The following is a 68,417-nucleotide window of genomic DNA, read 5'->3' as shown; positions in this document are numbered from 1 at the left end:
AAAGACGGTAAAGCCCATTTAAAAGAGTAACGAAATGAAGAAGTTCAAGATTGGTCTGCTGTTGTCATCATCTCTGATCAGTGGCTCGAATGGAATATTCTGACCTTGCTCAGTTGATCTCTTGTGTTGCTGTTCATATCGGCAAAATGTGTTGATCCTTATAGAAAATATATGTTGGAAGACCATGATGTGTTATTTAGGTACTTCTGCAGAGCAAAATGGGAGTAGAAAGATGACGCACTGCATCCCATATTCCTACACATGGAATCCAATCAATCCAAGTTCAAGACTCTACCAAAACCTCCAATGTAGAATCCCCGAAAATCTGAAAGCCTCCTTCAGCCATTAATCTTTCATGCTCACCATCCTCACTGATTTTAGCAAGTCGGGCCTCCTATGAGAGGCGCAAATACTAACAAATAAAATTTCCTTTAATTTATATGGTGAAAATCTTTATGGGTAGATAGAGTGCACTGAGCATGCATGGGGCCTGTGCCCCCCAAACCCTACACTCCTCTATCATTTCTCCCTTCTGCTACTCCTACTATACACCCTCTAACTCCACCATCGTCTCTCTCTCCAAGATTGTTTCGCCGGCCGCGAGGAGTTCAACTCTTTGAAGTGGGTTGATAAAGAAGATAATTGCTCTACCGCAAGCAGGATGTCCAGCATCGCCTTGCATGAGAGAATTTTGGTGTGGTGCGAGAACGAACATCAAGAGTTTTGGTGGTTTACAATAGGAGATAATTTTTTAGTGAATTCCTTATACAATACTTTTGATGTGCTTTTCCTGCTGCATGCACATCTCCAAAAGTTTGGTGAAAATAGGATTACCAAGTTTTCCAGTGGTTTATCATTTTGTTCACTTGATGCTTCTAGATCAGCGTAGATTTGTACTTGGATTTTATGAACAGAACTGTGGAGAGTCACACATCTCCAAATGCAATTGATAAATAGCTACGAAACTTAGTGGTTGCTCTCGGGCTGCTCATCTCCAAATGCCGCGCGGCTGTTTATTTTGGATGAAATTAGGGTTACTAAGATATTTCCAATGGCTTGTCATTTGTCCACTTGATGCCTCTAGATCAGGCGTGGTTTTATCCTTGAATTTTGTCAGAAGATCTATGCACATAATCAGACAGTGCTGACAAAGCTCTGAACCGGACTGGGATTCACATCTCTGCATTCAGAGCAGAGGGACGGCTACCGCGGCCGTGGTTACCGCACACGTTCCGGCAGCCGCATGGGTTGCCGCCGTGCGAGAGGAGATGCAGTGGGCACCTGCGGCCCGCGGCGGACATTCCCGGCCTCCATGCGAGCTCAAGCCGCGGCCGCTCGCTCGTCTCGGATCCTTGGTTGCTGCCGTTGAAGGCTTGAAGCGAGCGCCGGAGGAGGCCGGCCTTGCTGAGGAAGACGAAGAGGAACGAAGCGTAGCGCTTATGCTCGGGCATGAGAGAGTGATGACGGAGCTTCCCGATTCCGGCCGGGAGCACGGCGGCAGCGCCGGCGGCGGTCGGCGGTGGAAGATGTACCAAGACAGGAGTCCATTTGTAAACATAAGGGGGCAATTTGCAAATAATTGGATCGCGACTATTCATCGCGATCCAAGTTAGGGTTTATTTGTAAATACCCCGGGGCCATTTGCAAATAATTGGATCGCGACTATTAATCGCGATCCAAATAGGGGGCTATTTGCAACTACCAGGGGCTGTTCCGCAAAGCTTTCGGCGCCGGCGGCAATGGCACCCGGCGGCGCTGCTGCCCGCCGGCCACCGACGGCCTGCCTTCGCGCGCGTCCAGCGCTCCCCTCATCTGGTTCGCGCCCCCATTCCCTTCTTCCGGCCCACAGCACGTGCCCGCCGGGGCGTTGACCTTGGCATTCTTGCGTTCCTTGGAAACCATGGCGCTGATCCGGACACACACCTCTGCCGCTGCTGCGAATTCTGAGTTGCTGGCATGTGAGAGTCAAGGTAAATGAAATGACAGTCAATCCAATGATCCAACTCGTCCTTTGGGATAGATCGTGCGTTTCAGAGGATGGTAAAAATTACTTTTGAGAGGATGATAAAAATTAATTACTCATCTCATATGCACTATGTTGTTGTTGAAAATATTATAAAAATTCTTCTCTACTCACTATCAAAACTTTCAAAGCTCAAAGCTGGGTTCGAAATTTCTTGGGTTACCAATGATGTGCTAAGTTTCCTTGTGGTTATTCTATTAATTTCCGAGCATTTCTTCTGTTTCTTTGCTTCTCCAAAATCGATGTGTATTAACCTGTTTCAGAAACAATTTATTCTTGAAGTTCCATGTTTAACCTGTTTCAGAAACAATAAATCGATGTGGTATGTATTTTTGGATGTTAGAAACACTAATTTTTTTTGTTAGGGCAATGTTACTGCATAAAAGTTGGGCCCTTCCAAGGAGTTTCTGAAAGGCGGGAGCAAGGAAGTTGCTAAGAGCAATGTAAGTACACAAATTGCCAACGCTCTCTTCTGGAAATCTGGAGTACTTTCAGTAGTCAAACAGCAACTCGCAACAACTGTGTTTATTCATCATCTCTGAACTCCGATCCCTGGTTTATGACAGTACATAGCTTGCTCTGTTAGATGTTCATATCGGCACGACATGTTAATTCTCTTCTGATCTTTCTTTTCCAGAAAAGAATGCTGGTCCTTGCCGTCTCGTACGTACTTTTTTATTGCAAGCAGAACTGGACTATAGAGAGAGAGATTGTGCAAGCAAAAGCATCAGCTAGTGTTTGCAATTTGAGGACACAAATAAACAACCTCTGCTCAAGAGCAAGACATATAGAGGAGTTGACCTTGGCATTTCTGCCGTCCCCGAAGACCTTGGCTGCTGTAATTCTTGCGTAGTTGGTATCAGTAGGCACCGAAATTTGACTTGGCCAACTAAGGTATCTGATTTTCTGGAAGCCCAAGCCTGCCTCTTTTTGTCTCAGAACATTGGGAGACTTGCTTTCTTCAGACAAAGCAATGATTATATATGGATAGCAACGCAAGCACCTCTTATATACGAGGGAGGAAGACTCTTTGGATGTGATGATTGAAGCTGCCACTGGCTAGCTGCAACCATCCCGGCCGGCAAGTTCATTTGGTTAACTGGCCAGTGACTTGAGGCTACATGGCAGCACTTGCAGACATTTCAGGCAGGCAGTGTCAGCTCCAAGACACCAGCTGACTGACATGCTACTGATGATAGGTTCTACTAGTAATGTATCATCCATCAGGAATCAAGATGCATGTGTGTCCAGCAAAAGAGGCAAATTTTAGAGGAGACGGCATGAGGCGATAGGGGACACCTATGGAACTGGATATAAAGTATATCTGCAGTTTGCGTTGAACAGGTAAAATATGCCATCTCGTACTGCCATTTGGCGATTTGTGAATTTTAAGATTCACCCATGCCATGATGAGTTCATTTAACTCTGAGCTGATTGTTTTTTGTTCTTTTGGACAGGTACATCATATCTAATCACTTTCATGACAGCCAAAAAGAATGTCTCTTCCATCACAAAGCATCTCTTTATATATACCTTCAAATCCACACTGCCTTTCCCCTCATCGAAGAATTAGCTCGCGTCAGGAGGCATCACACAGGACTCGTCATTTGGTCACAGTCTCACAGAGTAAGTAGTTGTTTGACAGACGCTAATGGACCGTAGAAGAAGCGCCTCCATGGACGTCTCAGTGAGCATCCCTGCAGCAGCTTCTCCCATGGAGAACATGAGCGACGACAAGATAGCAATCGTCATCCCCCACAGGTCCCCGTCCAACAAGATCCTGCCACTAGGGTTCCAACTACAACAACACGAGCCATCACCTCATCCGCCTCCCACCGGCTTCGCCGAGAGGGTGGCGCTTCCTCTCATCAAGAAGGTAACTTACTAAGCTCACGCCATGAACTCGATCACTAGTTCACTACTACCTCGAGTGATGGATTATTCCCTTTGCCAATGTGTTTCGATCAATCGAACGCGTGATCCAGGTGGCGGCGGAGCTGCTGGGGACGTTCCTGCTGGTCTTCACGGTGCTGTCGGCGCTGATCACAGACGAGGCGCACGGCGGCGCGCTGGGCCTGCCAGGCGTGGCGGCGGCGGCGGGGATGGCCATAGTGGTCCTCGTCTCGTCCCTCGCCCACGTGTCCGGGGGCCACATGAACCCGGCGGTCAGCGCCGCCATGGCCGCGTTCGGACACCTGCCCCGGCCCCACCTCGCGCCCTACGTCGCCGCCCAGCTCCTCGGCTCCACCGCCGCCTCGTTCGCCGCCAAAGCGCTCTACGATCCTCTGAACATGGGCGCTACTGTCGCCACCGTGCCGACGATCGGCGGCGCCGAGGCGTTCGCCGTCGAGTTCGCCACTACGTTCGTCTTCCTCTTCGTCGTCACCGCCCTCGCCACCGATCCTAAAGCAGTAAGTACACTGTACTAAGTGCAAAATCCTGCAGCATTATTCGAAACTTGACAAATTGACATGACACCGGCCGCTGTTTGATCTCTGATGCAGGTGAAAGAGATGGTGGCAGTGGGAGCCGGGGCGGCGGTGGTGATGAGCGCCCTCGTCTCCGGGTACGTCGAAAGATTTATATGAAAACAAAATGATCAAATTGTTAGCTTCATTTTTTGATCGAGTAATTCAAGGTTTTTTTTAGAATTAAGTTGCGATGATGTCTGTTGGTTGAACACACGCAGGAAGTGGACGGGGGCGTCGATGAATCCGGCGAGAACGCTGGGGCCGGCGATTGCCACGGGGACGTACGCCAAGATCTGGGTCTACATGGTGGCTCCACCGCTGGGCGCCATTGCTGGGTCCGGAGCTTACCATGCGCTCAAGTGACGATCCATGGAACAAATTACATGTAGCACACGGCGGGAGTTTTAGCTGACTGTGTTCTCGATCGATGTGCGAAGGTTACATGCACGGGTTGGAAAGTGAAAACCACGCACGCACGTGGGATGCATGTATTGGTGGTTCATCTTGTAATCGTTGTGTTGTCTTCTCTACGAGACACGAGTGTCTCCAACCACACTAGGTGTGTTTGGTTGTGCTATGGCTTTTGAAAAAGCTGTTGTGAGCTGTGGACTGTGAAAAAGCGGCTGTGTAAGAAATATCTGTAATGCCTCTAAAGGTCTGTGAGTGTGTTTATATGCAAACCACTATTTTAGAAAGAAAAGAAAATAAATTTTATATGTTTTTCATCCATCAAAGTGATTGGTCCACATAAATACAACTATATCCATCAAAAGTTCTATACAATGATGCCATCCCTCAACATTACTCTCCTGCTCTCGCACTAACCAAAGCATCAGTTATCCTAGTACGAAGGTTATTCATGGTATCCTCATTCTCCACATCGTCACTCTCATCTCTTTGTGTTTGTCTCATGCCAAATGTATATTGTACCAACTAATCCTCATCATCATCACATCTCTTGAACTTCTTATCACACAAATTGTTGTCACGAATAAAATTATGCAATGCAAGACAAGCCATAATGATATGTTTCTGAGTACGAGGTGAGAAACTTGGCATGTCCTTGTTCAGAAGATCTAACTTGTTCTTTAATTATTTTTTTGTTCTCCTATCACCGGATTTTTCTGCAAACTTGGAAACAACATTCTTCCAATGGGTAGTAATGAAAATTCCCATCGGCCTATTCCCGGCTTCAATGTCTTCTTTGCAGGCATAATGCCTTAAAAAAGTATCACCCCAATCTGCCTTATCACCCATTCTTCAACCAACCAAAAATAAATCATAAGAACTAAAACGAAAGTGCTATATAACGCATTCCAACCCAAGAGACCCCTCTATATATGATCTGCTGATATGCTTATAGAGAGCTAATTATCTAATGTGCGGGGAAGACACAAACATGAGCTGTTCTAGAGATATCCAAGTACAAATGTTGACAGAAACATGAGCTGTTCTAGAGATATCCAACTATCAAGCCAAGACATAACTATCAAGCCAACTATCCAACTATTAAACTAGTGGGAAATAAATAAGCATAGATGTTCAAGTACAAATGTTGACTGATTATACATTTTTGAGTTATCATTTTGCATTTAACCTTACTGACTACAATGATTGTTCATACCTCAAGAAGTTCCTTTTCACAGGTAGCTTTCCGTTACCTGAACTGTTCTGCTTCCTATTTGATTTTGTGTTGTAGTTGTACCTGACAATATAAAACAATTGGAATATTGTAAATGATTTATTTAAAACAAGTGTTATAACAAGATTATAGATGAGACGGGAAAAGGAAGAGAACCTTGGGGGCGGTAGGTGTGCCGGGTGACCAAGAGAGAGGAGCAGGGGTAGGGGGCCGGCGATGGGGAGCCGGCAATGGGGGGCGGCGGACGGACGGTGGCCAACGGCGGTCGGCGTGTGACAGTTTGGGGCGGGCGAGGTGGGCTGTTGTGGCCGTCAGGGGGTGGGGGCGGACGTCAAGGGGCAGGAGGCCCGTGACCTAGTGCGGCGGCGGCAGTCCGAGGTAGGGGGCTGGTGACGGGGGCCTGGTGATGGGGGGCGGCGGACGGGCGGCGGTCGGCGTGCTCCAGTTGGTGGCAGGCGAGGCGGCCTGCTGCGGGCGTTAGGGGTGGTGGCGAGGGGCAGGAGGCTGGAGACCTGGTGCGGTGACGGCGGTCCGGGGCAGGGGCCGGTGACGGGGGCGGCGGACGGCCGGCCGGCGGCCAGGGGCGGCGGACCGCCTGGATCAGGCTGACGACACTGTGCGGGGGACAGGGGAGAGGAGCCGGTCTGGTACTTTTCGCGTGCAGGAGAGAATAGATCGGGAGAAAACAAAACGGTACATCATAACCAGTGGCAGGTGGATAATTCTTTGCCCCAAAAGCACTTGAAAGTAGGGGAGATAGGTGCTTTTGGATTTGTACTACCATAAAAGCTGCTTTTGGGCAAAAGCACCAATGGCTTTGGAACCCTTTGGTTGGCTCTTGGCTTTTGCAAAAGTAAAAGCAGGTTGGAAAGCCCAACCAAAGGGGGCCTAAGCTATAAGCTTTTTGTGCACAATTGTCGCCTTCACGGTTAGAGATAGAAATTAATAGAACAAAAGATAACTATTTTAACCCGTCTAACTTTTACGCTGGCAGTGGGTCTACACAGATCGGTGAATTTTGGGTTCAGAATTTCAGCCAAAGTTTTTGAGGAAACAGGAGGGGAATTCACTGCTGATTAATTAATATAAAAAATATAAAGTTTAATACATCTGAATATTAAGAAACAAAAAAGGAAATAAAGAAAATCAAAAGAATTACGGAGTTTCCTCTAGCCATGAAGACATTTGGGGTTTCAAACATCCTTTACTCTATGAATGACCTAACTAAAGATGAATTTGAACCGGCCAAGAGTCCCTTGGATCGTGAGATTTTTCCCTTTGAAAATCCAATGATTCCTAGACATCCAAATACTCCAGTACATGACAATAATAATTTCTATGAAGAAGGGGACTTGAAACTGACTTTTGAAGCTCTCCAGAATTGTATAGGGATCATCCCTCAAGCGAACAAACAGGCCTAAATGAATCCAACACTCCTGTGCAAAGGGGTAGCCAAGTAAAAGATGGAAGAGAGTTTCCTCCTCATCATGATGACATAAAACACAATTATAAGAGGGCTGGTGCATATGCCTCCTTCGAAGAATATTCCTTGTACTAAGAATGTCCTTCAAAACTAACCAGAAAAATACTCGATGCTTATTCTGACAGCGAGATTTCCATAGCCATTTAAAGATAGGATGAGTTTCCATAGCAGAAGAAAACAAGGGGCTGCCCCAAATGTATGTCCACAAATCTGTATTATCATTCAAATGTAGTTCCTGTAGATTTGATGCTAGTTGTAACAGCTAATCCATAGCTCATGAGAGAGGTAGGTGAAATATTTGCTCAATGTTCACAATTTCATATGCTTTCTGCAAAGAGATTTCCTTTTTCTTAGCAAAAGAGAGTAACTGTGGAAAGGTATGAGCTGGGACACAGCCACTCCATAGATCAAACTAAAGAGAGCAAGAGCCCCCATTGTTAATAGTGATTGTTGCTAAGCTTTTAAACTTATCCAACAGCTTAAGGATATCTATCCACCAAAAAGAACCTTTTTTAGCTGAACCTGGCAACCTTCCATGAAAATATTGCTTCTTCCAGAGCAAATGAACCCAAGGAATATCTTTTTTGTTATAAAATTTGTGGAGGTATTTGAGTAGTAAAGCCTCATTTTGAGTCCTAAGATTTATAATGCCTAGACCACCCTCCTCTTGTGGTAGACAGACCATTTCCCATGCTGCCTTTGGTGCTTTTTTATTGTTGATGTCTGAACCCCTCCAAAGGCAATGTTTTCTGTATTTATCAATCTATTTGTAAACTGATTTGGGCAGCATGAAAGTACACCTGTGGAACATTGGCAGGGCAGTGAGTATTGAATTTGTGAGTTGAAGTCTGCCTGCCTCTGACAAGAATGCTGATGTGGATAATAATATCCTCTCACATCTAGAGATCATGGGGAAAAATTCTTCAATTTTTGGCTTTGTTAATCCAAGTGGCAATCCTAAATAAGTGAAAGGAAGCCTGCCTATAGCACATCCAAAGACTTGGGATAACTCTTGTAACCTCTCTTATTTCATATTGATAGGGACAATCATAGACTTACTGTAATTAACTTTGAGGCCCGTTGAGACAGCAAAGGATTGTAGAATACCTTTCAGGTGGAGAAGTTGAGAATGGCAGCCCTCCATGATTATCAAAGTATCATCAGCATACTGAAAAATTGGGAAGTCTTGGTTGTGCAGAAGAGGAATGGGTAATTGAAGATGTCCTTGATTCTTCGCCTCATTCAAGAGGGTTTGTAGAAGGTCAGCTCCTAGAACAAAGAGGAGGGGGTGTCAGCCATACGACCCCGGGCCCACCAAAAGACTAGTATGGACCCACTCAAGGGGACGTACTCGTAACCTACCAGGACATGGAGACTACGCTACAGGGACATAGACTACATGGACTCCCAAAGGACTAGTCGGAATACAAGGAAACTACTTTGCCGAGTTAGAGTAGGACTCTGTAATCGTGTCCGACTAGTACTCTTGTACTCAAACTACCCTATAACCCTGCTCCCCTAGATATAAGGGCGGGCAGGGACCCCCTCCAAACAAGTTCAATCCAATACAAGCATACAACACATAGGACGTAGGGTATTACGCGATCTAGCGGCCCGAACCTGTTTAAATCATGTTCCTGCGTCACCATCGACTCCTTGATTTTGGCGATACCCACCAACCAAAACACTATCTCGAGTACTCCCTTGATCAGTTGCCGAGTTAAAACATCGACAGCTGGCGCGTCAGGTAAGGGCAATCGCCAAAATTCTCCGCGTGAGATCGATGGCTCCAATCGTCATCAAGCCTGCTTTTGCTTCCGAAGCGGGCGCAACCTTCATTTTCGGCTCCTAGCTCTGCATTGCCGATGGCATTGGAGGCTTCCAATGCCACGTCGTCGAAGAATAGGAGAAGAAGCATCTCGGCGGAAACTCTCATCGTCAAGAAGCAGAGGATCTCATCGAGAAAATTGAAATTTTCGATCTGAACAGCACCGAGTTCGACTACAGCTCGGATACAATTACAACTTGGACTAGTCCGTGTGAGCTGGTGATCAAGCCATCACGCGGGCCGGTTACAACTCCAAGTTGTTTCCCGTTTGGACTCCAAAACGCAATCACGGTCCATCAAAAAGCTTTATCCAAAGTCCAATCCAGACTGGAGCCAATCGAGGACTGCGACTGCGACTCAGAATCTCTTAAAGAATTCCCTTTATCAGGCCCAGCATAGGGTCTGGTAATCACATCAACTCTGCACGGCAGGTTCGTTTACTAGCTAGGGATGAAGCCACTCTTCCTCTCCCAGGACTATGAGTCGCGCCTAGTCGCTCACTTGGATATCCTCCCATATCAAGAAGGTACTCCATTGTCTCCAATCCATGAAGAAGGAAGCTCCACGGAAATTGCAATAGAAAGTTCTGTAAACTACTCTCTGGACAGAGAACTTTTTGTCGTTATTTCACCAAATAACGGAATGGGTACTAGCAATCAACATGAGAGAACTCCTCAACGGATAGGACAACTCGAAGAAGTCTCCCAAGATGAGTTATCAGCTATACCCCAGAAGGTGAGACTAGCGAGCAAAGAAATCAAAGAAGAGCAAGAAATACCCACAGAGTTGAACGTCACCGACTACTAGCTGCAAGCATTCCCATGGTAAACCTCGACAGGGCATTCAAGGTAGTCCAAGCACGAGAACACAACACCTCACTTGCAGCCGTCGCATCGATCAACCTCCTAACAACGCTCATGCCACAAGATAGGGTCAGTGAACTAATCGCACAATTGGCAGAACACACATACAGGCTCCTCAATAGGGAAGCACCAATTCCATCCATGCCCCGCAACCAAAGTGAACTCGAAGGCAGCAGGGACCTCGCAAGACACTCAAACCAACATGGTGGTGCTGTCAAATGGATAAGGGGAGAGAGGGCCACCCTGTCGAACCTCTCTTTTGCAGATGAATCTTTTCCCTAGGACCCCATTGAGTAGGATTGAAGAAGTGCCTGAGCTAAAGATGTTATGCATCCATTTTAGCCAAAGAGACCCAAAACCTTTGTGCCTCATGATTTCCATCATGGATGTGCGCTCAATTCTGTCAAAAGCTTTTTCAAAATCTAGTTTGATAATGACTATCTCTTTTCTTGATTTATGGCATAAGTGTAGATATTCAAAAGCCTAGGCTAAGCAATCTTGTATTGTTCTTGAGTGAATAAAACCATATTGATTTGTGTGCACCAATTCCATAATAACTTTTTGTAATCTGTTTGCTAAGAGCTTGGTGAGAAGTTTCATGGAGATGTTTAGAAGAGATATGGGTCTAGAGTCTGACACCTTGACTGCACCATCAACTTTTGCTAGCAAAGTAATAAAGGAGCCATTTTTGCTTTGGAGACAATTCCCTAAGTGGAAAGCTTCACAGAGATCATAAAAGTCTTGTTTGATAAGAGGCCAGCACTTCTTGATGAAGTTTGTGTTAAACTCATCCGGCCCTGGAGCCTTATCATTAGGTAAATTATGTATCACCGAGTTAATCTCTTGATGACTAAAAGGTTCTTCCAGGAAGTGAAGACTGTCAGAAAGCTCTAGGAGGTGCTGAAGGTTAAAGACCATAGGATGCGAGTCAATGGTGCCCAATCTTTCTTTGTAAGCCTCCCATAGAATTGACTCCTTGGTATGATGGTTCATCTGAGGATTACCATTTGTATCCTCACGAGTTCTAATGAAGTTTTTCCTATGCTTGATTCATCCCCAAATTTTACCCATTTGATGGCCCCTCTGCTGCCAATAAATCTTTTGCTGGTGAAGAAGGGACTGTAATTTCATGTTCAAAAGTTCTTTGAAATTCCATTCAGGAAGTGTTAAGTCTCTGTATTCTTCCACTTTCTCCAAGAATGCAATGTAGCTTCATATTACCAATGAGATACTTTAAGCTTGATAGTTGGGCTTGCCAGGCTCTTAAAACCCTTCTCAGATTCTTGAATTTCTGTGTGATGATCTTTGCTTTATCTATACCTTGAACAGGGATGGACCAGCCATCATGGACTATTTCCATAAAATTCTCGTGTTCCATCCAATAGTTTTCAAATCTGAAAATCCTACCCTTTGGGATATCTGTACCAATGTTGATGACACAAGGGGAGTGATCTGAAGTTTCTATAACAAGAGGGTAGGCTATAGTGTTTGGGTAGGAAAGAGTCCATGAGATGGAGGTGAAGGACCAATCCAAACGTTCTAAAAGGGGGGGGGTGTTGTTTATTTGACCAAGTAAATTATTTAGATTGAAGGGGAATTTCCACTAGACCCAAGGCACTTATAGGGTCATTGAACATGAACATATCATTGTGATTCCCTCCCAACTTATTCCTATTAGCAGGATCTCTGATTAAGTTAAAATCCCCACAAACTAATCAGTCAATCTCTTCAGGCATTTGTATGTGTTTAAGCCAGTGAACAAAATCCCTTTTGCCTTCAGAAGTACAGGGACCATAAACATTAGTTAGAACCCATTCACTATCATTAATACATGAGTTAAGTTTGACAAATATAGCATAGTCATTCATGAAGACCATTTGTCCCTCAAACATAACAGACTTCCAAATAATAGCAAGACCTCCAGATGCCCCTTGTGAAGGTATAAATTCAAATTTGTCAAACGAAGGGGGACAAAACTTTTTAACAAACAGGATGTCTATCAGGTCTCTTTTGGTTTCTTACAAGCATAAGACATCACATTGACTTTCCGCAATTTTATCTCTAATAGAGTTCCACTTTTTATTAGAATTAAGCCCTCTAATATTCCAGCACAACACTTTCCATAATCTTCTATTATATGATGATGTCATATCTGGTAATATTAATAAAAGGTTCAGATAACCAAGGCATCAGGTAGACATTCCTTATGCCACAGAAAGGAACTAAAATGAAGAGTACCATGTAGAGGTAATATATTATAGTCCTAATAATAACTACCAATACTGTGAAGAGAAACAGGCCATGATCAGACCAGGCCAACAAAATAGATAACTTAAGCACCAAGCCACTACTGCTTCTTGGGCTTCTTCTTGACGGAGCTGCACTATCATCAGTACTATTGGTATTCTTTTTCTTGAGGGGCTTCTTACCACCAGGGGAAGCCACTAATTTTTTCTTCCTAAGAGCAACAAAAGTGAGATTAGTAGGGTCAATTTTACACAAAGCTTCACCCAGGTTCCTAACCACTGAATGGGAAAGGGAAGGTGGTTCCACCGAACAACCAATGCCATTTTTATCTTTGCACCCCACAGCTTTAAATCCTTGGTTCTAAGCTTTAGCCCTGCTGCTCCTTCTGAGCTCATCATCTGACAAGATCCTCCCTACAACAGCTTTTGAGGGCTTTTTAATTTGAGCAGCCTGTTCCAAAAGAGGCTTTGGCCAACGACCAGAAGAATTAGAGACTTTTTGAAGCATATCCTCCAAAGGTGTGTCAAGGGACTTTAAAGGTGTGACAGTATCTGATTGTTGAGTCGGCACAGGAGAAGAATAAGGGGCCTTAGAGGAACTAGCCAAGTCTTCCTTAGGAGTACCTTCAAAAATGATGTCCTTACATTTATATGATGAACCCTACTTGCACCCTTGAAATGCAGAACAGATGGGGGCTGCAGGAAGGGGGCATTTTTCAGGCAAACTGAATTGTAGATGAGACACAGTTTGAATAAATTGCATGGCTAGAGAGGATAGAAATTTCTTAGCCCACATAAAGTTCAGAGGATTCAACAGTTGGTTTGTGAAGAAAGCAGTCCAAGGTAATAGAATTTCCACCTGCTGAGCAGCCAAGCCTAGGGAGAAAAATTTTGCCCACTGCCTGACACCTCTGCATTAGGTTGATGCATATTGTTCATTCTGGCAGCAGCCAATTGTGCAAATACTGGATCTTCAGAAGGCTACAAAAATTCCACAAAGCCAAGTTGCATATTATTGTCCTCCTCAACTTGCTGAAATCCCTGAGCATAAACTCCTCCCCCTTCTACAGGCTGCACATCCTGAATGGGAATGTCCCCTAACAGTTCATTCTCATTAATAACATTCTGTATCATGTGAATAGGTTCTCCATTATCCTAAGGAATAAAGACTTCAACCTGCACAGGTTCAGAATCCAAGTGATGAGCAGGAGCATTTGCCATGGAGCTATCCGAGGAGTCTGTGGCATCTATGACTTGCACATCTTCATCATTGACCTGGTGCTCAAAATCTTCAGCAGCCTGAACCAGATGCTCAATTCCCCCTAAATCCTCTTCCACAGGGATATTCAAATCAAAGTTAAGCTGATTTTCATTCTGAGCTTGATCATTATTCATTATATCAGCATTAGCATTAGGATTTCCATTATTGGGCTGAACAGGACCAACTTAGGCTGGGAGAGCTTGGACAACTTGAATATTTTGGCCCACTTAAGGCCCAATAAAGGGAGCATTATCTTGATCAGCAGGCCCATTTGGCCAAAGCCCCCAATGGGGTGCTGGGTCTTCAGCCACATTCAGATTATTCATTTGATTACCATCACCATTCCCTGCATTGGTAGGCTGGCCATACCCAAAGAAATCAAAAAGCACAGGATCAACATCATTTGCATCAGGAGGCTGGTCTTCATCAGTAGGCCCTGCTCCCAACAGTCTGTACTGCAAGATTTCACATTGCACAGTCCAAGAATTTCCCTAAAAGCCTTCATCTTCTGAGCAAACTAGAAACCAAGGAATCTCTGAAAGGTCTACAACCCCGATTTTTGCTACAATACGAGCAAGGTAAAGTGGATCCTCTTCCCAAACAATTAACTTGCCAAATTTAGAGACTACCTTCTCTACATCTGTTTTAGTCCAATAATCTATGCTGAAGCCCAAAAGCATAACCTAAACCTCACAATTCATTGTTATGGACCTGTTATTCCAACCTTTATCATGTTCAGAGAAGGTAATCCTATACTACCCATAATCGTGGGATCCACCCCCAATGAGAAAATCCTTATCATGAACATGATGGAATCTGACATATGCTTGACCAAAAGGCCATGGTTGAATAGAATGTACCCCAACCCGCTTCCTATTCCTCAGGAAATCATCAAGTAACTTACGGATGGATTGGAAGGATATCTGTTGAGCCGGCAAAGGTTCGATTGATGCAATCGCAACATCATTGTTATTCAACCATGGACTCCCAAGGATCAATCTTGACATCGGTTTCCTGAAGCCCACCAATTGCCTCTGACAACCTCTGGGCAAAAAAGGTGCAGGATCCACAAACTTGTAAGCCATAAGAGATTCCGGCGGAGAACTTGCTTGCAACAGGGGCTGAACAGGGTGGTTGGGGTTTTCTTGGAGGCAATGTGGGTGGAGTGGAGAGGCAGGAATGCACTGGGGGATTGCGAGGAGGAAGCGCCTAGAGCAGAAGTTAGATTAGAGGAGGGGACAGTGAGAGGGCGCTGCTCGAGCGGCGGAGGTGCGAAGCCGGAGTGAGCAGCGGCGACTACAGCGGAGAGTGAAGGCGAAGAGCCCGCACTGGTGACTGCGGTTACTTCCCAAGTTATGTTTGTCGCTGGTATTGAAGGAATAGCACCCAGGACCTTGCAACCCAACTCTTGCAGGCTGTTGAATATCGGGGGACCACTTATAGGGCCCCCCTCTATATAGGGCTTGTGCTAGAAAACCATTTGTCGACATGCAAATGTTCCCAGTCGGCCGGATCCACGGTTGCAGCGAAAAGTCTATCCTTGGAAAGACTCGGAAACCGAGGCGGGAAATGGCAAAGTGCAGCGATATGGTGCAAATGGAAACAACTGCCACACCGAATGGGCCTAAGATATTCAGCCCGCGAATATGAGGACGAAAGACATCTGGTGCAGTATTTTCGACCCAACTGAGAAGCAACGGAATTGTCTTTCAGAATAGAGGCTGGCGCCACACCTGGAGGAGGAATTTGCTAAAAATAAACTGCCCCATTTGTCGTCCTCGAATGAAGGTGTAAATCAATGCCATTAGTGCCTTCATTCAAATTTGAAAATACTGGAGTGACCGTGCTCTTTGCTTGTTCTGAAGCCCTTTCCAAGCTAGGCAATTTATGAATCCAATGTTGGCGAGAACAAGCACAACCTGAAGGCCTGAAGGAATGATGAACCAAGGAAGAACTTGTAGCCCGAACAGATTGTCCAATCGGAACTGATTTTGCACCCGTCAGGGGATACTGGCCCGAATGAGCAGAATGCTGAGATGAAAGCCTTGACTTCTTGGAAGCAACAATAGACCAGGGATGATGAACTCCCTGTGCCTTGGCTAAAGCCAACTTAGCAAAGTGAAATCCCCTATCATTCCAGAGATTAAAAACCACCTTGAAGTCTTCACAAAGAAAGAAGCCCATTTGATAGATCAACAAACCAACTTCTTTTGAAGAAACACAAAACTTAAAGATCCAATCCTCCAATTCAGTAACAACAAAGAGGGGAGCAGAACCTCCCAACACCGATTGAAGCAGAAGACCCACATTATTCAAGGTAAGCTTGAAACGAGATCGATGGAAGGTAGCCAAGAGCCAGAACCTTGAGGAAGCTGCCGGAAGAGGGAAGACTCTCTTCCCCAGCAGGGAGCGTACCTTAGTAGAAAAGTTAAGGCCAGACCTCAGATCCACCTGCGGGGGAGCCAACAACCAGAGGGAGAGGCAATGGAGGGAAGCTGAAAGAGGAAGACGTCGAGGGTTCAGAGAGTGTGGACGCCGAGAACGGGTGTTCACCGGCGGTGAGGGAGGATGTCGGGACCGGGGAGGTCACCGGCGGGGGGGGGGGGGGGGACCAACGCAAAAATAGCGTGCCTCTTGGCGAAGTTTTGCCGAAAATCTATGATTTTTGCCCCCTTTTTCATTCAGGTGAGGAACTTTTACTAAAACCAAAACATAGTACCCGTTAGAGTTTTTTTTATTAATTTTTGTTCACTTGACCACACCTCTACCCCACCACTGCACGCACCTTCACCTCTTAATCCCGGCTTTCCCCGACCCGAACAAATTTGCATAATCCTATCATATATCTGTGTAGTTATGTAAGCCTATATGCATAGTTTTGCGAATACAAGTGCTTTAAATATGTTACCGACATGGAAAAGGAAGAGATGGGTGACCTCAAGGGAAGGATCATACAATGGGCTCGTTTGGCAGGGCTGTGGCCATGGCTGAAACGGTTCCGACTGTAGCTTATCTGGTGGAGCAACTTTTTTAGCTTCAGCTTATCTCGTTGAAAAACGTTTGGCAAAACAGCTTCTCCAGGTGTTTAAAATGAATAAATCCTTCCTCTTTTTTCTACCCCGATCTCTTTCTTCATCTTATCCCGATTCTCCATCCACACCTCCCTCCGCTACAATGCCTCCTCTGCTCCGTGCGGTGGCCTGCACCTCTATCCCATGCCGCCAGCCCATGCTCCACACCGCCGCCCGCAGTGCTTGTCCCCGTCATTGTCGCCATACGCCCCAGGCCAGCCAGCCTCGTCCACGCCACCGGCCACCTCGGGCCCGCTCCCCAGCGCGTGCTGCCGGCCCATGCCCCAGCGCCACCGCCCGCAAGCTTCGTCCACGCCGTCGTCGCCATACGTCCTAGGCGCTGGTCAGCCTCGTCGACGCCGTCGTTGCCATCCGCCCTACATCATCCCGTCTCGTCTACGCCGTCGTCGCCCTCCACCCTGACCTAGCTCCACACGTCGGGCACCTCGCCCACGCCGTCATCGTTTGTGGCCTCCACCCCCTCCTTCCTGTCCTCTCCGGTCGCCTACTCCGCCTACAGGCCCCTTCCGAGGACAAAGATGGCAACCGATGGGGAGGAGCCGTGGGGAGCCAATTTTTTTTAGCTCCCTCCCTCTAATGGCTATAGTCAGCGGGTTTCAACAAGCTTCAGTAGTGAAGTCATTTTGAGAAGAGGCATTTAGCATGGCTTCTTAAGAAGCTGACGGAGAAGCCCCTGAACAAGCCATGCTAAAGGGGTCTATGTCAAAATATGTCGAAGTAGCATGACAAAAAGAATCAAGAGGAGGCATTTTGCAACAATATTAGAATTAAGGAGTAACAAACACAACTATTTCAATTGCACAATATGCAAGAGTTTTTATTGAGATGTCAGAGTTTTTTTTCAGCGATGAAAACAGTATGAGCGGAAATTCATTTTCTAAGAAACAGTGTAGGAGCAGAAATGGGTGCCCACACTCTCACACACCAACGGAAAGCAAAATTGTTTGGGCCTGGTCATTGAATTTCAGTGTGGGCCGTGTCCGTGTACCAATAAATGTAGGACGGCGGCGCGTGTACATTTCAGCCCAGCAGGGTACGCGGGATGAACTTCGGCCCACAGACAAGATTGGGCCACCGACACACGGCCTCGACCTGAGCCGCACCAGGCGCTACACCAACCAGCATGTCGGACCCACCTGTAAGGGATACAGCCCAATCAAGAGGAAAACCCTTGGCTGCCACCCTCGAAGCCGAAACCTCCCCACACGCATCCGCCACCGTCCACCCCGCCGCCACCGACGCTTCCGCCGGCTCCCACCCTTCCTCCGCCGCCGCGGCCATGGACCCCTCGCCGGCACCCGAGTCAGCGCCGGTCGCATCCTCTTCCTCCGCCCCCGTCCCCGCCGCGGCCGCCGCCGTAGACAATCTGGCGGGGGCCGTGGCGGCGATGACGCTCGAGGAGCGGTTCGCGACGCTGCGGGGGATCGGGGAGGAGTGCATCCAGGAGGACGAGCTCATGCGCCTGCTGCAGAACAAGCCCGTCCCCATCTGCTACGACGGCTTCGAGCCATCCGGACGCATGCACATCGCTCAGGTTCGGCCCCATATCTCATCTCTAGCTGCAACGTGCGACCTCTGTAGAGTCATTGCTTCGAGAGCGATTTTCTGTCGATTTTACGGTTCGTTGAGGTACTGGAATTCGGATTAATTTTGCTCCCGTAATTTCTGAGGTAATGAGCAATTGATTGACTTGGTTGAGACATGCTACCATGTTTTCCCAGGGCATTGTGAAAACAATCAATGTCAACAAGATGGTCCGGGCTGGATGCAAGGTGAAAATCTGGATTGCGGACTGGTTCGCGCAGCTCAACAATAAGATGGGAGGTGACCTGAAGAAAATCCAGACAGTCGGGCGCTACATGATCGAGATTTGGAAAGCGGCCGGGATGAACCTTGATGGCGTGGAGTTCCTTTGGTCTTCGGAAGAGATCAACAAGCGTGCGGGCGAGTACTGGCCACTTGTGATGGACATTGCTCGGAAAAACAACGTCAAAAGAATAATGAGGTACACACGAGTTTAGGTTACGTTTTGCATTAAAAGTTTTTTTTTTCACTTAGAAAGCTTGAGCTTGAACGTAGCATTGTAGTCTTGGTTTTATATGCATATGAAGTGTAAGTAATTATATTTTCCTATACTTGCAGATGCTGCCAAATCATGGGCAGGAATGACCAGGAGGAATTGACTGCTGCACAGATTTTCTACCCTTGCATGCAGTGTGCTGATATATTTTTCTTGAAGGCAAGTATCTAAATGCTGTTTCACTCCATGCTATCTGGAAGGAAAGTTTATTCAATTCTTTATGCAATCTGATAAGGCTCTTCATATTTCCATTGTTACTTTATTTATTCAAATCAATGGTTTCCACCTTCAATCTAGAAATAAGAACTCAGGATACAAGTATTTTTTTCTTATCCTTTTCCTTCTGCAGGCTGACATATGCCAGTTGGGGATGGACCAAAGGAAGGTCAATATGCTAGCTAGGGAGTACTGTGATGACATCAAAAGGAAGAACAAACCAATTATTTTGTCACATCGTATCCTGATCTTGTTCTTTTTCTCTCTCTCTACATTCTTTGGACATATGTGTCTAGTAATGAAATTTAGGACAAGTGGTTGTTCACTGCTGGGTTTGTGAAAACATATATTTTTCCCTTAACCTTAAATGCAGATATGCTCCCTGGTTTTAAAGAAGGTCAGGAGAAGATGTCAAAGAGTGATCCAACGTCTGCTATCTTTATGGAAGATGATGAGGTATATTTTCTCAGCAACAATCTTTTGTTGCTTTTGACAATTAGGTGCAGAAATACCAGCTTTATGATGTTATAGGCTTCTTAGCATATTAAATTGAGGCCGACACAAAATGCCTTTATGCATCAATGATTGCTGAAGGGGGTGCAAGTGCAACCCTTTTGTTTGCATGGTGAAGGATACTACTTGGCTAGGATGTTACAGGATATGTTATATATTTGCTTGCAATGCAAAATGTTTGGTCTTGGCGACTTCAATTTGTTGTATGATGTCGATGCACCTATTAATATCTGGAAAAGCTTTTGTCACTGACTCCCTGTAGCCTTACATGCTGATTTCTTGTGTATCCAATTTACATACCCCAGTGTATGAATAAAATTATTATGTGTTATGTTTCTGTCGTTTGCCTGGATTGTCTATTTGTTGCTCATTATAGGTAGAGTACAGTCATCAGTGAAAATGATGACAAAATTCCCTCTTCTGCATTTACATTCTGTTGCGTCTCTGTTTCATGCCTGGTGTATATTAGCATCATTTATCCATGCAGACCCTTTGTTCTTTCTAAGCTAATATAGTTTCATAAATAACTTCGTTGTTGCAGGCCCAAGTTAATGTGAAGATAAAGCAAGCTTTCTGTCCTCCCAAAATTGTTGAGGGAAATCCTTGTTTGGAGTACATTAAGTACATTGTTTTCCCCTGGTTTGGAAGGTTTGAGGTCATCCGCAAGGAAAACAATGGTGGTAACAAGTAAGACCCATAATTCCATATTTCTGAACTACCAAGATTTCATTTTCTTTCAGTAATTATTTGCAACCATTGTCTTTGTTCAACTACCACATGAGCACATTCACATAATTGTGCGGCAATTAAGTAATCAAACTTACAGCATGACTGATTTATTACCTTTTACGGGCTTCTAAAGTGTTTGCTTCAAACAGGACATTTGTAACCATGGATGAACTCATTTCTGATTATGAGAGTGGTGCTTTGCATCCTGCCGATGTCAAACCTGCACTGGCAAAAGCAATAAATGAAATATTGCAGGTAAAATTCTCTCTTCATTCAGCCTTCACCTTTTCTTTTCAGTTGATATGGTGCAATCATCTCTAGTCAGAAACTTATATATGCTCAAGCTTGTCGATTTTGAGTCTTTTGTACTGTGATGCCTGTGAAACTGCAATAGCTGCTATCCTGACAAAATGAATTAACGGACCATTTTCCTTTCTGCATCAGTTGTCTTGTTTCTTGCCAATGCAATTTTGTATGGACTTGTCCAATGAACTCATTGGGGGTTTAGGAGGAAGTCTTGTGCAAATTTTTTGGTGTTGTTTTATACTTCACATATAGGTCTCTTATGAAAATTGACTAATTTCCTTTTTCCAGCCTGTTCGTGATCACTTCAACAACAACAGCGAAGCCAAAGTTCTGCTTAATACTGTTAAGGTACATTTTCTAACACTTCCAAATGGTAGAAGCTCTGGTCGTTATCTGCTTACAATCTTTTCAGACACTTGTAAGACTGAGCAGCTTGCATTATCTGAGTTGACTTTAGCAAAGCTATCGCTAATTTGTTGGCATGTGCTAGTACAATCGACTCATTAGGCATACCATACAAATTTCATCTAAGAGGGCTATAAATAAATCTATTCCACTTGACTTGCAATTTTGTAACGGCTACCCATAAGCCTAGTCTACTGGTTATTCCATATCTTCAACATTGTCTGACTGACGAAATTGATTGGAACATTTATTTATGCAGAAGTACAGAGTGACCAATTGAGGAGCGGGAGCTATATTCTCTTCGCGGGGTGAATTTCGCCTTTTGCGATTTTGGAATACTGATCCATTTACTGAATACCACCAGACCCATTAGATCATGTGTTGCTTAGTGTACAATTCGAGATACATGCATTTTATGGTCTCAGTGGGTCTTTCACTGCGCCCTGCAACATAGTAACAATTATTTTGGACATATGGTACTGAAGTTTACCCTTTGAGAACTGGAGTTGACCCACTGGGCCCCGCCCCGCAACATAGTAACAATTATTTTGGACTTATGGCACTGAAGTTTACCCTTTGAGAACTGGAGTTTTGTTCATGTTGAAGGTACAAGCGATAGGTGCACAGGAAAGTTTTGCTCACGTTGAAAGTACAAGCGATAGATCCCACCGAGGCAGCAACGCATCGGGTAGAAGATGTTGCTTGCCCCTGTCAAACAAGCCAGTATAATAGCCAGTCGAGACCTGCATCGGTTTATATAGTTAAAAATGGCCTCTTTGTTTATTTACAACGTACGATGTCTGTGTGAGTACTGGGACCGTTTTGTTTAACGTACTCTGGTTGCTTCTAAAATTATAATAATGTTTGACTACCCTTTTCGCTAACTATTTCAATAATATACAGATAATTTTACTTCTATAAAATTATAATAACGTTTGTTTTTTTCCTCATTCCTTACGAAAGCACATCAGATCCTATCGCTATAACCATGTTAAAAGCAGTCTTTAGATTGACGACTGGCATGTCACATACCTGTGAAAGAATAGCACATCGTCATTGTGCAATACAAAGATGCATTGTGAGCACATAAAAATGGCGTCTCATGCTAAGCAGCCTCGCTTTAGTCCACCATATAACAGTTCAAAAATTAAATTCGCAGTAACCTACGTCGCTCTTTAGTAGTGGGCAACTTTTAGGTCAAAAGTGAGATGGATAGCCAACTCTTAGTAGTGTGTAATCTTTAGCCACCATTGGAATAAGGTTTATTCTGAATGTAACTGTTAAGAACACAAAACTAGTGATACCTTGACAATATCAATGTTGAGTATCCTGGCAAAAAGTCTATTCTAAAGGTGTACAAATTAAAACTGCGCCACTAAAACTCCATATATTGTTGTTAGCAAGAAAGTCAAGAACATCCTAGTGGAAAATGGACGGCACAATACTAAATATACCATACACACATAAAAAATCACATTTTCGCTGATCATTTGCATCTATTGCTCATTTGAAGGGAAACGATAAGCAACGCATCAATCTGTCCCGACGGCTCTAAAATAAAATTCGTGCCAACATTAATCCTTGCCACTTCTGGTTGAGTGAAAACACAAATTAAGAAATACTTGCGTTGACTCTTTGGTAGTGCGTGACTTTTAGTAAAAATGAGAGGTGTATACCAAACAATTTAGCAATATGTAATCTTTAGCCAAAATTGGTATGAGACCTCGTCCTCAATGCAATGGTAAAAAAGAAGACAAACTAGTTCCATAATCATATCAATTTTGGATAGACTAGTTCAAAAATTTGAATCACGCCACTAGAATTCATCAAAACGATGTTATCCTTAGCAAGACTTTCAAAAACACTGTTTGGAAAATAGACTGTAAAAATGTAAGCTATATTGTATACACATAAAAATCACATTTTCATTGAGAAGTGTCTATTGTTCATTTGAAGTGAAATGATAAGCAAAGTTATATTAGTCTGTCCAACATCTCTAAAATTAAATTCATGCTAGCCTAGATCCTTGATGGTCCTAGTTGGGTGATAACATGTCTCGAGAAAAAACCGCATCGCTTATAGTAGTGCGTAATTTTTAGCTAAAGTAAGATAATTGCAACAAACTAGACGCGTAACATATGAAAAGAAAAACTTGTGTTGAAACAGTTTAGCAATATGTGGTATTTAGCCCAAATTAGTATGAGGCACAATATAATGTTGGGTAGACTAATTCAGAAATTGAAATCATATCAATGTTGGGTAGACTAATTTGGGAATTGAAATCATGCCGCTAGGATTCTTCGAGACGTTGTTATTGTTGGCAAGACCATCACGAACATTCTTTGAAGAATAGACTATAAAAATACTAAGCTTTCGGAATACATAAAAATCACATTTTCGTTAAAAAATTCTATTGTTCATTTGAAGTGAAAATGATAAGCAAATTCATATTGGTTTGTCGTGACGGCTTTACAATTAAATTCATGTTAGCCTAGACCCTTGATGGTTCTGGTTGAATGATAACGTATCCGGAGGAAAACCCGTGTCGATTCTTGAGTAGTGCATAATTTTTAGCTAAAGACATACACGTACCAAACTAATCTCTTTAGGATGGTGTAATTCTTAGCCAACATTAGGACGATGCATAAAAAACATAGAATAATGATTCCATTGCACAAATCCATCATAGCCATCAAAAGACTTAAAATTATGCTGGCGAGGTCCTTCAAAATATTTTCACCGTTAGTCAGACCATAAAAGACACGAAATATGATGGTATAATAGTAAAAAAAACCTATTACCTAAGAAAGTTGTTTATTTAAGTTAAAAAATGTTAAACCATGTCGCCCTAGATAGTTAAAAAACCCCTATTATCTTTTAAAAAAATGCTAACCTTGATCCTTGTTAGCTGCAGCCAACATATTTCGAGAAAAACATTTATAAAATAGATTTCTTAAAAGAACATGAAATAGATTGAAATTTGAAACTGGGAATGAAAACCCAACACTTGAAGGACCATTATGCTAAAATAACGGAGGAGGAGAGAGAGAGTACAGACAAAAGAAAAACCGTGTCCGATAAATAACCAGCCCTGTCTCTGTTCACCCCCTCCGACGCCTCCTAATAAAAACGCCACCGCCCCACTCGCCGGTGCCCGGCCGCCGGGATGCCTCAAGATTCGCGCCCAGCCGGCATGCGCCTCTTCGGCGTCACCATCGCGCCGGCGCCACCGCCGGCGCCCGAAGCGGATCCGCCGGACCGGGATCCAAGCCCCAACCCGCCCGTGGCGGTCAGGGAGGACGTGATGCGCAAGTGCAAGAGCATGGGCAACCTCGCGGCCCTTGGCGCTGGCGCGGACGCCGTAGGAGCTGGCGCTGACGGCGTAGGCGCCGGCGATGGGTACCTCTCCGATGGCGGGTTGATGCAGTCGTCCGGGAAGCGGCGGAGGGCGCAGGAGAGGAAGAAAGGTGCCGCCTTTTGCTCTTTTCTTTTGTCTATAAGAATCTTTCTTTTGATGCTGAAATGTGTACGAATACGCAAAGATCTGGTAGGGAGTAGTCCCATTTCTGCTGTAGGAATGTTCATTTTGATCCTAGTATGTTTGGAAGTAGGGAGGTGCCGCATTTCTGATTTTTTTTTATACGCAGAAATGATATTCTTTTGTATCTAGTATCTATCTGTGCGTGTCTAGAGGTAGTGTTTTCAAGTATTGGTTTGTTTTTCATTGTACAAGTGATTGGTTTATCTGGATGAAGCTCTAGATTCGTTAAGAGCGTAAATCTTTTTTCCTTTCCTGATATTGTACCTTAGCCTGTATGTGGCATCCATTTATTGGGTTTAGCATATTGATTCATTTTAATGTGTAGAACATCTTTTGATTTGTGTGTCGCATTTCTTTGTGTAGCTGTTCATGCGTATTTGATCCAAATGATGTGAACTGGTGAGTTTTATTCATATTCATTCTGATGGCTGATTGGGAAATATAGAACCGATCAGGAAATACATGTTTGGAATTTTTACTTCTAGTGATATTAGGTGACGTAGACTAATTCAATCATATAGGGATCAGTTATGAGCTTGAACTTTTGTCAGCAAAAATTCTAGTCAAGTAACTCAGCACCAGACATGTTTTTGGTTTGTGGCATGATGTGTGGCTATGCTGGACTCTATGGTGCTTGTATACTTCTGTTCACATCATCGCAGACATAGAAAGAAAATTTTGATACTTGTATTCTGATGATTTGTGGAATTGGAGATTGGATTGATTCTAGCTATATTGTGGTTAGAAAAAATGAGCGCTTTGTCTTTTATTGGGGAAGTACTGACATGTGATGCTGAATGCTATTTTACTGTGTCAAGTTGGCTCATATTCTGTCAGCTAGCTGCATTGCTCTATTAATTGAAAACTCTGTTCGTGCATCACCCTGATGTATGCAGCCCTGTTTGATGCCATCATCTTTTCTGTCCTTTCCGATAATTCATGATTTATGAGGTTGTAGCCTTGTATGAAATCTTTTAGGAACCTATTTTTCTAGGGACCTAGGCTATATGGTGAAATCCAAGCTGAAAGTTGTTGACTGGCTGCTGTTGTTGATTTATTGTTCTATTTGATGGGTTACTATATTGGTTTGTTAGCCTGATTTCTCTTACTTTAGATATATATGGGCGCTATCATTTTGCAACCATGTCCAAAGCTTCCAGTGAGGTACCTTGCAGCTGGCACATTTTTTAAAATAGTATAAAATAAAAAAATGTACCAGTTCTTGTTTAGGCTTTGTTGTTGTTGGTTACCAAAGTGTATCCAGTTGTTTTGCTTGACAAAGCAAGTGGCCATGCTTGGGACGTTTGAGTGATTGTGAAGTCTCATATCAACTTACGCTAAATTAACTTGAATAAATGATGAATAATATCCACCTTTATTTACTCCTTGTATAATTTTCGAAATGGTTCTGGAGGTTTTACTTTTACCAGAGCTATTAAGTATGATGAGTAGATAATGCACATTTGAGAACTGAGGCTTATCCCGGCAGCGAACCCCATTTAGCAAACTTGTGGTGATGGTAAACTTTTGAAAATTGAAATATATTTAAGCCTAAAATGATTTTGCCCCTATTTTTTATTTGTAAAATTATTTACTGCATTTTTTTATGGTTGTTTGGTTCTTGTGCAAATTATTCTCTTATTTAGACAACACCAACTCTTATGGAAAGCAGCAGAATTAGATTTTCTTAAGATAATGGAGGTATCTTCGGCCTATGCATGAACCTGAACTAGATAACGTTTTATAAATCTTTTGGACAATTATGTTAGTGAGAGCCAATTCACGAAGAAATTTTACTACATCGAGTTGAAAAGGATATATGGATTCATCTCCATTTTCCAGCTAGAATTTGTAAATTTATAATATCTTTCTATATCCAGTTCAATTCATTAACAGTATTATTGCCACTTTGCAGCTGTTCCTTGGACTGAAGAAGAGCATAGGACATTTCTTGCTGGTCTTGAAAAGCTAGGGAAGGGAGACTGGAGGGGTATAGCAAAAAATTTTGTTACTACCAGAACACCAACTCAAGTGGCAAGTCATGCTCAGAAATATTTTCTTAGACAGACTAATCCAAACAAGAAGAAGCGCAGATCTAGTCTTTTTGACATGATGCCAAGCGAGCTGGTACTTCCTGCCAACCTATGGAGTATTACACTTACACCCCGAACATATTTTCTAACCCATACTTAATAAACTTGTGAACTGCAGTCACCAGTACCAAATTGCCCCATCTTACCATCATCAATGGCAAAAGTACATGATGTGGTAGCTATGACAAGACAACTCCAAAATAGCAACTTGGTATGCTCATAATCCTCACAGTTTAATATTCACACCATTCTTTCATTACTGAACTGGAATTGCCAATCTCACTTTCAGGAAGGAGGCTCATCTTCAAACGCAGCTAATATAGCACCTCAAGTTGGAAGAGATCTTCCCCCAGTTCCGTCTTTTAGGGCAACAAATATTGATTCAAGTGTCAGCAAACTGAACCACATGGTAAAGCTGATATGATATCACTTCTGTCACTGATGTATTATATTTTAATCCACTCGCAATAGAGTTCCTAAAAGATGGCTTGGATAGATTGTATTACCGGTTTCATTTGCTTACTTATGGTTAGCAACTTTGTTTATCGTCTTTCATCTATAACATGGGAATAATTTGGTCACCACAGTGCCACAAGCCACACTATCTGTAACAAAATTAACCTTAGGTGTAGTACAGAAGGACAGTAGTACACTAGTTCTCTCTTAAAGTAGCAAAATGGCAAACCAAAAGCCTATGCATATTTACCGAGAAGATAGGTTATGGGGAAAGTGAAGTTGCCTTTAGTGATTTACTATGTGTGTGCAGTTTCTCCCCATTTGAGGACCATCCAAATGGTCACTAAAAAACTGAATTGGAAGTACAGATACAAAATTGTTGATCATCATGGGAAACATGTTCTGGAATAGTCAAGAAAAGGCATTTGATCGCAAAAAATAACAAATAAAAATAAAGAAAAGCTATTACCGTTGAGTGAACTTTGTCTTCTCTGTTTCTCATGTGTAAACGGACCTGGGATTCTTCCATCTGATTTTGTACCGCCCTTCTGGCATGTACTGTTGTCGGACAGTGGACCACCCTAATCCTTACTTTTAAGCTTTTGAGAACCTATTGAGATGACTTAGATGGTTGCTTGTCAGAGAGAGTGTTGAGCATGGAATAGGTGGCCTGCACAATGGATATCCTCCATAGGTGTTGCATACCCATTGCACTTTACTGTGATCTATTAGCCTCATGTATCAATCCAACAACTAGCAACTTGAGAGCCCCCTTACCCTTGTCCTAAGATATTGGGAGGTAACAGTTGTTACTTTTCATATTGAAATATGTGATCTGTGAAATATGAAAATCTTTAAACATCGTACCTTTTAAACTACGATTATTTGGCACCTTAGCATCTACAGGGGGACTACATGGTTTCAGAAACTTTTCTCATTAAAAAACATGGAGCATTTCTTCTTTACTATTATGCAGCGTTCAAATGTTGATCTTTTTATGAGTTAGATTTCAAATTTAATGGCCCATTTCATCGATTATTGATTAACTCATGATTCTATCCTCTGTCAGGAACCCTTATGGAGAACACCCTATCCATTCAGACCAATTCCAAGGGCCCCTGACGGGACATCTTCATCAACTTCCATTGCTGCCAATATAGCTTCTCCGGATGCCAAAGCTAACCCGACTGCATGTACTAGCACATTCTTGAGCCCGCGAAGTGATACTTCATCAGTGCCGCCAAAGGCAGATCCTCCAGCAGAGATGAAGGATTTGGAACTGACTGTTGCCACACCCTCCCAACAAAACATGACCAATATGTCTTCCCAGAATGCGGTAGGCGTGATTCAAGTCATCTAAGCTAATAATTATTTTTTGGAAATTACTATTTTTATTGACTGTTGACCAAATAATCATTAACATTCTATTAGCAATACATCAATAAAAAGCATGGGTTATAAGACAGCCATTGTCTGTAATTTTACTATGCTCCCATCATCTCATACCTGCTGCCTCTCTCTTTAGCCACTGAAGCTGTTGTGCGCGTTGATGTGGGGCCTGTTTTTTGTTCCCCTTTTACTTATGTTACTTCTGTATATGTTTTAGGAATTGGCGCAAGCTTAACTGATCATTTTCGCTGCGTTTGTATGCCGGTTGGAATCTGAGTGCAGTTCATGTGCACGCATGGTTCTCCACATTAGGTCCAGACAGAAGGTATATTATATTATTCAATGTTGAGAAAGTGACTGAAAAAGGTGAGGAAAACAGAATGCTGTCTGGCACTAGCACCATTATTGGCTTTCCACCTGATCCTGATGTTTGGTACTTGGTACAAGAACAGCTTGGTGTATGTCTGGTGTATCTGAAAGTGTTGATTTAGGTACCTGAATGCATGTCTCCTTGAAGTTTCTGGAGAAGTAATAGTTGGTGCAGATTGCAGAACTGAAAGCTATGAACAAGGGAAATCCTTGACCATATTAAATGTAAATCTGAGCATCACTGGTTTAAAGAAAAACCATAGGCTTGGATGGATGTTAGTAATTCAGCATAGAAAGTTAGACACTTAGGGTCTCTAGTGTAGTGCAATACTCTTGACGCTCTGCAGTCTCACATGTACCCCAAGACTCCAGTCTCCCCTTGGAACATTGGAATTACAGTTTCCATTCCCTACATGGATTTATCCTATTATAATCTTGCTACAAAAAAATCAGAAAGTTGATGTTGTTCCGCATACTGCTGATGGTCCTTATTCTGTTTGTTCACAGGTTTTGAAAACCATATGAAAAATTCATGGCTTGTGCAGTCCCTTGCAGCGGCTGCACCACTTCTTTTTCCTTGCAAATTGACTCCTCATCCAAATTAGACGCGCACACAAAAGTAAATAAATTGAAAGTGAAACAAACACGCTATTGCTATAGTCTGAGAATGCATCAAGCTGTCGGTTGTCGTCAAGACCTTGAACAGAGGGGAGAAATAATCTGAACAAATTCAAGGAAAACTAATAAAAAGCGAAAGGGAGTAGAATAACAGTAAATTGTCGGCTTGCAGTGCCAGGGCCACTACTGCGTTTCAAACCCTAACAAACTCTGATGTTGGAAGGATCGAAAAGGAAGTATCGATCGACGATCGGTCCATCTTTCATACATGTCATGTGATCAAGTGATAGAGGAGCTGAGTGATGCCCCATCCAATTTTGTGCTTAGCTGCATCCTTACGAAATCCACACACTCCACATAGACGACAGAATCATGGCACATCTACATGCTATAGAATAGAAAGATCACAATGCAAGGCTCATCTGACCTCCGCACTGCGAAAAAAATACTCATGCTAAAATTGAAATAAAAAAAAACACGCGCACTTTCCATGGAAGCAATTGGCAATGATTTGAAAATAATTTACACATGTGAAGAGGAAACTAACGTTAAAAAAAGATCAGCGGCAAAAAGGGAGCTTTAATCCGTCGGTCCACTGTGACACGCGATGGGTCGTATCGATCAGCTGCGTGTGACGCTCCAGCTAATTCCTTGCTTTGCAGAAGTCCAACCCCACCTAATGGCCCATACAAGTGATGCAAAAGGTTCTTGTTTCACCGACGGAATTTAGTTATGTTTATTCATTCGCTCATGGATGCATGTATACATGTTGGGGTCAAACTAATGAAACATTATTGCTGGTGTTTTGCGTATTTTCTTCGCCGAAGTTTATCACAGCAAGTACTCAACAACATTCAGGAACTTGTTAGGTACATTTGGTAACAAGTTATGAACAAAAAAAGTGATGAAAAAACACTTTATGAATTACTTAATTTGCAGCAGTAGTACACAACCGCTGCTTGGAATAATCTTGAATGATTTTTCTTTTCTCATGCAACAACTATGACACGAATACAATAGTATGTAAACTGTGATCTTATTTTAATTAGGTAATTACCCAGAAACTAAAGGCGTACGTACGGAACATGTAAACTAATCCAGAATGCGACATAGAACGACGAAGATGCATGTATGTAAGCACCACTGCGTGGGTTTCTTTCATGTCGTTATCTCTCTTGGACGGACATAGTTGTCAACATGGGCCTATGCCGGCCTAGCCAGCCAGCTTTTGTTTCAGCAAGAAGCTGCTGTCGATTTTATTCTTATTCAAACTTGTTGCTCTCAGTGTTTTAGCAGGAGAGATTTGCACTGATCGAGCTAGCAATACTGGAGAATTAAACATTTGAATCTCATTGCATCGTGCCCCTGCTGGCTAACGTTGCACCTACCAATATTCATTGGAGAATGAAGAATAATGTGTTGGCACGGTAATTAATAATAGTGTTATTTTTCATGGAGAGAGAACAATGGCATGGCATCCATCTCTGCACACACACACACATTGGTCATCAGTGTGTGCGTGTGTGCGATGTGACAGGGAGGGAACATTCTTGGGTGGCCATGATGCAACAAGTCTTGGCACTTGATCTACTCCACACGATTCGATTGACAGATTAATTTCATGCTTGGGTTTTAAGGAACCAATGCAATGCATGGGCGGATGCACAGATGCATGTTGTTGTACTTTGTACCAGCTCATGTGTAACAGTTGGAGATTCGGTTCTGGGGGCATCATGCATCAAATTGCATTGATTAATATCTGTAGTACTCTTGATTAGAGTTTAAGCAAGAGTTATCGGCACTAAGCAAAGCTAGCTACTACTACTATATGTGTTGCCATTTTGTTAAGTCATCTCCCTTATTAGTGTTCTAATCAAAGTGTATATTCTATATCTTCTCCAATAAGGTGTCAATGCACGCACTATAATATTGGAGGGTCGTGTGATGAATTGTGATAGATTTTAGCTGTGTTCTCATGCACCATAATTTTAGCTTTAATTTAATTTGTGAAGTTATCATGATGAGTATTTGTTTGTACATGAGTGTTAATTCTTTTCAAGTAATGAATCCATTCCCTGAAATCACAAGAGGGTTGACATGAACGTATAATGCCCTAGCTGGCGGACTGACAATGAGATCAAACACTACGAGAATGGAATTTCGCATAATGTAATTAAGGCTATATTTTCCTCTCCTCCATTTTCTTTCATTTAGATGATTACTGTCGTCAAAGTAGTATGTGTGATGACAGAGACTCGCACACACTCTCCTCGATCTTCTCAACTCTTACACAATTACGTGCGTGCGTTTTTCTAGCTCACTTTACTAAAGCAGTCGCTATAATAATAAGCATGAAACTGTTGATTTTAATTTGGACCAAATATAATACAGCCATATGCTTACTATTGATGTTTATAGTTTTATATACAAATCAAAGACATATGCTGAATATGTTCAACATATATCAGTAAATAAAGTGAAGCGCCACCAGTTTATTATTTGTTCTTACATGAAGAAAACAAAATAAACCAATTACGAGCAGCAGAAACTAACAAGAAAGTAGTTGATAACTAGATACATCCATCCACATCGACATCATCCATGCACATGCATGCGCAATCTATAGCGCAAACAAAACACAAGAATCCAAAGGGGAAAAGAGCGTGGCTCCCTTTCTTTCCTTTTTGCTTCTCTTTTTGTGTCATCTTTGCTTATTATTTTAAATTCACTTAGATACATCAATCAAATTACACTCCAAGCGCAATGCCATGCATGAACATATGCATGCATGCATCCATGCAATAACTTCTCTTTACAAAAACCCAATTAACTCACACTCCTTTAGTCTTCACTCCAAAAACCAAAAAAGAAAACAAAGGTTAAATCAATCAAAATGGAAAAAAAAGAGAGAAAAAAATCCATCAAAATAAATTATGCGCCTTGGAAAACCTCATTATTTCATGTATAGACAGATCAGATCGATCGGGTGAGAGCTAGAAAAGGGATCAGAACAGATCAGATCAAGAAAGGTATCAAGGAGGGAATTGAAAAAAAAAATGCATATGCACACACCAGCTTAGTATATCATTCATGGTCATTTGGTCCCATAAAAAGGAGGGAGTGAGCACCACTTTCCATGGCTTCCAGGTTGGACGGTGTTAGTTCTTGGTCATCGTCCCACATCAGCAGGTGCTGCGCCGACTCCTCGTCCCACTGGTCTTGCCCTAGCTGCTCCTCCTCCTGCTTCTGCTGCTGCCAGCCGCCGCCGTTCGCCATGGCCGCCGCCGCTTGGCTATTGTTGCCTCTGCTTTCCTCACCCAAGCCGCAATCCATGGCTGCCATGCCCATGCCCATTCCGTCGACCAGGGGAGGCAGCTGGTAGCCCGGCGCGTCCATGGACGCCGCCGCGAAGGTGAGGAACGGGTGCTGCGCCAGCTGGGCCACCGGCGACGTCAGCGACGACGGCGGGCTGACGCTGCTGGTGTCGAACATGAAGAAGGGGCAGTGCGGAGGCAGCGGCGGCGCCGGCGGGGAGTTTTGGCCGCCGCCGCTCAGCTTCGACGGCAGCGCTAGGCAGCTCTGGCTGATGAGGGCGTCGAGCTGGTGCTCCGCCGCGCTGAACGGCGTCTGCAGGTGGTGGCCGAGCGCCGCCGCTGCGTCCGACGCCGCCGTGCTGCACGGGGGGCTCGTCGCCGCCGTCACCGACGAGCTCGTCGTCGTCGTGCTCACCGCCGGCTTGCGGATCTTCTTCTTGATCCATGAATTCCAGTAGTTCTTGATCTCGTTGTCCGTCCGGCCAGGCAAGTGGCTGGCAATGTGTGCCCACCTGCACAAAGGGGTCAAGGTCATGTACACATCAACTAGGTGTTGCATTCCCTCGGATTAAGCCTTCGTTTTCAAGTAATGCAATCCTAATACGCCTTGATTTGTTATAGTCGTGTTCAAGACATCAAGCCTAACTGGTCGAAAACGAAAAATGGCACGAGTAGTTGCCATACAAGTATGACGTCAAGCTGACGTATGTACAGATCATAAGTAATTTGTTTATTTCGAGAGGACAAATTGGAAACCTTGGGAAAATGTGTGATATGGCTGGTTAAAGGCAAATACCATCCTATGACACTTCAAATCACAATTAATTTTTGTAGAAATTTCGTATGAGGTTTTGTTAAGTTGTCGTCTGATGGTACCTACACAAGACTGCCAAGTCAATGTCGGAAGAGACGCAAACGAATCGAGGAGAAAATTCTGCAGAAGGCGATGATGAAGCATCTAGTAGCAACTTGGAGCCAAGTCAGCATTGCCAAATTGAGAACACAATAATTGAGCATGGAAACTCGTCGAGTTACAGTGAAACAAACCAATGTGGGAGGTGCCCAAATTCTTCCTAGCAAAATTGACAGCAACCAAATCATTTTGATTTACTATATTATATCATAATATAAGCCATGCAATTAAGTAGTTAATTTTCAGGAATTAGTAATTAATTGAGTCGTTTGGGGGAAGTTGATCGGAAGCAAAGAAAGAGAAGAAAGCTCCATTTGGTACAAACAGAAAGAATTAACGGCCTACCTGTTGCCAACAATGGCGTGGAGGCTGATGATCAGCTTCTCCTCCTCCGCCGTGAACCGCCCTCGCCGGATGTCCGGTCTGAGGTAGTTGATCCATCGCAACCGGCAGCTCTTCCCACACCGCTGCAGACCTACAGAACCATCACAATGCAGAAACTTAATCGACCAAAAACCACCCAATGCTCAACCATCCAAGAACAAGGATCCAAATGTTCATCATCGAGGCATCAACCATGGAAGGTCGATCATGGAGAGCTAGAGTAGTGAAGAGAGAACCTACCGGCTTTCTCCGGGACCTCGCTCCAGCACCCGTAGCCATGGGTGGTGATGTATCTGATGAGCTTCTCGTCCTCCTCAGGAGACCAGAGCCCCCTCTTCACCTTCTGCTGGTTGCAGCAGGAGTGATGCCCCATGCACACAACACAATGGAAATTCACTAGCAGTTAATAGCTGTAGCTAGCTTAACACTATAGCTGGCTCTGCACACCGCCAACACGGGAGTTATAGGTTGATGCAAGTTGTGTTATAACTATCAAGGTAGCAATATGCATATGACATATCATGGGTGCAAATGGTTGGTTGGTGTTTAGCAGGCCTTTTAACATGAGCTCTCACGGCTTGGCCCCTTCCTCTTCTAGCTCCAGCTTCTGCCTCCTACACTCTTCTTCTTCGCCGATTATTTAATCGAATCATCATTTAATCAATTTTCCTTCAATTGCTTCCTAGGGATCCTCCTGATTAAGCAAGCATGCAAGCTAAGGCCTCACCGTGACACTTCCTCCCATTGCATTTCCATGGTGAGGGCCCTACCCCGGTTCCACTTTAATTGGTGCTTTCTATCTAACACTACAGCGACATGGCATCAAACACATAACTAGGAAGAATGGTTGCTTCACTTCTATACGTAACAACCTGCAGCTAGCTACACATGGGGCACTACTTGTGCTATACATGGCATCAGTATGAAGCATGATGGAACCATAACTAATCAGAATATGTCTACATGACAGATACTGTTATGGGGTATTATATGTGTATTATATTATACAAGCATGTGTGGCATGAACGGCGTTGTTGTTGTCAAGAGGGAAAGTGCATGGTGCAGATATGCGCCTTTGTGCTCCTGTTGGTAGTTAGCAAGCAAATGTGGAGTTTGGTATGTGATCGACGCAATATTACGGGTGATCTTGATGTCAACCTACCTTTTGATGTCCTTTGAAATGAACATTGAGGTACATCATGATTGGGATTCAAATTAATGTGTATGTATGTTTGCATGATCTCAGTAGCCATCAATTGCTAATAATTTTGCTTGGTTAATTATTTCTCAATAAGTGTGGACATGCACCTTATTCGTCCATTCTAGCCAAATGAACTATATTTTCCTGCAAAAATAAAAAGAAGGAAAATAAGAACGTATTTGTTAATTTAAAGTCGCATAGTTTAATTAAACAGAATCATCACCATTATGAAAACATACAACCTTACAATACTGTAAATCACAAAGTAGATTAATTTATAGTGATCCGTTTTAACAGTATATAAATATAATATGAACAAGTTATCTCACAATATAACAAATATCCAATAATGTGATGTTAAAACTAATTTCCTATAAAAGAGAGATACATTGTGCTATAGTTCCTGCAAAAATGAAAACAATTATATATATAGCCTGTATCAGTTGATCTAACACTCCAAATATATTTAAAAATGACAAAAAGAGTATATGAGAAACAATATTCTCAATAGTAGGTTACCACATTTTTTAAAGAATTTTTTTTTACAAATAAATGCATAACTAGCTAGCATGAGTGACATTTTATTCAGTTTGTTGAGAATGAGATGACAATGAGAAAAGGCATGATCTAGATTGTACTATGATTGGCGATATATAGTCTTTCATAGTATGTTCTACAAGCATGATTCCTTATGTGTCTTCTTTTGTTTGCATTTCTTGTCGTTATTGGACAAATAAATTTCGTACATACAAGGATAATAATATGGCTTTTCCAACAAATTCTTGAATTGCATTTGAATGTACATTAAACACTTATTTGGATAAAACCATATACTGGCAGCCTTGCAAGATACTGTCAGTTTCATGCCTTCATGGTATAGTCTTACTCTTACAACGCTTAATCGTGAGTTTTGTTAGTAAAATTAGAATGAGGTTAGAGCCTAAATGCACTTGTTTCTTTGGTGTCGTATTAAACCTTAGTAGTAGGGGGAAGCTACAATAATCCGTGTGTTTGCTGTAGTTTCTTTTGGAACTAGTGTGCATTAGAGAGGCATCAATAAAAAAATTCTTATGCTGCTGATTCCATAAGAGAATTTAAATATAATTTGTAAGACAAAAACATCTACGTGCAATAAGGGAGTAGTTCTTAGAAAAAGGAGAGAGATTTAGTATATAGGCCCACATGTCTGCGGCAAAGAGGATTTAGTCTACCGATGGGTCCCTTGAGCAGGTCCAGTGGTTGCTGCCGGAAAATGGCATGTCGACGATGGACACACAGCCTGAGAGTGAAATCTCTTACAAACGAATGACTCAGAGACCGTGAGACGCGTAGGTGGTGGAGTTGGAGAGCAAGACCAAAGTGTACGCAGGAGACGTCCCCTTCACATCTCGGCAACCATAAGCTTCGCATCATCTCGTCAGTACGGTGGATTGGGATTTTTTTTTTTTTTTTGAACGAACGGGCACGAGGCTGTGCCTATTTCATTGATATAGTAGGAAAAACAGAGGGAGACCCGACTGATCGGGTATGAAAAGAACAACAAAGGAAAGACAAAAAAGACAAAAAGGGGACTACTCGCGTGATAGAAGAATCGCTAGATCTTTGGCCCCCGCCAAAAGCCAAGCCGAGGTCTCATCCTTGATTTTCATCATTAGGGTTGTCGGTGATGTTTCGTGGCGATTGAAGATGCGTGCGTTCCGCTCCTTCCAGACTTCCCACATGATTAGGAGGGCGAGGCTTCGTAAAGCCTTGCGAGGCGCGTCGGGTGTTGTGGTAATAGCTGTCCACCACTCCAGAGCGTTGGATGTAGGCCGCCATTCAGTTGGTCGTAGGTTAGGCTGCGCTAGCCATATCGCCGTTTGGTCCCAGATTCTCCGTGTGTATCTGCACTCAGCTAAAAGGTGATGTCCTGTCTCCATAGTGGATCGGCACAGGACGCAAGTTGTGTTGTGCGGCCAGCCCCGTTTGGCCAATCGATCAGCTGACCAGATGCGGTTCTGTGTAATTAGCCACGCAAAGAATTTGCACTTTGGCGGTGCCCAAGATTTCCAGATGGACGAAATGTGCGGTGTTTCGGTGCATCCCAGGAATTGTGCTTTATATGCCGAGGCCGTTGTATACATGCCTGATGTTGTCAGCTTCCAGGTGATAGTGTCGTCCTCCCCTGGTCTTATTTCCGTAGCACTGATCATTTGCCATAGTTGGGCGATCGACGCGAGGTGAGGGACGGTGACGTTATGGTCGATCGCGAGGTCACGTAGCCAGTTATTGGTACTGAGGGCATCGTAGACACTCCTATTTTTTCGTCGCGATATGGTGTAAAGGAGCGGGGCGATGTCCTTGGGGCGTTGGCCCTGGAGCCATCCAGATGACCAGAAGCTGGTTTTCTTGCCGTCGCCTAGGTGGATGTTGGTGCATGCCGCGAACAGCTGTCGGTCAGCTTCGTCACAAGGGGTTCCCGTATTGTTCCACGGTTTTTCTGGTGATACCCACTCATGCCAGAGCCACCTGAGCCGGAGGGCTCGTGCGAATTTATCTAGGTCCGGGATACCCAGACCCCCATGTTGTTTTAGCATGCAGGTTTTCGTCCAGTTAACTTTACATTTTCCTCCAGATAGCTGTTGGTCCCCCGCCCATAGGAATTTTTTCCGGATCTTGTCTATATCCTGTAGGACCTCTTTACTTGGTTTGATAGCTGTGAGAAAGTATACCGGTTGTGCAGAGAGGACCGATTTTGTGAGGGTTATTCTTCCTGCTTGTGTTAGTTGGCGACCCGTCCAAGCAGATAGTTTACCAGCCAGTTTATCAATGAGCGGTTGGAAATCAATCTTCCGCAGGCGCCGTGTCGTTAGGGGGAGGCCCAGGTAGCGTATTGGAAAGGTTGCTCTTGTTGCCGGGAAGTCGTTAAGTAGACGTTCCAAGTCAATTGTACTGCAGCTGATGGGTGCAATCTGTGTCTTGCTTAGATTTGTGCGTAAGCCTGTGGCGTCGCCGAATTGTTGCAGGATGTTTGTCAAGTTGGATATGTCTTTTCGTGTGGGTTTAATGAAAATCGCCGCATCGTCAGCGTAAAGGGACGTTGTGAACCGCGCTGCTCTTCCTCCTAGCTTGGTGAGGAGGCCCCTCTGAGTGGCTTGGGAAATAATATGCTGCAGTGGATCGATAGCTAAAACGAAGAGGAGGGGAGAAAGCGGGTCGCCCTGCCTTAGACCGCGTCCATGAGGAATCGGTGGTAGAGGTGTACCGTTGAGTAGTACTTTTGATGTCGAGGTGGCGAGGAGGGCCGTGATCCATTGGTTCCAGCGAGTAGGGAAGCCTCTATGTTGAAGCAGGTCGAGGAGGTAGTCCCATCGCACAGAGTCGAAGGCTTTTGAGATGTCTAGTTTCATGAAAAGGGCCGGTGTTGCTTTTTGGTGGAAGCGTCTGGCCATGTTTCGGACATAAAGGAAATTGTCGTGGATACTACGCCCCTTGATGAAAGCGCTCTGGCAGGGTGAGATGATGGCGTTCATATGAGGTCTGAGACGGATCGCCAGGACTTTGGTGATAATTTTTGCGATAGCATGGATAAGGCTGATTGGTCGAAAGTCTTGTATGGCCTCCGCACCCTCCTTTTTGGGAATGAGGACGATGTTAGCCTTATTTAGCAAATTGAGGTCATTGCAGCGGATGTTGTAGAAGGCATCGATCGCTGTCATTAAGTCTCCTTTTATGATGTTCCAGCATGTCTTGAAGAAAAGTCCAGTGAAGCCGTCAGGGCCAGGGGCGCGATCAGGCGGGAGTTGTTTGATGGCGTGCAAGATTTCCATTTCGTCGAAAGGCCGGTCAAGGTCAGAAAGGTCCGCCTGAGGTTGATGTAAATTCTCCCACCGCAGGTCTCGCGTACGTTGCTGTGGTGTCGCCATGAAATTGCAGAAGTGGGTTTGAATAATGTCCTGTTTATCTTGATGCGTGAGTGCCCACCCAGAATCAGATCGCAGTCTTTGAATAAAATTCTTCCGTCGTCGACCATTGGCCTTAAGGTGGAAGTAGCGTGTGTTGGCATCACCCTCACGGAGATTTTTAACACGCGATGATTGTCGTCTTCTAGCACGCTCCAGCACTGCCCACCCTAGGACACGTTTTTTGAGTTTAGCTCGTAGAGTAGATTCGGCCTCCGAAAGAGGTCTGATGTCTTGCGCTGAATCTAGGTGGAGTATCACCACCTGCGCCATCTGTAGCTTTAGTCTAGCATCTGAGATTATGGTGTTACTCCATTTCCGGAGAGCTCGCGCCGTGAGGTGTAATTTGTGCCCGAGTCGGTGAAACGGCTCGGTATGGATTGGGATTTGAGCAGGCTCGGAGTGACCTTCCTGATCGAAGTCGCAGCTAGACAAAAGCAAGATTCTCCCGTGACCTCACTGAATTGAATGCCACACAGTGATCTTACAAGCTCATCCGATCGGTGTCCGTGATTTTTCTTTTTCTGCTAGGTGTGAGAGAGTTCCTATACGGCAACTGTTTGTACTGTTCAGACTTTCAGAGCATGTAGCTCACTTCATGCATCATGCTTACTATGTATAATGATCCTGTAGCTAATAAATAACACAATTTGAGATTGAATATGCATTCACAGTGTGATTGATACATAGTATGTATTAACAAAGTTCTTTTTTTTTGAAGAAAAGAACATAAATACGATGAACCGCGCGCGATCGAGAAATGGAAAACAGGGAACCAATTGGTTGTAAGGCTTGAGCCAGAATTTGGCGGAACCAGCTTTGTTCAAATCAGAAATCTATCCACGAGCTAACCAAAAGAGAAGAACTGCACCCAGTTTTAAGCAACTCCGATTAACTTGCCTATCTCTGTCTGACAAGAAGCACAAGACATCTCCTAATTGCCATTGCTCAAAGCAAAACAACCCTGACACAATATTCTCTGAAAAATTCAAAACACACAAACAGATTCTAACAGCTTTCAAGACAACACTGATCACCTTCCAATATTAATCTTTAAATCAAGTAGCTAGCACCAGGGATTAATTTCCACAGTAACTCAGACTAGCTCAGTCAAGACTGAATCTACACAAGTAACAATTTGCCATTTATTTGCCTCTGCTTCATGCACAAGTGCCCAAGAAATAATCCAGGCATTCCCAGCATTATATTTCTGCAAGCTTGGCATGGATATATAATTATATATATTAGGGGATCTTGATCTTGATCTTAACATACAGCGTGCAATGATCACCAACCACAACATGATATGTAGGGGGCCAGCAAAAGCAGCATCGGTCCCCTTCGCTCGCTCTTTCCCCTCAATCATGTACCTCCTCCAACGTCGCCACCGTCGGCCTGACGCAGATGCGCCGGTCGCCGTCTCGCCGTCGGCGCCGGTCGATCGGTTAGCGCACGGGCCACGCCTCTTCGTCACGCGATCCATCGGCCGGCCGGCCGGTTCCTTGATCGTCACTGTGCATGTTAGTTCAGCAGTGACGCTGATGGATTGTTGGAGCTCAGTGTATACATACTGAATTGTCAGTCTTCTTGCTGTCAGCGACTTGCAGCACACACCGATTTGGAGAAAGAGATGGTAGGATTAATGTTCATGCTTGGTTATTCCTGATGCTGAACGTAGAGATTGATGCAGATATCCATAACGAATCAAGAGCCAATGGGAGAAAGAGAGAGAGTACTTGAGAAAATTAATTGCACTGAAGAAAAAAATGCAGGTTGATGAATCATACGTGCATCTATAGGCCCTTTCGCTAACTGAAACGATAAGTACAGGAGCCTTACATGTTCTTGACTTGCTGTACCATGGTGTGTCTTTGAATCCATATAAGTTTGTACTACTGCTGTCTTGTAACTCTTGTTGGAAGATTCTGGCTCTGTTTTTCCTGTAAAAATGAAGAGATGAAAGGGACAAGTGTTTAACAAAGTTACTCGTAGCTTAAGAGGGGGATCGGTGCTCGTATCCTAAGAAGGGGAGGGGTGAATTAGGCAACTTAAAAATTAAACCTATGGTTTCCACTAGTTGCATCAAAACATAAACTAAATTATGCTATCTAGATGTGCAATCTACGATTGATCTAGTGTGAAACCCTCATCCTAAAATAATTTTTGCAACCTATAGCCAATCCTATCAAGATACTACTCTAGGAAAGTAAAGGCACACAAGATACTACTCTAGGATACTAAAGGAACACTTTTGGTGGCATGGATGTGTTCTTGATGAGTCTTGGTTTTCAATGCATCTATGGACACTCCAGCAACTCCAAATAGGCGAGTGGTGGGGGTATAAATAGCCCCAAGGGTTTAAAGAGTCGTTGCTCCAACGGCTAGTGAAAAAGGATACCATCGGATGTTCCGATGGTCTATTTTTGGCCTGCATCGGAACATCCGGTGCAACTGGCTGTTGGCTCCCTACGCACAAGTTCCTTAGGAATTCATCTGATGCTTTATCCAATGCCCCCCATTGGATCATCCGGTGCCACTGTTCACGTCATATAGCCGTTGGATCCCCTGACGTCATTGCTCCGACACTTTCTTGGATCATATGGTGCTGAAGGATTTTTGCCCAAAACCTCTCTGGAACTTCTCAAAGAAAATATGCTTTGTCCGACGGTCAACTCCATAGGGCATCGGAACATCCGGTGCTATAGGGTTTCCTCTGTATCCTTAGCGAATTGCTCCGATGCTTGTAAAATTACCCCCATCGGATCATCCGGTGCACTCGAGATTTTTCCCTATTTTTTCCGTTGTATCAATTGCTTCGATGGTTACTCCGACGCTTCTCAGGTGGGGCATCGGAACATCCGATGATGCATTTTTCATTCCAATTCGTCTAATGCAATACCATCTCTGGATTTTTTTCTATCATTTGGATGTTTCAATACCATAGAATGATTCTAAATATCATGGCTTGGTCACTTAAATACCATAGCTTGGATACTCGAATATCATGACTTGGATACTCGAATACCATCATTTGAACCTTGCCATGATTTGATTTGCATTATTAGGACCTAGAAAACCTACAAGGTAACAAAGCATTAGTCCCAATGACTATGTTGTCACTCAATCACCAAAATCACAAACTATCGCTTAATGAGGCCATGTTCGCTGCACCGTTGGATGGATTCTCTGATTACTTTTGGTGATTATTGGAAGTAGTGACTGTAATTTCCAGTGGTTGGCCTGATCTGGCTGCTGGTTGATAATTCTGAATCTTGTCTCTGTTGGAGTGAAACAAAAATGTTGTTTTCTTCATCGTTATTTCAGCTATTAAATTACTTAACCTATGATGGAGTTGAGAAATTTTATAAACACTTTTCCCAATAGCCGACAGGTTTCTGCAGTTGGGTGATGCTAGTTGGGTGAAGCATCAGTGCCAAGAAATATGTTAGTTTACTAGGTTGTTCCCTAACAAATCGAAGAGCGAAAGCTGAAGTAGAAACAAAGCAATTTTGCAGAGTGAAACAAAGTGTTATTTTCTACACCATTATTTCAGTAATTAAACTAGTTAATATAATCTTGGGTGGATTTGAAAAATAGGACCAACTTTCTGAAATTTGTCCAATGACTGACAAAGAGTTTCCTTGGTTTGGTGAAGCATCGGTGCCAAGAATCGTGCTAGTTTTACTAGGTTGTTTGCTAACAAATTGAAAAAAAAAGAGTTTGAGCGAGATAGGTGAAGTACAAACAAAGCGATTCTTCATGTCCATATGTAAATCATGGATCCCAACAGCGATTAAAAGGTGTGGTGTGGACAATTTGGAATGCCAGAAACGTTTGAGAAGGCCCCTCTAACAGCTGAAGCCAAGCATGTGGTCTAAAACCTTTATGAAACTGCATGTCTGTTTGCCGTCTGCACGCATGACAGGTAGGCTACACAAGTTGCTGCTTATTGAGGTTGTCTGGAGTCTGGACCTTGAGGGCAACCGAAAAAAGCTGGCAATCCAAGCATGTAACAGTTTTGATTTCAGTTATGCATAGGGTGCCCTTGCATTACAATTTAAGAACCTGTTCTTTTGCTAGATTCAGTTAAAATTTAGGATCTTCCCAATGTATTTCTTCAGATGCTAGCTACATCACTCTAGGAAGTCTGCCTAGTGGTTCAGTGACTCTTCTATATTGTAAAGCAAGGAAAAGGTGCAATGGCATTAGGAGCAGTGGAGCACAAATGCTCATGGAAATGTGTGTTAATGGGTCAGCATCAAAAAGTACTGGGCGTACGTTTAATTATATTGCTTAGTGTTAGTTATGGTTGCGGTGTGGCAATAACGTTTCTCTACGGCACAGCAGGACCGGCAGCAGAAGAGTGATGTGTGACTGATTGATTGAGGCACATAACTCACCATCTGTGATGTGAGCATCTCAAGCTAGCTTCAATATCCCTTTTCTCTTCTATTTTTGCTTAGATGGGTAGCAAGCGATCCACGCCCATGGGTGAATAAACAAACAAAGAGGAATGGCAATGTGGGTTCTTTAATTAAATTTCTGTCTCTGTTTTCAGAACTGTAGTATATACTGTAACAATCTCATCTTTAAAGAGCACTGGTACTCTATTTTAGTGTTTCCATATATGATCTTGAGTACAATGCATTGCTATATCAAAAGTTAATATTTGTCCACATGGTATCTCATGATTATGTCTGGGATACAAATTTGTGGTTACCTTCCAATGACAGCTTTGAAGAACCTCATGCTTTATGTTGCATGAGGAATTTTCAGTTTTTAGAAAATGGAAATATACCTGGCCTCTGGAATAAACACACATAGTCTTCAATAATAGCTGATCAGAAATAGATAAAAGGAGAAAAAGTACACAAATAAGAGGAGATAATCATAAGTAATGCCTAATGTTGCTTATCTATTCATTCTTGTAAAAATATCCAAAGCCTCCAATACACTCTACTCGCCAAACAAACGGTCTCCCTTGTGTTCTCATGCCGCAATAATGAATTGTAGCTAATATGTTCCCTGAAGATATCCTCCAAAGCGACGTATGAATGCAACATCAAAAACACCGTTGCCACCATCCCGATAGAATCGAGACCCAGTTTAATTTTCATCATTACCGAGCTCGCTGAACGCCTCGAGCAGCAACTCTGATTTCTCAAAGATAACCAATGAGCAGCTGGGCATGAACAGGGAATGCCAAAACACCATATATATATAGATGTTCACAATGACGCCTTTAGGAAGAACACGACGTCCAATGGAGCCTTCATCGTCGGCCTGACTATTAGACAGGGTTTACACCCGAAGAATCCAACCATGGCTACACGGGGAGGTACAAACAAAGCCGCCTCCAAGGATGGAACGAAGCCTACTACGCCACCGACCTAGCTTCCGCCTTAACCTCCATTAGGCCATGTCATCAACAGCCTCAACAGAAAAGGACCAAAGGGGCCTCACCAAGCTGCTTCATGGTGTTGTGCACTCCCGCAACTATTGGCCATCAGCACCGAGAGCTAGTTGCCGCCACCGTGACTCATGCATACTGCATCGGTGCCAGACCACTAGCCATGGGAAGGCCTAGATGTGCAGATCAAGTCATGGGCAGTGCCGCTTCTAGTTCACCATGCCACTAGACTATCGTACATATGATGAGGTCTACCTAGGAGGGCCAGATCGCCGCAAACTCCAAACCTGGATGAGTAGCCCCATCCCAGACCCATGTTGCTAGATTTACCCCGAAGATGGTTGATCCACCGATGTGGGTGTTAAACCGGCCCCAGCGCATCAAATCCACCCATGGACTTATGTCTAGTGCAAATATGCCCTTCAAGGGATCTTGTGGAGGAGGAGGGGAGCTAGAAGGAGAGGCTTCGAGATCCTCATGCGCTATGAGTGTCATTGGAGAACCCGAGCGGCCCACCACCACACCATGGCCACCCCGACACTTGACGAAGTGGGTGCCGGCAAGAAAACCCACACAGGGCACGGATCCGACCTCAGCTCCCGATTGTCGGAATTGCCCGCATGAAGGCGTAAGCACGCCACCGCCGCTAATGAAATTTGCAGCCACTATCAAGTAGCTACCGAGGAGGGGAGGACGAGCACTCGAGGAGGGACCCTGTCGCCGCCTTCCTTACACTATCCCATGCTTCCCGCTGTGTGCTCAAACGACGGCGAGCATTGTAACACCCCATCCTCCAAAGCCGCACCTCCCAGCCCTTTCGAGGGACGGACACGCGTACACATAACACTATGCTTACACTTTCGTCCTCACTTTGTGTAAAAGGGTTAACCCAAAGGTGCTATGGCTGAAGGATAATGGTTTATAAGTTGGCTTCACCTTTTGCTCAGCTAGTAAGGTGGTACTAAACATGCACACTTGTGTTGAACCAGGTGTCACACACATTCTCCGCAACCACGTGCAGCTAGCCTTGTTGACCTTTGCTCGTCGTTCTTAGAAATCCACAGTACTGTCGGTCGAGGAGCCACACTACAGCTGGCCTCCTCCAAATCCACTATCGAGCTTGACATCGAGCACCCTCGCCACCGACGGCACGTAAGTGTGCGGTCTTTTTTCTTCTTACGTTATTTTTTATTTCTCTTCCTTTTTTATCACTACCGACCGAGTGTACGTGCACTGCCGGATCCAAAACCAGCAGTGACACAGATTAGGAACCGGCAATGATCGATCATTAGTTCTGTGGCAGTATAGTGATCCATTCCAAATGAAAACAATTGCAGGAGCCTTATTGGTCATCATCTAGCTCAAGCTACCTTGCTGACCTCAAAGGAAAAAACAAATCAAGCAACTCAAGCGTGCACTCTGATACACATTCCATATGGAGGAACCTTGAGAGAGACACAATTACATATATAGTGGAGAAAACATAATCTTAATCTTAACACAAGGGGGCCATTGCATTGGTTAACGAGGCCCATCAGCAGCAGCAGCTTAGTTGTTTGAGCTAGAGGCCACTGTAGCAATCAGGGATGGGGACTGCATGATGAGCACAGAGATTAGATGGAAAGCTTGGGGAAGGAGCATCTCATGAGGCAGAAGCAGAACACACAAAGGCCCTACAGGACTAGATAGCCACTTGGACACAGCCAGTACCCACTGGTCTCCCCTAACACTGTAACCAATCAATTTATATAGAGCCTTTTGTGTTTCCTGAATCTGAATGCAACGCATGCTTACCCCTCCTGTCTCTTACTGTACATGTCTCTCTCTCTCTCTCTCTCTCCAGATCGATCGAGTTGGTTAAGCTAAGCCAGTCCGAGATGGTTAAGACGTCGCCCTTTCTTGTAGTGCAGTCCTCTCTCTCTCTCTCTCTCTCTCTCTCTCTCTCTCTCTCTCTCTCTGATCACTTCTTTCTCTCTCTATCTCTGGATGTCCATTAGGGGCGCTGTCCCTACGAGCATTAGGGCTATGGTGTCCCCAACTGCTAGAGCTAGGTCCAGAACAATCAGCTGATACCCTTAATCATTCAGTTCATCATTTCATTTCATTTTTTTTGGCGATCGAGGAGGACACCGTTGAATTCAATGAACAAGCAGCAGCTAGAGCCCTGATGATCGATCGATGGACCAATGACCTGTGATAATATCCTCCAATCTAGCCCGTGTCTGGGCGCTACAATTATTCACTACTGATGATCCTTCCTGGGCTTCATTCTCCAGCATCAACTGCACTGTAGCTGCTCCGGTGACGAGTGAGACTGAGCAGGCCACTCGTACAGCGATCCCTGTAGATGAACAGCTTCCTGATCGATAATCCCCCTGTGTTTAATTAATCTGCAAGCAAGAATGTTGCTGATAAGTCGGGCTTAATTAATACCGACCACCATTCTTCACATACCTTCTACACTCAATTCATCACCCACTAGGCTACCATGGACCCTAGACACAATCTAGGTCCTAGATTATGAGCATGCATGGCCATATGATGAGAAGTATTAACTATTGTCAATAGTTGTCATCTAGAAAGAATTGTGGATGAGTGTCAATCTCTATCGGGGTTCAGTATGTGGAATTGTGGATGAAAAACACGAGTCGGATAAAAGGGCGGCATCGGCATATATTCTCTCCCTGGCCCTTCGATTCCAACTCGTTGTAAGAATCTATATACCTAGAATCTTAGATGCTACTCCCCCGTCCCAAAATGAAATCTGTAGCCAAAAAAATTAGCCCATAAAAAGTTAGATTTTTAGCCTGTCCACACCGAGTCGCGGCCCCCTTTAGCTAACCCTTCCTTGACATGCCACACACGCATTTATCTTCCACACCAGTTTCTTGTCAATTGCTTTGATTATATGCATCATTCAAGAAGAACAACAATTAAATGAGCTTTGACCACTTAACAAACTCCATAGATCAAAGTGGCTTTAAAGAGGGAGCGCAGGATTAATGGAGGGCTATGACGTTTTTCTCCAATATGTTAGGCCCTGTTTGGTTTGAGTTGCTTATGCATAAGCAACTAAAAATATGCAACTTATTTGCTTATGAAACCAATCACCCTTACTTATTGGGTTGCTTATGGGGCTGCTTATTTTTAGCCCATAAGCAACCCGGGCTGCTTATTTTTAGCCCATAAGCAACACAAGGGTTGCTTATGGGGGCTAAAAGGTGCACTTTACACCTCCTACCCTCATTCAATGCACTTTACTCCTCTCTCTCCCCCCTCCCTCGTCGTTAGCTCCTCCATCCCCGCCGCCGTCGGTCCCTCCCCTTCCTTCGCGCCGGTCGCCGGCTTCTGCTCCCCTTCCTCCGCGCTGGGCACCGGCGGCCCCTCCCCTTCTGTCGCGCCGGGCGCCGGCGGCCCCTCCCCCGGCCGCCGCGCAGGCGGACGGCCTCCGCCCGCCGCTCCCACCCCGCCGCCGCCCCGGCCACTTGCTGCTGCTCCCTGCCCGCCATCGGCCCCTAGGATCGGGCATGTGCAGGAAAGAAGAAGCATGGGGAGGCAAAGAGGGGTAGCGACACAAGGGGCAAATATGACAATGTCCACCTCATTCAATACTCATAAGCAAGGGTATCCAAAGAGCTAGACTAAAAATAAGCAACTCCAAATAAGCAACTTTTAGCTGCTTATAATAAGCAAGAGGAACCAAACAGGCTCTTAATATGTTTGAAACTTTCTAGAAATATATTTTGGGAAGGGGAGTTGTAGCTACTATCTACTACTTACGCTAAGAACAAGTAACTACTAATTCAAATTGCAAATGTCGTGTGTGTTCAAAGGAAAAAAAAGGTACAGTAACTTAAACTAGTAATCAAATTATTTTATTGGCTTGCTTGGTTCACTTAGGGGGTGTTTGATTCCACCTTGCTAAACTTTAGTTGCTAAAGTTTAGCAACTTTTAGCTGCTAAACTGCCAAACACCCTTGCTAAAACTTGCTAAAGTTTTCGGTTGCTAAAACTTGCTAAAAGCTGGGCTGGACAACCTATACCTCTCATTTATTGCTTGTCTCCCCCCTCCTGTGCACCTTTAATAAGGGTAGATATGTCTTTTTACAGCTCATTAAATACCTTTTAGCAAGAGTATCCAAACAGTTTTTTGCTAAAATTTAGCAAGAGGAACCAAACACGCCCTTAGCTAAATAAGATACCGTAGCAACATTGTTCAAGTGATATGTTTCTTTCTCTAACCCCGTAATTCACTGGAGCCAGTGAAGCTATCTAGTTTTATGGCTTCCTCAGCTCTGATTCTTGAGCCCCTAGGAGCCTTTACTACTTTGTCCTCCAGCTTAAAATGTAAGCATCGATCCAACATTACACTTTGATTGTTAGTATCTTATATATTATAATGTATATAATCATAACATTGACATCATATGAAAAGTGTTGTCAAATGCAAATCTAATGATATCAAATTTCTATGACATAATGTATAAAGTCTTGGACTCGGCATTGGTCCAAGATTATCATTTGAATCTTGGGTTGTGTGACATTTTGAGATGGAGGGAGTACGGGCCTTCACCTAAACTTACCTCAAATTTACAAACATTCCTATACAAGTTCGAAAACAAGGGAATAGCACTTAATTTGATTTCAAACACGAGTTGTTTAGGAGTTAGGACAAGGATATGATCTCCAATATGGTAACGAGGACTCGAGGAGTGTGAACTTTGGAACCTAGTAGGGATGAAAATGAACAGGAACAGGCGGGAAAACCCCTCTCCTGTTTTCGTTCCCACATTTTATTACCGAAAACGGGATCGGATCTGGAATACACGGTAACGGGAGCGGTAGTGGGAGGACCGGGCCTACGAAAATGGGCGGGAACCGGTTACTTAAGCGGGAACTCATACTTTGGTACACATGCACATGACGTTGTTGGTTTTTATTGCTTGTCAACCACGTTTTGCTACCTCTAAGAACTCTTAGACTAAAATATATGGCTAGCATAGCCTCTTAGCCCGTAAAGTCGTTTATTGAGGTATTAAGTTAGAACTAGGTACGTACGAATGCTTATTAAATTTATTTTGAATTTATCAAATACGGGTTCGTCCGTCCCGGTAAAAAACGGGCGGGATAGACCTCTCCCGCTTCCCATCCCGTTACCCAAGTTGTCTGTAGATACGGAAACAGGCGCGTCAAATGTTCCCTAAACCTCGCGATCATTCAGTTAGGTGTAACGAGGAAGGCCCATGTTTCGAAAAGAAACTCAAACTCAGCCCATCGTTTTCCGTATCCGGAGCCCATCTCTACAGGCCCTTCCGGTTTCCAGCCTGTCGAGGCCCACCGGCACAGCCCAAATCAGGCACGCCACCAACACCGTTCGATCCAGCGACCGAATCTTAAGGCACGCCTCCCTGCCCCGCCCCGCCGCCATCGCGTCGACGAGGAGAGAGACAAAACCCTCCTCCCTTCCTCGCCGCCTCCCCCCGCTCGCAGTCGCAGGTCTAGCTAGGGTTTGGTCTCCCCGCCCCGCCGCGCGCGCTCCTCACCTCCAGAAGCTGCCAGACGCTCGAAGGAGGAGCTCCCGCCGCCGCATCAGCCATGGCGTCCACAAAGGTCCAGCGTATCATGACCCAGCCCATCGTAAGCCCGCCCCCTCTGCTCCTGTTTGCTCTTCTGGTGTCTCGCCGTTCCTAATGGTTTTGCTTTCTCTTGCCTGTGGATGGCTGGTGGATCCCTCGTTGGCGTGCGCGGCGGTAGAACCTCATCTTCCGGTTCCTCCAGAGCGTAAGTGGATTGGGAATATTCGCTTTTGTTTCCGACCGTATTTGTGTTTGGGGTGTTCCACGAATTCAAGTTGATTCGATTTGTGAAATTCCTTATTATTGCAGAAAGCGCGCATCCAGATCTGGCTGTTCGAGCAGAAGGACCTCCGGATTGAGGGTCGCATCATTGTGAGTTCCTTGACTTGCCCCTTGCGTTCGCAATTCCAAAATTAGGCACCAATGGCCCTCTGCTCGCATAGATATGTGGTAGCGGTAGCATAATTGCATCGATGATTATGGATTATATTCAGTAGTTGTAGCAGGGAGAGTCGTTCATGTGGCCCTTAAGTAATGCAAATAGAACGATTAGCTATTTGCTTTTATCATAATGAAGTTAGCATACAGCAATTGGCAGTGCTTTTAAAATTCATTCAAGTACCCTTAAGTCAAATTTTGCTCTTCCATTGCCATATGCTCATGTAGCAACGTTCTCTAGCATCTAAGCATGATGCGGACCCTTGAAGGTCCTCAACTCTGGACGTACTTGGACGTAAACGGTTAAGTTAATGGTTGGTTTCAACTTTCAACTAAGATTTCTTGTCCGTACTACTAGGTAGTTTTAATAAGTGACTTATGTCAGGATTTTGTTGAAAAAAACATGGAACGGCAACTTCGGTTTGTATAAATGTTAAGTTAATGAGTAACTGAGTATACGTTTGTTTTGATTTGTGTGTTTTGACTCATGTGACTGGAAATAAAGGATGGGTGATGACTGATTAGTGAAAATAACAAATCACTTATGTACTTGGTTAATATCTTGGGGTTCGCAGAGAAACATTTGCATGGGTGATGGGCCCCCTTATGTAGCATGCCTATATGCTTAAATGATGTAATATACTCCCTCTGTCCCAAAATAAGTGTTCGTTTAGAAAATTTTGGACAAATTATTAGTTGTGAGAAGTGACCATGCTGCCCCTAATTACTCATATTAGTTATGGTTGAAAGTTGTGCAGTCTGTTTGGTTTCTGGATCCTAAATAAATGCACGTGCATTGGAATTAGAGAAAAAACATCATTTGATAATTTCGTTGGCTCTATGCACTGCTTTAATTAGATGAGTCTCACTAGAAGCTAAACAAACACTTTTTGTGGGACAAAATTTGAAGGCTAAACGAACAGTTATTTTGAGACGGAGGGAGTACTTGTTAACTTATGCTGTCAAGAGTTTTTTTCCAATCGCATAACCTTTCCATTCTAAATACAAATTTTCTTTCTTATTGTTCTGCTGTGTCACAAATTTTCTTTCTTAATATTTACTCTGCCGTGTTGCTCTGATCTGATGTATTTGTGTTTTGGTTAATCATTGCTAACTCGGATTTGTTTTGTCACCTGTGATGTTTTAACAACTAATCTGTAAAAAATGCTTGATTCATTTAAAAAACATGGGCCAGTTCTTGGTTGAGGCATAATGTTTTCACCTCATGTTAGTATATTTTTCCCAATGAATTATTGACTGGTAAAGGCTATGTGGATGTATAATTCAGTAGCTGGCCCATACTGTATCTTGCGTTGTTATGTTTTTCTTTGTATATCAGTCAGGGAAGACATTTACTCCCTTGTACCATCCTGTTGGATCACTTAACCCACTATACAATTTATTTCACTTAACCCTCGAACTATTACTGCTGTTTGTGTGCATTTCTACTTAGTAGTGTGATGTTCTTATGCTGGTTTTTGTACACATGCAGGGCTTTGATGAGTACATGAACTTGGTCCTTGATGATGCTGAGGAAATCAATGTTAAGAAGAACATTAGGAAATCATTGGGTCAGCAACATTTCAATCCTGAAATGATTTTCTTTCTATTACATGAACACATGCCATTGTTTCATTGTTATACTCTAATATGTTTGGCTTTAAACGATTGCAGGTAGGATACTCCTGAAAGGTGACAACATAACTTTGATGATGAACACGTAAGTGAGCAAAACCAACATTTGTATTGTGCTCAGAATATTTCGTGATTTACGGTGACAACTGACAAGCCTTCTAAAATATGCCGTTTACAATTTTTGTAGTGGCAAGTGAAGGGGGTAGATGTTTGGCGCCTAGTATCCTTGAGACATTTGTACTCCATCGAGGCTGAAATGTAGCATGTCATTGTGCGTGAGACATTGTACCCTTCTATCCAGACTGAAAATGTAGCTTGTCATTATGGAAGTGAGATAGTTGTCCTTGTTGACTACCTGGGGTTAACTCTGTGAGCTACTGCTAGATGTGATAATGAGCTGCTCACTTGTGGTCTGAATATCAACATGACTTGTGTGTGCTTTGTTGACATCTTTTCTCGTTCTCATCGTCAGGTTTACCTAAATTTCATCGTCTCAGGTCTCAGCTTTATGTGCAAGATTGGCTTTGCAAGTTTATCTTTAGAAAATTATGCTGGAAATGAACAGGTGGTTTCAATTGGCTGTTCATTTGCATTTTTTGAAAGTGTCAGGCGATCATGTTCATCAGGATTCATCGAATATCAAAGTGCAAGCTTGTAACATTACAAATCATGGGGACGAATTTGGGATTGGTTTTTGAGATTTACATAGGACATCACAGGAAGAACCACTTGCTCTTGGTCTTGTTCTTGGCCATCTCCTTCTTCCTCGCCATCTCCAGCTGCAGCCTCTCGTCGTCATCGTCGTCGTCCACGCTGCTCTTCTCATCCTCCTCTTCCTCCGCCTCGGCGCGCTTCGCCTTGTCGCCGGCGCCGGCGCCCGCCGTAGCGACGTCGAGCCGCGCGGCGTCCATCGCCCACCGCATCACCTTGTCCACCTCGTCCTCCTCATCCTCCGACGACTCCCCTCCCAGATCCTCCAGCCTCACCCTCGCCTCCTTCTCCGGCCCCGCCCCACCCTTCAGCGCCGCGAACCGCGCCGCGAGTTCGTCCATCCCGCTAGCAGCAGCAGTGGCAGCTCCAGCCCCGGCCGGCTTCGGCGTCGGCGCCGCCGCGCGGGACTTGAGCGCGTCGAAGCGGCGGGCGAGGTCGTCCTCCAGTGGATCGGGCGCCGTGGCGTCGTCGAGCGGAACGGTCGGCGCGGAGGCGGAGGCGGATGAGGTGGAGGAGACGAGGTGGGAGTTGGCCTGGAGCTTAAGCAGCACGGCGTCCTGCGCCGCCCGGAGCAGCGCCTCCACCTCCGCCTCCTCGCCGCCGGGCCCCGCCGCCTTCCGGCCGCCGCCGCCGCTGCTCATCGTGGTGGATTGGATTCCGTTTGCTGCTCTCATCGCTCTCACCGAATCATTTCCCTTTGCGCTTTAAGGCTAATCGCCTCATTAGTCGGCCCAGTTACGGCCCATAGAATCCCAGCCCAAGCCCACTAGTTAATCAACCTTTTCCAAACAATTAGTATTAATTAATCAACCAACTTTTTAGTGATCGCCTCTTCCACCCGACTCCACCTCCACCAAATGTCCAAATCGCCTTCCATGGCTGCGCAACCCTAACGCCTCCCCCGCCACCTCGCCGCGCGGATGGACCACGCGCCGCCGGCACCGGCGCCGGCGCCGGACCCCGGAAGCTGCCTCGAGGTCCGCCTATTCTACGTGCGCCTCTCGCCGCACGGCGGGGCGGCCCCACCCCCGCGCCTCGCGCTCGAGCTCCGCCCCGCGGGCGGCGAGGGCCCCGCCCCCGCCATCCCCCTCCCGCTACGGCTCGACCGCCACGACGCCGCCTCCGGGGAGGCCACCTACGTCTCCACCGCGGCCGCGAGGCTGGCCCCGCCCGCCGCGGCGTTCGAGGTCGCCGACCACCGCGGGGCCGCGCTCCTCCGGGGATCCCTCCGGCGGCGCCCCGACGCCGCCAAGGCCGATTCTCCTCCCGCCTGGGAAATCGACTGCGTCCCCGCCGCTGGGGCGGCCGCCTCGGCCTCGGCCTTCGAGGTATATGTCGCTGGGTGCTGCGCCGGCGAGCCCGCGGTGCTCACGGGCGCCCTGCGGCTCGCCACGCCTGAGGAAGCTGCAGGCGGATTGGTTCGCCGCCGGCCTGGGGCATTGGCGGTGAGTTTTGCTCAAATCTCAAGATCATTAGTTGCTTGATTTTACTGTGTGATATGGTTTTAAAGGGAAATAGCTTTGTTATGAAAACAAACATATACTTAGCAACAAAGTGCCCGGCTAACATTGTAATTTGCATAGCTATTGAATGCTGTTGTTTGCTTGCATTTACTATAGACGGCGAGTGATGACAAGCAATGACTTCGCTGTCACCAAGAAGTTCCAAATCTTGTAGGTTGCCACTGTGTACCTGTCTCTATAGATTAGTGTAAAGTGAATATATTGGTGCCACAGAAATGGATAAACCTTTTATTCATGTCCTGGTATAATTGTACTACTCATGTAGTAGGCTTCTGATTGTGATTGCTTTGTTCACGCATTGAGTTTGTGATGCGGCTGGCAGGTCACATTGTTATCAATTGTACTACCACTGAGGTAGGAACATTTTTCTTTGTGTGTAATCATGTAAACGGAACACTGTGATTTGGATGCCATTGTTACTTTCTGTGATTGATGGATTGGTGGGCTGGTGGGTATTAGTGTCTTCATCCTCAGTATTGCCCCAATATGTTTGTTTGTTGGATTTTTTTTTAACTGAAGGGTAATGCACCTCCAGCCTAAATGTAGTACATATTTTGCAAGTGTTGAAATCTATTATTTTCAAGCTTGTTTGTAATACTATTGCAAAAGAAAAGGTAGTAGAGTTCATACTCCGGAAAAGAACATTACTTGTGCATTGCTTTCAATTTCAATATAAATCTCATATGTATCTAGTTAGATCACACCACACAAAATGGATTGACTTGCTAGAAACATTGTAGCGCATCTGCTTTATCATTAATTCCTGCATTGGCTTGTTTTGCTCAGATGTTCAGGTGTGGTGAACTTGGGTTTCAGCAGAAATTTACTATCTATCATGCACTATTCCATGTCATGCTTTAGACTTGTCAACCTTAAAAATCTATTTCAAGTGATATATATGATATAAGTTGGCCTTAAAAATTATACTCTGGTGGCTGCTGGCATGTGGCGGGCTGGCTGCTATAGCTACCCTCTAAAAGCTTCAGTATGTGTATGCTTTGCTGAGTCCAAAATTATATCAATTAGGGTTGCCTTAGCGTTAAAAGTATCAATAAGTACTGCCTATACCCTTTTCACTATTGCTGTATAAGGGGATACGGCAGTTGTAGATTCAGTGCCTAGGGAGTACCAATAGTTTTTATCTAGTTTCTTGTTGTCTCTTCAGGAACCCGATCTACCATTTCCCTTCCCAATTCCCATTTACCAATAGGAACACCCTCTGCAGTGGTATAAGGGAATGGATAAACCTAATTAGATGTTAAACATAGGCATTATGCGTTACTGATGTTTGGTTCTTCTTTCTATGCATTACAATTTTGCACATAAGGTGAGAAGGCTGGAAAAAAATATGACTAAATTAAACTTGTATGACTCTTTCTGTCCTGAATATTTCCCCAATATTTTTGGTTCATTATTGTGCCTCTGCCTTCAGCTAAAACAACATGCTTGGCAAAACTAAGCTCTTTTTTTTTTACCAATTGACATTGTCAGTTTGTGACAATATATCCCTCAAATTTCTGTTCATCAATATGAACTGCTATGGCAGGCTGCAGGCGATGAAGGCGACAATGATATGAATACTAGCAGCATGCAATACCCTGAAGGTTGGTACTCCGAAGACGACGATGGGCAGCTCTCATGGTTCAACGCTGGCGTTCGAGTCGGTGTGGGGATCGGGCTGGGAGTCTGTGTTGGTGTTGGCATAGGTGTCGGGCTGCTCATGCGCTCCTACCAAGCAACGACCAGAAACTTGAAGCGGCGGTTCTTCTGACAGTGTCGCAAATGATACCATTACCTCCGATGACCCGCATACTTACGCCCAATTTGTTTTCCAGAGAGAAAACCGATGTATAGTTCGTTCATGTGTTCTGTGTAGGAAGAGGTGTTGTGTTTCTGTGGTTGTGATGTGTGAAGTCTTGGAACCGTGGACATCGCTATTCGCTCCCACTGCCGTGTGTACAAACTGTGAAGGCGCTCGTTGGACTTGTGAAGAAAATGGGTTGGGTTTCAACTCTGAGCACAGGGCAGCTGCACGAGTTGCGACTTGAAGCACTGTTGGCTGCTGAGAATTTGTTAAATTCCTCCATGTACATATGAAGAAATGTTGATTTTAATCAAAACTTGTTGAAGGCAGTTTTTCCATTTTTTTTCCTCTTTTCCTGAAAGGCTCAGATTAAATTTCTATTCTCTCGCATTTTAAAACATTTGCTGGTTTTCCCCCATGCGAAAACGCTCGTTGGAGAGCCAAATTTCCAGGCAAAATGGATGGCAACTGGCAATGGGCCTGTTTGTGGAAATAAGGATGGGCGGAGAAATCTCCACCGATTTGCCCATATTTCTTTGAAGCAAAATTTCAATTTTCGACGAAATTCGTTCATTCAAAGCACCGGGAGTTCCACCGGCGGCTGGGTCAAAATTTTGGACTAGTTAGCATTTCTGAAAATACAATGTAGCAATAAAACGAAATGGGAAAACGAAGAAGAGAGAGAAATGAAAAAAGAAAAAAGAATCTGTCCCGCCGCCACGAAATCACCTCTGCATTTTGAAACGGCGCGAAATGAGAGCGGGAAGGCCTTCTTTTTCCCTCCCCCCCAAAAAGCCAACCACAAGAGGGAGGGGGCCAGCCGCGCTCCCCGTCGGATGCCGCCGCCGCCACCGCCATGACCGCCGCCGCCGCATGGCCGGTCTGCACCATCTGCTACGAGGACCTGCGCCCGCTCTCCGACCAGCACCTTCACTGCCTCCCCGCCTGCGGCCACGTCTTCCACGCCCTCTGGTCCGTCCCCTCTCCTCTGCTCTCCTCTGCTCTCCTCTCCCTCCTCCGTTCCATTTCGATCCAGCAATGGCTGGCTTGACCCGGGTCTCCTCTCGATCCCTGACGCGCGCAGCCTGGAGCAATGGCTGGAGTACTGCCCGGGCGGCAAGAAGAAGCGCACCTGCCCCGTCTGCAAGCAGCCCTGCGGCGCCGCGCACCCGCCGACCCGCCTCTACTTCCAGTCCACCGGCGCGTGCCCGACCCAGGCCGGCCCCGCCTCGGAGGATTCCCCCGGGGGACCCGACCCGGAGGCGCTCGCCGCCGAGCTCGCCCGCCTGGAACAGAAGGCGGCGTCCCTCGGCAGGGTCGTCGAGGAGCAGCGCGACGGCATCAAGAACCTCAACGCCGAGGCGAGCGCCGCTGATGTCTTTTCTCCAGATCTGTGTCCTCGGTTGTGTTTCGTGTGGGTTGCTGATGGGTTCTCGCTGGTTTTTGGGCCAGGTTGCCAGGTGGATGGCGAAGGTGGCCACCGCGGAGGCGATGCAGGAAGCCGCGAGGAAGGAGAAAGAGTGTGTCCAGATGCTGCTCAATGCGAGAACAGAGGTGATTAATTCATCTGCTGGCGAGATCCGATGCCCCTGCACTAGTGAATTACAGTCTCACTTTGATGCAGGAGTTATCGAGGAAGACATCGGAGTGTGGCAGATTGCAGGAGAAGAGCCTTGCTTTAGCCAAAGAGCTTGCGGCACTGAAGCTGTATGTTTTCTGTACCTGAAAAATGCAATTATTTGTGTCAAAATCTGCCTTGCTGTCGCTTTTTGCATATTGAAAATTGCTTTGTTTTGATGTCGAAAATTGCTTTGTTTTGATGTCTTGTTAGGTCGTCGGACATGAACCTTCAGGAGGAGGAGATCCTTAAATTGGCATCACTTGGTAACCATGGGAACCTAGAGAATGCTGTTGATGTGTTAAAGAGATCGCTTGCTATTCGGAACAAGTATACTTATCTTCTTGATTTCCTTATCTGGAAACAGTTTGTTCATGTTTAGTTGACCAGTGAGCATCAGGGATCTGAAACATGGGAAACATTCCATTACTACACTAGTTATGGTAGGCCCAACTAGTATTCGGATCATATACAGCAATTCGATCTATCAATGCACCATAGATTTTATCTGTCAATGTCTAGCTGTACGCTCTTTACTTTTCCCCCCTCAGCTGTTGTGTTGTATATTGCCAACTGTAGCCAGCATTTTGTGGAAGCGTGAGGTTATCAACCTAAATAATAGTAGTTTTGACAGTCAAACTGGAGTTGTATTGTTCTGGAGTGCCTGTCCAGAGTTCTGGTTTCAAATAGCTCAATTGACCAATCATATCACTAAATATCACTTACCAGAATCTAAACAGCAGATGGTAATATGCCAGTTCTCCACCCACTCCAAAAAATTGCAGTTCTGGATTAAATTTCATAGCCATTGAGAACGGACCAACCATATTATTATTAAATCACTGTAGGAACAAATTCCGTTGCTTGTGGATGAATGACATTATTTCCGACATGAAATAGTTTCTCTTGTTGTTAGAACGCTGATGGTTTCACCGTGCAAGATGTTGCTAGAAAAAGACGTAAAAGCTGTACTGTTGAATATTAGCCTTCCATTTTTCTTTTGGCCACTATTTGCTTGTTTGGAGCACTTTCAGTAATTGTTCTTCCTTTTAGGAGCTACAAAGAATTGATGATCCAATGCAATGTTCTTGGAAGATCAGAGTCTCGCATGCAGCAGAAGGTTGAGAAGGCCAAAGAGCTTGTAAAAAAGTTAAAGGTGAGCTCAGCCTCATATATAAAATTAATGCTTTTAATATACATAATTCTTGTGAATGACCTTTATGAGTGGACAAGAACAGGCAAGGGTACAGGAACTTGAGAAGGAATTAGAAGAAAAAGAAAATGATCTGTTAAGGGACTTGAGGTCTTCAAAGAAATTGAAAGCAGACCAGACAAAATCAGGGAATATCACAGCTAATGATGGTTTCCCTTGTCCAAGTGCTGGATACAGAAATCAAACAACAAAGCTTGATCAAGAGATGCAGGATCCATGCAGTGACAAGCCTGACTCAAACCGGTTAAAACCTGAAGCTAAGAGTGATCTGAATTCTAATGGCAACCTGGACAGCAAGAATTCAGATGTGATAGAACTAGATGCCGATGATTCTGCTTTTGGAGATGAACACAAGACACAATTTTCTGCAAAACCATTTGGGACTGATGATAGCACTTTGGATTCCCACAACAAATCTAGTCTTTGTCAAAATGATAACAGACAGTCCATGACATTTGAATGCACAACCACGCATGTAGCAAAAGAATCATCCTTCCTCAAACACAGAGAAGCAACCGGAAAATCAACCTCTCTGGAGAACCTTAGGGCTAAACTTCATATTCCTCAGGAGAGTCTGTTTGAGAGAAGCACTAAAGTGACGACTTCAACATGGGAGAAAGAAACACTAACAATTGATGGCATCTCCAAACAAGCAACAAGGTTGACTTCTGGCACTGGACCTCAGCAGATTCACAACTTTAATTCTCTCTCTGGTGAGTCCTTGTGTTTTTCTATTAAATAAACTTATTTATGGATCCATTCCTACCTGATCCTGCGTACTTCGTGTACTTACAAAGCAACTTTGCTTCATCTACTATCAGATGATTTTCAAACACCTGGAATCTCTGGTATGGATGGAGCAAGAAAAAGCATTGGCAAATGGTGCAAGAGCTCAACAGCTCCTGGATATGCATCTGCAAACTTGAACAGAGGCAGTCTGATTGCTGTGGGACCGGATGGACGTGGAGGGAAGGTCAAAATTCTGAGGGACCCTGGCCGATTCCAAGTCAGTTTAGCAAGTTCTTTTCATGTCTGTCAGACAGCAAAAGCAATTCAATCTCTTATAATTAATCGTTCCTCTGCATTTTTCTTTTGGTCTCTGCAGGATAGCAAGTCTCAAGCACTGTGGCCAAAGGCGCAGAAGGTTGGAAGCAAAGGTGGCCAATCTCAGATAGATCACTTCTTTGGCAAGCGATGATCCTACTGGATATTGCCTGTGATGATGTCATCAGATCATGTGAAGTCATCTGTTGCCATCCATCTGTGCTCAGGTTTCACTACAGTTGCCTGAATAACCGAATCCAACTTTTTCAATGGTAAGGTATTGGGCCTAAACAGTTTTCAGAAAAAGGTATTGGGCCTAAACAGTTTTCGAAAAAAGGTATTGGGCCTAAGGTTACAGAACTGCACACAATGTTTCCCACGCCAGAAATCTGAATTTGTACTGATCTTAGGTGTACCATGCGGGCATGTACTGCTTACCTCATTTACAAAATGTATCAGTGTATTTTCATGCTTGAGCTGATGTAGATTAAATGCAAAGAGCTTCATCTCTGGTTCAGCCTCAACTCTGGTCTAGTTTCATTTCATCACATGACAGCTGGAATGAGTGAAAGGGAAAGACACTGTTGGGTACTGAAGGTTAGAAGAAGAGTTTGATCTTTGATGGTAGGTACTAGAAGGTGGGTGTGGACTTGGGATCTCTGGAGAAGCTACACAGCAACTGTCCAGAGTCCAGTCAGGATGGCACCTTCTAGTTTATTTTATGGTACCCAGTGTTGAGCTTCTGGAGCCACTGAAAAGGATGTTTAGTGGACAGCTACACCAGCTGCTGTCGTTTTCTTCAGAGGTAGGCAACATAACAAATCCTCTTCTCAAAGTTGCTCACTGGGATAGCAGTATAGCACATTAGCACCTGCTTGCTGGTTACACAAAATTGCATTGAGCCGGTGGCTTCAAAACCTTGTAGCCTTGTGAGATGGAATGCTATTTGTACAATTTTATTCTTGTTCCTTAAGAGAGTCAGTTGTGCCGTTGCTTCCAAATTGTAATGGAACATATTGCACCAAAGTCTCTAAACTAATGATAACCGTTCGAATGCCAGTGCTTACGATTTGATCCATTTCTTTTCTTCTACTTCCTCCATTTCAAAATGTAGATCGTTTTAGCTTTTCTGATACATAGATTTTGCTATGTATTTAGACATAACCCTATATTTATGTGCATAACAAAGTTTATGTAACTAGAAAATACAAAACGACCTACAGAGGAGTAATACGTGATGCACGGCTCTTCTGCATATTTTCCAATTTTTTATCAATTCCATTTCCAAAAATATTTAGTCCATTACAAATAGAACCTCGACATTACTTTAAATAGATAGAGGCATGGGTGAGAAGTTCTACTTTCTAAGAGGACAAAAATGAAAAAGGAGAAGAAATTACAAGTACACAGGCAGCCTCCTTCCCTCTTCTTCCCCACTCCGCCGCCGCCGTGGTTTGCCTTCCCGTCCCTTGGCCTCCCGCAGCGGCCAAGCGTCCTTCCGCTCCCTCCAAATCGCAGCGAAACCCCTCGCGTTTAAACTATTCCCTAATCCACCCCTCGTCTCCTCCAACTCGCCTGACGACGCCGCCTCCTCTATAAGGGCGCCGCCGTGGAGAGAGAGCAGCGATGACTTCAGGTTCTCCGCATCCGCCCCCCGCTACTTCCTCTAATTGCAGTTAGGCCCCCCTGACACTCTTCGTCTTCGGTCCCCTTTCTTGGAGGTGGCCGCAGCTCTCCGGCGGAAGGCGGCGGAGATGGCTTCCGCGGCGGCGGCGGCGGCGCAGTGCTTCAGCTCCTACTCCTCCTCCCCGGCCGCGTGGGCTCTGCGGCAGCGCGGCGGCAGTGGCGCCCGGGTGCTTCAGCTCTCTCTCCGCCGGAGCTTCTGCGTCTCCGCGGCGGCCGGCGGATTCGACAACCAGAACCGCGAGTGGGTGCCCCTGTTCCTCTCGAATCCACTCTGTGTTGTTCTTGTGTTGCGCAAAGCTTGCGGCTTTGGGTCCGAAACCGTGAAGCGAGCGAGCTGTGCACAGCAAATGGGAATGCTTATGAGTCGGCTGATGATGGATCGCCGGACTGCAGGTATGTGATCGTCGGCGGAGGGAACGCCGCGGGGTACGCCGCCAGGACGTTCGTCGAGCACGGCATGGCTGATGGCCGCCTCTGCATCGTCTCCAAGGAGGTATGGCTGTTTGGCTGATCTGTTTCAGTAGGTGCAATTTGCTATGTTCGTTGCACAAATGGTTTTGAGTTGATTTGTTCACGGTGTTGTTGGTTCCTCGATGCTGCCACGCAATTTACTGCCAAATACCCTTGCCATTTGGATTTGCCAAGTACCCTTACCAATTTGTAAGGCTGTCTGCTGATCTCTGACAGTTTTAAGTGCTTTCATGCAGCCAGTTCCACCATATGAGCGGCCAGCCTTGACCAAAGGCTATCTGTTTCCTCCGGAGAAGAAGCCGGCACGCCTTCCGGTATGTACCTACCAAATTTGCAATGACAAGCAGCAGTAAATCATTATAGGCAAATTTGGATCACCCATTGAATTGGTCAGTTTTAATTAATTGTAGCATTGCACATTCTTTGTAAGGTGGGCAGAAAATGAGTTGTGTTGCACAAGACTTCCACAATGTTTAATGAAGTGTTCAATTTGCTGATAGTACAAAGCATGCTTAACCGTTAACTACAGCTGCACAAGTAAGCCCAATGTCTTATTCTTTTTCTTGTGGCAGGGTTTTCACACATGTGTTGGATCTGGTGGACAGCGACAGACTGCTGAATGGTACAAGGAGAATGGTATAGAGGTAGTGATGATGTTAACATTTTCTTTATCTGCTGTTTTTGGAAAAGATGCTGCGACACTTTATCTGAAGCTATTTGTCCTTTTATGAAAGGTGTTGTATGAGGATCCAGTTGTAGCATTTGATGGCAAAACACAAACCTTAAAAACTTCATCAGGAAAAATTCTGAAGTACGGTTCACTTATTATTTCTACTGGCTGTGAAGCTTCAAGGTATATGAATGATGTTCTTGTAAATGTTTGGAAAGCCAGATTTCTTATATTCTTTTCTTGATGCCCAGCTTATTATTTTTTCTACTCCTAAGATGTCAGATGTACTTATATGCTAATCCAGTGACATATCCCATTGGTTGTGCGCATGAATTGGTGTGCGAACTTTGTTTTTTCCACTGATTATGATTTGTTTCTTCTAATACCAAAATCCTTTTATTTTCCAGATTACCTGAGAAAATTGGAGGGAAATTACCTGGAGTTCACTACATACGTGATGTTGCTGATGCTGATTCTCTAGTATCCTCATTGGTACGTTCAGTAGATTAAATACTTATCATCATTCCTCATCCACCATCTCATTTGACAGTGACAATGATAAACGACGACTTCTTTAATCTCACTCTTTGATATTTACTGGTGATCTTTTTTTAGGGAAGTGCAAAAAAGGTTCTTATCATTGGCGGGGGCTATATTGGCATGGAGGTAGCTGCAGCTGCTTGTGGCTGGAATCTTGACACAACCGTAAGGGCCTACCTTTTTCTGTTTGATACAGTGAAGCTTGTACATCTCTCTTTATGCTGAAACATGCCACTTCTCTTATTATTATGGTACATGCATAGATTGTATTCCCAGAGGACCATGTTATGCCAAGATTATTTACACCTTCCCTTGCTAAGAAGTATGAGGATCTGTATCAGCAAAATGGTGTCAAATTCATAAAGGTGATTGTTGCATCAAGTATTCAAGTTCATTTGTTAGTATTGTTTCAATCAATTTGAGTGTGAACATATTTATTGGTGACCAGGGAGCTCTAATCGACAAACTTGAAGCTGGCTCTGATGGAAGGGTGTCATCTGCTGTACTTAAGGATGGATCTGTAGTTGAAGCTGATACAGTTACGCTCTTTATTTCCTTCTAATGGTTTCATGCTGCAGTGTTGTACAGTCGAAACTATTACTTTTGCTACCAGATAAATTTCAATATCATATTCATCTTTTTGACCCACCTCACTGTTACCAAACAGGGAGAACCAAAGTTCTTTGACACTAAATTTTTACCAATATATAATCATTCCTGCCACTCAATTTGATAGGAATATCGACTCTATACAAAGAGTAGTTGATAGATCCACTCATTACCTTGGTTTGGCATATATTAGTATGCACTGCATTTCATTGAACATAAAGCCTGTAAAGTAAAAAAGAAAACAAAAAACATTTTAACGTTATAATTTTTGTTATTTTAACAGGATCTTGTTACTGCAGGTTATTGTTGGTATAGGAGCAAAACCAGTTGTGGGGCCCTTTGAAGCTGTTGGAGTCAACCCTAAAGTTGGTGGAATAGAGGTTTGTTTCCATGCCAAAGTTTATGTAATTCTTACTGCTCTGTGTCGTGGTAGTTGCTCAAAATTTCTGTGGAGCTATTTTTTTTCCTACCTGAGATACTGCTGGGATTAATTTAGATTAGCACAAACACAGATAGAGCACCTCAATTTGGATCACTTTTTCAACATTGTACCCTTATCATTTTATCAATTTTAGCTGTCACATTGTCGTTGTGTTCCTTCTCTCTATCTAGTTGGATGTGTGCTGATGCATTGTATGGTAGATGTTAATCAAGTTAGCTACTTGCTCAGATGTTTGGCATTCTGTAAATCAACTGTCATGTATTCTTGATTAATAGAGCTAATTGAGTATGTTTTTGTAGGTTGATTCCTTGTTCAGAACTAGTGTACCTGGCATCTTTGCTATTGGAGATGTAGCAGCTTTTCCCCTGAAGGTTCGTTTGCAGTTTTTCATCTTTTTAGGCAAAGCTGGAATCCAGCATATGATGTTTCGCTCAAATTCTTTGCAGATGTACAATAGAATTGCTAGAGTGGAGCATGTGGATCATGCTCGGAAATCTGCACACCACTGTGTTGAAACGCTCCTAACATCCCAGACAAAAGCGTAAGTTAATGGCTATCAAGTGTGCTCCATTACTTTAGCTCCCAGTGCATCTTTTGATTCACCATGTTGGATGCAGGTATGATTACCTTCCATATTTCTACTCAAGAGTGTTTGAGTATGAAGGAAGTTCCAGGAAAGTTTGGTGGCAGTTTTATGGTGATAATGGTACAATTACTATGATAACCATTTTCCACCTCACAGTATCGGTCCCTGTTTTTGGGCCTGAATAATCATAATATTAACACTGTCCTTTGTGCTCCGAACAGTTGGTGAAACAGTTGAAGTAGGGAACTTTGATCCGAAGATTGCTACTTTCTGGATTGACTCTGGTAATCTGTTCTTTGGAATATGTTTGGTTCATCTCAGTTCCATTTCAACATAGCACGATGGCTTGACCCTTCTGCCTTCTCATAAATGCAGATAGTCGACTGAAGGGTGTTTTCCTTGAGAGTGGAACCTCAGAGGTAAATATATTGGCATCCACCTTTGACATGAACAATAGATTTCTAACCTAGGACAGTTCTGTTTCTGTTGAACCTAGGACCAAGTTATAAGCCATTTAAGTAAGCCTGGATTCATGATGTACTTTCTGTAATCTTTCAGGAATTCTCGCTTCTTCCACAGCTCGCTAGATCTCAGCCTATTGTTGACAAATCTAAGCTCCAGTCTGCAACTTCTGTCGAAGATGCATTAGAGATTGCAAGAAGCTCTCTTCAGTCTGGGGCTTCAGTTTAGTTCTCGGCGTCTAGGAACCTCTTGACCTTGCATATTTTGAATCGTCGAGACCACACGAACAATAATAATTCCATAGCATTCGTGGGAACGGGAGTGTGATATTCTTAATGTACCTGTGATCTCCATTTCAATCTTGAAATAAACTCGGTCACCTTTTGAGTGGTTGATGAGGATGATAGAATGGAACCTTTATGCCACTTCTCTTTAATCTTCTGATCTCTCGTGTGCTTACTACTTAATCGTGTTATAGTCAATCGAGAAAAAATGCCTATTCATTGATCTTTGGAAGTTTAAGTGAGGACACCTCTTGTGCCCACAGAGCATAGGCTACATTCTTGTCGTCTTGGTATTTCAGCACTTGTCTAGCCGAAAATTCCTGGGAATATGCACAAGAATTTTCTTGGCCTCGTCACACCTGACGGAGAACTCAGTAGCCCGAGGCCAAATGACAAGCAGAACAATCAGTGACTGAGCAATGGTCTCTTGTTCATTAGCTCCTGATAGCCCATTTCACTCCAGCTCTCATCACATATTCCTCGTCATATTCTCTTAACACACACAGTAGCTCCTATGCAAACAAACTAAATAGTACTCTTCGATTTTTGACTCGCCATGCGGCGTATCCTCCTATATATATGAGAACTTGTTGCAAAATACTCGAACATAAGCGCGCGCAATTGTGCATAGATCACTAGGAATTATGTTCTAAGATCATCAAGAAAAATTGTACGCATAGGTGGAAATAAAGGACATTATTAGCATGTTAGAGAGATCTATCTAGAACTTAGAACAGGTTAACCAAGAAATGGCTGATCACACCACGATGAGTAGTGAAGATCAGAGGCCGGTGGCGATCAGCGTGTGCTCGACGCCGAGCGACGACAGGAGCCTCGCCGGCGCCGGCGCCGGCGCCGTGGCCTCCACGCCGAGATCGTCCAAGCTGGTGCCTCTCGATTCACTGCAGAAACTGATGCTCAAGTCGCCGCTGGCTCCAGTCCAAGACGAGCCAGCACCGGTGCCGCTGGTGAAGAAGGTGGCGGCGGAGTTCATCGGCACGTTCATCCTCATGTTCACGGTGGTGTCCGCCATCGTTGCCGACGCGCACCAGCACGGCGGCGGCGGCGGCGCGGGGGGCGTCCTCGGCATCGCGGCGGCGGCGGGGCTCGCGGTGGTGGCGGTGGTGCTCGCCGTCGTGGACGTGTCGGGGTCCCACCTGAACCCGGCCGTGAGCATCGCCATGGCCGCGTTCGGGCACCTCCCGCGCGCCCACGTGGCGCCCTACGCCGCCGCGCAGACGCTGGGGTCCGCCGCCGCCACGTTCCTGGCGAAGGGGATGTACCGCCCCGCCGACCCCGGCGTGATGGCGACGGTGCCCCGCGGCGGCGCCGTTGCCGAGGCGTTCTTCGTCGAGCTGGCGCTCACGTTCGTGCTCGTGTTCGTCATCGCCGCCGTCGCCACCGACCCGGCGTCGAGCAAGGAGGCCGTCGCCGTCTCGATCGCGGCGGCGATCACGATGAACGCCCTCGTCGGAGCGTCGTGGACGGGGCCGTCGATGAACCCGGCGAGGACGATCGGGGCGGCGGTGGCGACGGGGAAGTACAAGGACATCTGGGTCTACCTGGTGGCGCCGCCGCTGGGCGCCATCGCGGGAGCCGGCACCTACACACTCATCAAGCCCTGATCGATCCATCGATCTCATGCACCGTACGTGCCATGCATCGCTCCATCCAACAACCAGGTCAATGTTGAAGCAGCCTCTAGCACTGGCACAAAGCAATCTAGAAGTTTAATCTCTTTATGTTAGCCAGGAACGATGAGTTTTAAGCGTGTGGATTATGAGAACGGCAGAGTGCAAGGACCTCGCGGACCTGAAGATACTGGAGATAAGCCAAGTGAAGCAATAATAGCTGGAATGGTGGATGATCAAGTGCACATCAGGGACCATTTGAAACGCATGAATTTCACACAAAACTATACTGGCTGGTGTCCATTCTTGCGTTTGTCGCAACAAACAAACTTTTGCCATACATAGGAATCAGAGAAGTTTCAACGGAGAAATTGAACAGGGTCTGAACAATTGTCCCTGATTCCATCCTGGCTTTAGGAAAAGCTACTACTTCATTATTGTTTGTAATGACAAAACATAAGTGTAGTTCTTCCATTGCTTTGTGCATAATACGTAGGACTCGTATCATCAACAATTGCGCATTATATTCCTTCGTGCATAACATAAACGTAACCAAATCTCATTAACGTTTGTTAACCGAGTGATTTAATGTGTCAACACATGAAATTCTACAAGGTCCATTCGATCGATCTGATCTAGAGTTCTAGACACAACTTCGCCTAAAACAAGCTAATATGCAGCCATTCA

At 44.6% G+C, this 68,417-nt stretch overlaps 8 protein-coding genes across 9 annotated transcripts; 7 read left to right on the top strand and 1 right to left on the bottom strand.

Annotated features, from left to right (window-relative positions):
• Nucleotides 1–3,686: 3,686 nt before the first annotated feature.
• On the top strand, nucleotides 3,687–4,857 carry LOC101753859 (aquaporin NIP3-2). Its single transcript, XM_004974384.3, has 4 exons — nucleotides 3,687–3,899; nucleotides 4,009–4,434; nucleotides 4,528–4,589; nucleotides 4,713–4,857. Exons 1-4 carry the CDS (start codon nucleotides 3,699–3,701, stop codon nucleotides 4,855–4,857), a joined length of 834 nt encoding a protein of 277 aa, XP_004974441.2. The 5' UTR covers nucleotides 3,687–3,698.
• Nucleotides 4,858–18,090: 13,233 nt separating this feature from the next.
• LOC101754120 (tyrosine--tRNA ligase 1, cytoplasmic) lies at nucleotides 18,091–21,738 on the top strand. The gene is made up of 9 exons (XM_004972799.2): nucleotides 18,091–18,443; nucleotides 18,631–18,914; nucleotides 19,052–19,148; nucleotides 19,339–19,444; nucleotides 19,579–19,661; nucleotides 20,260–20,405; nucleotides 20,597–20,702; nucleotides 21,042–21,101; nucleotides 21,418–21,738. The coding sequence occupies exons 1-9, from the start codon at nucleotides 18,189–18,191 to the stop codon at nucleotides 21,436–21,438; spliced, it is 1,158 nt and encodes a 385-aa protein (XP_004972856.1). The 5' UTR covers nucleotides 18,091–18,188; the 3' UTR covers nucleotides 21,439–21,738.
• A 2,521-nt stretch (nucleotides 21,739–24,259) lies between these two features.
• On the top strand, nucleotides 24,260–29,418 carry LOC101753432. 2 transcript variants are annotated; one of them, XM_004972798.2, is made up of 6 exons: nucleotides 24,260–24,625; nucleotides 26,615–26,826; nucleotides 26,911–27,003; nucleotides 27,082–27,201; nucleotides 28,318–28,584; nucleotides 28,855–29,418. In XM_004972798.2, exons 1-6 carry the CDS (start codon nucleotides 24,325–24,327, stop codon nucleotides 28,870–28,872), a joined length of 1,011 nt encoding a protein of 336 aa, XP_004972855.1. In that variant the 5' UTR covers nucleotides 24,260–24,324; the 3' UTR covers nucleotides 28,873–29,418. The 2 variants fall into 2 exon arrangements, with proteins under 2 accessions (XP_004972855.1, XP_004972854.1); XM_004972797.2 differs by lacking the exon at nucleotides 28,855–29,418 and having other exon boundaries at nucleotides 28,318–28,751.
• Nucleotides 29,419–32,267: 2,849 nt separating this feature from the next.
• On the bottom strand, nucleotides 32,268–34,905 carry LOC101753031 (myb-related protein Zm38). Its single transcript, XM_004972796.2, has 3 exons — nucleotides 34,476–34,905; nucleotides 34,197–34,326; nucleotides 32,268–33,450 (listed from the first exon to the last, which is right to left on the bottom strand). Exons 1-3 carry the CDS (start codon nucleotides 34,606–34,608, stop codon nucleotides 32,709–32,711), a joined length of 1,005 nt encoding a protein of 334 aa, XP_004972853.1. The 5' UTR covers nucleotides 34,609–34,905; the 3' UTR covers nucleotides 32,268–32,708.
• Nucleotides 34,906–50,207: 15,302 nt separating this feature from the next.
• On the top strand, nucleotides 50,208–52,885 carry LOC101786093 (small nuclear ribonucleoprotein E). The gene is made up of 6 exons (XM_004972793.3): nucleotides 50,208–50,424; nucleotides 50,542–50,568; nucleotides 50,673–50,735; nucleotides 52,294–52,372; nucleotides 52,476–52,521; nucleotides 52,624–52,885. The coding sequence occupies exons 1-6, from the start codon at nucleotides 50,383–50,385 to the stop codon at nucleotides 52,631–52,633; spliced, it is 267 nt and encodes an 88-aa protein (XP_004972850.1). The 5' UTR covers nucleotides 50,208–50,382; the 3' UTR covers nucleotides 52,634–52,885.
• Nucleotides 52,886–53,986: 1,101 nt separating this feature from the next.
• Nucleotides 53,987–56,812, top strand: LOC101752620 (uncharacterized protein At1g01500). The gene is made up of 2 exons (XM_004972795.2): nucleotides 53,987–54,592; nucleotides 56,217–56,812. The coding sequence occupies exons 1-2, from the start codon at nucleotides 54,068–54,070 to the stop codon at nucleotides 56,439–56,441; spliced, it is 750 nt and encodes a 249-aa protein (XP_004972852.1). The 5' UTR covers nucleotides 53,987–54,067; the 3' UTR covers nucleotides 56,442–56,812.
• Nucleotides 56,813–57,279: 467 nt separating this feature from the next.
• LOC101785289 lies at nucleotides 57,280–66,251 on the top strand. The gene is made up of 25 exons (XM_022827716.1): nucleotides 57,280–57,446; nucleotides 57,559–57,835; nucleotides 57,927–58,028; nucleotides 58,099–58,181; nucleotides 58,306–58,422; nucleotides 59,146–59,248; nucleotides 59,331–60,018; nucleotides 60,127–60,311; nucleotides 60,411–60,500; nucleotides 62,020–62,276; nucleotides 62,429–62,528; nucleotides 62,743–62,820; nucleotides 63,079–63,150; nucleotides 63,241–63,359; nucleotides 63,584–63,668; nucleotides 63,792–63,881; nucleotides 63,980–64,081; nucleotides 64,165–64,254; nucleotides 64,625–64,705; nucleotides 65,067–65,138; nucleotides 65,214–65,308; nucleotides 65,385–65,473; nucleotides 65,575–65,637; nucleotides 65,729–65,772; nucleotides 65,912–66,251. Exons 1-25 carry the CDS (start codon nucleotides 57,331–57,333, stop codon nucleotides 66,041–66,043), a joined length of 3,330 nt encoding a protein of 1,109 aa, XP_022683451.1. The 5' UTR covers nucleotides 57,280–57,330; the 3' UTR covers nucleotides 66,044–66,251.
• Nucleotides 66,252–66,866: 615 nt separating this feature from the next.
• LOC101753041 (aquaporin NIP3-3) lies at nucleotides 66,867–68,106 on the top strand. The gene has a single exon (XM_004974382.2). It carries the CDS (start codon nucleotides 66,867–66,869, stop codon nucleotides 67,722–67,724), a length of 858 nt encoding a protein of 285 aa, XP_004974439.1. The 3' UTR covers nucleotides 67,725–68,106.
• Nucleotides 68,107–68,417: the final 311 nt, after the last annotated feature.

Source organism: Setaria italica, chromosome VI (assembly GCF_000263155.2).
Source record: "Setaria italica strain Yugu1 chromosome VI, Setaria_italica_v2.0, whole genome shotgun sequence".
Taxonomy (NCBI): Eukaryota; Viridiplantae; Streptophyta; class Magnoliopsida; order Poales; family Poaceae; genus Setaria; species Setaria italica.
Note: the sequence above shows the minus strand (reverse complement) of the source record. Positions and strands in the feature narration are given on the sequence as shown.

Excerpts from the sequence above, each read along its gene's own strand:
- LOC101753859 (XM_004974384.3), top strand. The coding sequence starts at position 3,699 with ATGGACGTCTCAGTGAGCATCCCTGCAGCAGCTTCTCCCATGGAGAAC. Across the intron at positions 4,435-4,527 it reads TCGCCACCGATCCTAAAGCA|GTGAAAGAGATGGTGGCAGT; the intron begins GTAAGTACACTG and ends TCTCTGATGCAG. Across the intron at positions 4,590-4,712 it reads ATGAGCGCCCTCGTCTCCGG|GAAGTGGACGGGGGCGTCGA; the intron begins GTACGTCGAAAG and ends GAACACACGCAG.
- LOC101754120 (XM_004972799.2), top strand. The coding sequence starts at position 18,189 with ATGGACCCCTCGCCGGCACCCGAGTCAGCGCCGGTCGCATCCTCTTCC. Across the intron at positions 18,444-18,630 it reads GACGCATGCACATCGCTCAG|GGCATTGTGAAAACAATCAA; the intron begins GTTCGGCCCCAT and ends ATGTTTTCCCAG. Across the intron at positions 19,149-19,338 it reads CTGATATATTTTTCTTGAAG|GCTGACATATGCCAGTTGGG; the intron begins GCAAGTATCTAA and ends TTCCTTCTGCAG.
- LOC101753432 (XM_004972797.2), top strand. The coding sequence starts at position 24,325 with ATGCCTCAAGATTCGCGCCCAGCCGGCATGCGCCTCTTCGGCGTCACC. Across the intron at positions 24,626-26,614 it reads GGCGCAGGAGAGGAAGAAAG|CTGTTCCTTGGACTGAAGAA; the intron begins GTGCCGCCTTTT and ends GCCACTTTGCAG. Across the intron at positions 27,202-28,317 it reads TCAGCAAACTGAACCACATG|GAACCCTTATGGAGAACACC; the intron begins GTAAAGCTGATA and ends ATCCTCTGTCAG.
- LOC101753031 (XM_004972796.2), bottom strand. The coding sequence starts at position 34,608 with ATGGGGCATCACTCCTGCTGCAACCAGCAGAAGGTGAAGAGGGGGCTC. Across the intron at positions 34,327-34,475 it reads CGAGGTCCCGGAGAAAGCCG|GTCTGCAGCGGTGTGGGAAG; the intron begins GTAGGTTCTCTC and ends ATGGTTCTGTAG. Across the intron at positions 33,451-34,196 it reads CACGCCATTGTTGGCAACAG|GTGGGCACACATTGCCAGCC; the intron begins GTAGGCCGTTAA and ends CCCTTTGTGCAG.
- LOC101786093 (XM_004972793.3), top strand. The coding sequence starts at position 50,383 with ATGGCGTCCACAAAGGTCCAGCGTATCATGACCCAGCCCATC. Across the intron at positions 50,569-50,672 it reads TCTTCCGGTTCCTCCAGAGC|AAAGCGCGCATCCAGATCTG; the intron begins GTAAGTGGATTG and ends TTATTATTGCAG. Across the intron at positions 52,373-52,475 it reads GAACATTAGGAAATCATTGG|GTAGGATACTCCTGAAAGGT; the intron begins GTCAGCAACATT and ends AAACGATTGCAG.
- LOC101752620 (XM_004972795.2), top strand. The coding sequence starts at position 54,068 with ATGGACCACGCGCCGCCGGCACCGGCGCCGGCGCCGGACCCCGGAAGC. Across the intron at positions 54,593-56,216 it reads GCCGGCCTGGGGCATTGGCG|GCTGCAGGCGATGAAGGCGA; the intron begins GTGAGTTTTGCT and ends CTGCTATGGCAG.
- LOC101785289 (XM_022827716.1), top strand. The coding sequence starts at position 57,331 with ATGACCGCCGCCGCCGCATGGCCGGTCTGCACCATCTGCTACGAGGAC. Across the intron at positions 65,139-65,213 it reads TAGCAGCTTTTCCCCTGAAG|ATGTACAATAGAATTGCTAG; the intron begins GTTCGTTTGCAG and ends AATTCTTTGCAG. Across the intron at positions 65,474-65,574 it reads GCAGTTTTATGGTGATAATG|TTGGTGAAACAGTTGAAGTA; the intron begins GTACAATTACTA and ends TGCTCCGAACAG.
- LOC101753041 (XM_004974382.2), top strand. The coding sequence starts at position 66,867 with ATGAGTAGTGAAGATCAGAGGCCGGTGGCGATCAGCGTGTGCTCGACG.